Genomic DNA, 70,515 nt, shown 5'->3' on the forward strand with positions numbered 1-70,515 from the left:
GGAGGCAGAGGTTGCATTGAGCTGAGATCCTGCCACTGCGCTCTAGCCTGGATGACAGAACGAGACTCTGTGTCAAAAATAAATAAATACATTTGAAAGGATAACCAATTAACTCAGGTTGCCTGTGGAATGAAACTGAGGGCACAGTATGAAGGGAATTTTTCCTTTTTTCTGTTTTTTATTATTTTTAATTTTTAGAGACAAGGTCTTGCTTTGTTGCCTAGGCTGAAATGTAGTGGGATTCTAATAGCTCACTACAGCCTCAAATTCCTGGGTTCATGCAATCATCCCACCTCAGCTTCCCAAGTAGGTAGGACTACAGGCTCACACGACCATGCCCAGCTAATTTTTTACTCTTTATTTTTTGAGACAGGGTCTCACTCTGTTGCCCAGGCTGACTGCAGTGACACGATCATTGCTCACTGCAGCCTCCAATCACTCAGGCTTAAGCCATCCTCCCACCTCAGCCTCTTGAGTAGCTGGGATTACAGGTGTGCACTACTATGCCTGGGTAATTATTTATTTATTTATTTTTGAAACAGAGTCTTGCTCTGTTGCCCAGGCTGGAGTGCAGTGGCATGATCTCAGCTCACTGCAACCTCCGCCTCCCGGGTTCGAGTGATTCTCCTGCCTCAGCCTCCCAAGTAGCTGGGACTAGAGGTGTGCGTCACCATGCCCAGCTAATTTTTGTATTTTTAGTAGAGATGGGGTTTCACTGTGTTGGCCAGGATGGTCTTGATCTCCTGACCTCATGATCTGCCCACCTTGGCCTCCCAAAGTGCTGGGATTACAGGTGTGAGCCACAGTGCCCAGCCTCTTTTCAATTTTTTTTTTTTTTTTTTTGAGATGGAGTTTTGCTCTGTCATCCAGGCGGTAGTGCAGTGGTGCGGTCTCGGCTCACTGTCAGCTCCGTCTCCCGGGTTCTCACCATTCTCCTGCCTCAGCCTCCCGAGTAGCTGGGATTACAGGCGCCCGCCACCACGCCCAGGTAACTTTTTCTATTTTTAGTAGAGATGAGGTTTCACCATGTTAGCCAGGATGGTCTCAATCTCCTGACCTCGTGATCCACCCACCTCCGCCTCCCAAAGTGCTGGGATTACAGGAGGGAGCCACCACACCTGGCCTCTTTTCAATTTTTGACACATTATAATTGTATGCACTTATGGGATACAATGTGATGTTTCCATACATGGATACATTGTATAGTGATCAAATTAGGGTATTTAGGACAGCCATCTCATTATGCATTTATCGTTTTTTTGTGGTGAGAACATTCAAAACCCTTTCTTCTATTTTGTAATAATATACCATACCTTGTTAACCATCGTCACCCTACTGTGCAATAGAACACCAGAACTTATTCCTCCTATCTAGTTTTGTACCCTCGAACAACCTCTCCTCAATCTCCTCTCCCGCACTGGCTCCACAGCCTCTGGTAACCACTGATCTGCTCTATACTTCCGTAAGATTGACTTTTTCTTTTTCTTTCTTTTTTTTTTTTTTTTTAAAGATTCCATGTCTCAGTGAGATCATGTGGTATTTGTCTTTGTGTCTGACTTATTTCACTTAACATAATGTTCAGGTTCATATAATTTGTTTCAAATGACAGGATGTCATTCTTTTTCATTGCTGAATAGTATTCTACTGTGTAGATATACCACATTTTATCCATTCATCCATTGCTGGCATTTAGGTTGACTTCAAGTCTTGGCTATTGTGAACAGTGCCTCCATTTACCCACTGGTGGGATTGCTGGATCATATAGTAGCTCTACTTTTAATTTTTTTGAGGAACCTCCACAGTTTTCCTTAATAGAGGTACTAATTTACATTCCCACCAACAGTATATAAGGGTTCTATTTTCTGTACATCCTCACCAATACTTGTTTTCTTTTGTCTTTTTGATAAGAGCTATTCTAACTAGAGTGAGATGGTATTTCATTGTGGTTTTGATTTGCATTTCCCTGATAATTAGTTATAACATTCAACTTCAATTCCTTTTTTAAAAACCATGAACATATACTTTTTTTTTTTTTTTTGAGACGGAGTCTCGTTGTGTCGCCCAGGCTGGAGTGCAGTGGCCAGATCTCAGCTCACTGCAAGCTCCGCCTCCCGGGTTCACGCCATTCTCCTGCCTCAGCCTCCCGAGTAGCTGGGACTACAGGCGCCCGCCACCTTGCCTGGCTAGTTTTTTGTATTTTTTAGTAGAGACGGGGTTTCACCGTGTTAGCCAGGATGGTCTCGATCTCCTGACCTCGTGATCCACCCGTCTCGGCCTCCCAAAGTAAGGGATTACAGGCTTACTCTTTTTTTTAAGATGGAGTTTTGCATTTGTTGCACAGGCTGGAGTGCAATGGTGCGATCTCAGCTCACTGCAACCTCTACCTCCCAAGTTCAAGCTATTCTCCTGTCTCAGTCTCCCAAGTAGCTGGGATTACAGGCATGCGCATCACGCCCAGCTAATTTTGTATTTTTTAGTGGAGACGGGGTTTCTCCATGTTGATTAGGCTGGTCTCAAGCTCCCGACCTCAGGTGATCCACCCACCTTGGCCTCCTAAAGTGCTGGGATTACAGACATGAGCCAACGTACCTGGGGAACATATACTTCTATAATTTCTATGCCTTTAATAATTAAAAACCTTTTAAGGGGCCAGGCACAGTGGCTCACGCCTGTAATCCCAGCACTTTGGGAGGCTGAGAAGGGTGGATCACGAGGTCAGGAGATCGAGACCATTCTGGCTAAGACGGTGAAACCCTGTCTCTGCTAAAAACACAAAAAATTAGCCGGGTGTGGTGGTGGGAGCCTGTGGTCCCAGCTACTCGGGAGGCTGAGGCAGAATGGCGTGAACCTGGGAGGCAGAGCTTGCAGTGTGCCGAGATCACGCTGCTGCACTCCAGCCTGGGTGACAGAATGAGATGCTGTCTCAAAAAAAAAAAAAAAAAAAAGTTAAAAAAAATTTTTTCCCAAGACCATAGAAATGCTCACCTTTATTTACTTCAAATTCATATAAATAAGTTATTTATATGCTTGAACTAACTCACATAGGATTATAGAATGAGGGTATATATCTAGAGTTTGCTGCAGAGAATGATTATTTCTCTTTTAAAGCTTTTTTTGATAAAGAAAACAAAACAGGTTGGATGCAGTGGCTCACACTGTAATCCCAGAACTTGGAGAGGCCAGGGTGGGAGGATCTCTTGAGGCCAGGAGTTTGAGACCAGCTTGGGCAACATAGTGAGACACCATCTCTAAAAAAAAAAATTTTTTTTCTTAAAGAAAACAAAGCACACTATTTGTAGAAAATCTAGAAAAGGGTAAAGAAGAAAAAAGAAAAAAACCACTGGCTACCCAGAGAAAACCTGAGTTAACATTTTTGGGACATTTCCTGCAAAAGGCAAAGTGCCCAGTGAAATTGAACCTGAAGCCTTGTCATCATCTTTTGCTGATGCCTTGATGCCATTTTGGGGGATGGAGGAGGTGGCCTGGCAGTTTTGTCTTCCTTTGTTTGGAAAACCCAGCAGAATGGGTCTCGCACATTGGAAAGGCAAACATTCACCTGTTCTTGGAGGAAACGGTGAATTTACCCGAGTTCTGCAGGAAGATGTTGCAAACTGAGATATGCAGTGTTCTGCCCTAGTAAGGATCAAATGGTCTTTTAGCCAAACCTTTCTTTGAAGTGCAAGAAATTGATTCCCCAAGAGTGTCTTTAAACTCAACTGCACATCCTCCTCCACAGAATTATTTGAGATAAAATATTGGGTCTGTGTGGAGGGCACACAATTATGTGGGCCGTGGGGTGGCTCATCTGGGCCCAGGGTCCCTTAGCGGAATGCTGAGAGATTTAGGAAGTTTCCCACCATGGAACAGTTGGTAGGCAAGAGCTGCCTCCAGGCGCCAGGTGTAAATGATGCCACCTACCCTGCCCTGGTCAGTCAGCCCACATTGCCCTGGAAACCAAGGTGATGCCCTGCATTTGCAAACACCAGAGAATAGAGCCTGGCGGCAGATGGATCAGACCCTGGTGGCAAGAATGTGGATGGACCCTCTGATCTCAGCTTGAAAGAGGTGGAGTCCTGTGTCAAACCCGCTATGCCAAACTCCTTACCCAAAAGGAAATAGGAGAAATATCCTGCAGGCAAACAATTCTGTTCTAACTAGGAAATGAGGTAATCTACCAAGTTCAAGCAGAGAAGAGGGCTTGAAAAACCAAGAAATAAAAAGTGGGAAGGAGGTAGACCTCTCGAATTCCACCTGGCAAGAAGCAGAGATTTACAGCTTGGTAATACTATGCTTAAGCCCATAAAAGCAGAAGGGATAGGACAGTGGGATAGGAACCCGGAAGCAGAAGACAGAGGTAAGAAAATGGGATACCGACTTAAAAAAAAAACCTAGACAGCTGACTTGATCCTCTCCGTCTTGTTCATTTCTTCAATGATGATATTAACTAAGAGAAGGAGTAGGAAGAGAATGCTGAGAGGAAAGTCTGGCTGATGGGACCAGTTCGTCTGGATTAACCTTCTAATCTTCTGTAGAGGAGGAAAACCAAGGTCTGGAGAAGAGATGCAACTCTGCTCAGAGTCTGCATGTCCCATCCCGCCTGGGACACGTGGGGCCTGAATGCATGTCCACAGCCATCTTCCCCAGCTCCTTCTCCAAGGGACTGCCCAGCCTTACGCCCTGCCCAAGTCCTGGGCCAGGACAATCTCTCTGAGCCCAGGTACCCTTCCAGGCCTAAGCAGGCCCTACCCTCCCAACCCTCTGTTACCTCCTGTGATGACTCCAGCCAGTTGCCCTGGTTGGGGGGCTGTGTCACAAGGGTGCCTGGGGTCCCTCAACCTGGCACCCATGCAGTATCCTCCGACCTGGCCTGCCTGAGTCCTCCCATACAACAAGCCGAGTCAGGGGCAGGGAGGGGGCCTCCACATTTTATTAGGGATACGGCAGAAGCAGAGGCAGGGAGCAGAGCAGCCGCATTTTAAACAACAGATAAATTAACCGCAGTGCGGGGCTGGGGGCTGGGCCAGACGCTTCAATATATAAAAACAACAACGAAAAAGACGGACGAATAGACCCCAAAGGCATGGGGCAGGGGAGGGCAGCACCATCCAGACAGCAGGGAGGACCAAGACAGAGAGAGAAGGCAACTTGTCCCCCGGCCCCCAAACTCCACAAGCACAGGGGCCTCCAGGAGGACCTTGCGAGGGCTTCGGGGCAGAGGAGCAGCCAGGTTGGGCAGAGATGGCACGGCTGGTGGGCAGGAAGCCCAGCACCACAAGATGGCTCAGCCTGAAGTAGGAGCTGGGGGGCTGTGACACAGTGGCCTTAAACCCCCAGTCCCTTCAAGGAAGAGCCTTACTCTGGGTGAGAGAAGGGACCAAGGGCGGGGTCTCTCCCTGAGCTGAGCATGGTCATCTCATCCGCAGTAGCAGTGGGTGGTGGGGTGTGCCAGGAACTCCCTTTTCACCTTCTTATCCACCTGCCTCCTTGGTCCCTTCAGGGAGGGCCCTGGCTCCAGGGGCATGAAGAGAGCTGATCCAGTCTGTGGTCCCCAAATCCAGCGGGGCCGTGGTGTGGCGCAGACCCTCAGCCCTGACTCCCACAGGAGGACAGCGAGTCGTAGAGCGAGTCACTGAGAGACTCCGAGGTCTCCAGCCCTGGGGGGCCCCCGCTGGCCACTCTGCCTTCCTCAGCCATGTCCGAAGTGCTGGGGGTGCGGCTGCCCCCAAAAGCTGGGCCCTGGGGCATAGGGGATGGGCGGCTGGACTCCTGGCTTCGCTTCCGGTCCACGGGCAGGGCCTGGGAAAGGAGGGGCAGCTCGGGAGGAAGCTCCTCTCCACCTTTCGGCCCAGCCTCAGAGGCACTGAGCTCTGAGGGGCATCTGTGCACCCGATGGGGAGCTGCTCCAGAGGGGGCCCCCCAAGGTGGAGTGTACTTCAGAGGAAGCAGGCTGGAGGTACAACTGAGAACAGTCCTACAAGGTTCTGGGGAGGGACAGAAACCCTTTCCCCACGAGAGGAGTGCAACGAGGGCGGGGGGAGGGCCGCTCACAGGGCATCCCGGCAGTCCTCCTTCCAGAGGGTGCGGTGCTGAGACTGTGCGATATACAGGCCATACCTCACTGGAGAAACTGGTCTCCCCACATCACTCCCTCCTGCTCCCGAGTCCTTTCCCTTTCCCCTGCTGCAGTTCTCACCATGGGGGTCCTGGGCAGCCCCTCCAGTTGTCGGGGTGGGCACATGAAAGGATCCGAGGAGCTGCCAGCTGCCCTAGTATTGGGGAAGGTCCAGTTCTTGGCCAGCTGGACAGGAGGGGTGGGGCCTGGGTCTTCACAGGGATCTGTCCAGGAACAAAGGGAAGGTGGATGGAGCTGCCTGGCTCTCAGGGGCATCCCACCCTCCCACCTGGACACTCACCATCAGGACAGGTCTCATGGCCCCGGTGGCCCGGAGCAGCAGGTAGCAGTGCAGGGAAGGCTGGCATGCTGGGGTGCCGCCCACTCACCAGCAGCTCCTCTATGCCTGGCACTTCCCGCTCCAGTGTGTGGGCACGGCGGGGGACTTTGGTAAGGGGTGGGGGCCGAGCTGGGGGTACCCCGGGTGGGGGATCCAGCCGCGGTGGCTTGGTCTTAGGAAGATTCTTGCTGGGGGTCCCACTGCTACCATGGTCTGGGGGTGGGAAGGTCCCAATGCCACTGTCCAAGGTTCGAGTCAAGGAGCCACAGGCTGGGGAGGGGAAGGTCCATCAAGAGTGTGAGGCTGGGCTCAGTACCTGGCCTGCCTCCACTTCCCACCTAGCCCAGGCTCCACCCCTACTCAGGGCTCCTCCTGGCCCAACAGGCTCATTCCACAGCACCTGTCCACCATCCCCACCTGCCCTGGGCTTGGGGAAGGGGTGTAGGTGGGGCAAGTACCCTGAGGGCAGGGAAGAATTTGTTCCTGTGTAGCTCCAGTGCCCACCTGGTGCTTGGCACCAAGATGGCACACAGAGCCTGGCACCTGCTGTGGGGACAGGAAGTAGTAAAGTGGGAAGAAGTGGGTAGAGGGTTGGGGGCAGACCCATCCTCAGCCCCTGACCCTGCTGACCTGTGAAGTGTGAGGTGGGCACTGGCTCAGCCAGGCTGTCCTCCGAGGGCATCTCTTCCTGCCTCCCTGGCTCACTGCTCGGCTGTGTGGGGTACAGGAGACCTCAGTCCACTCCTCCCCACTCCACACCCCTCCCCATGCCTCTAGGGGGTGGGAATGTGACCGTAAATGTATGGGAGTGTGAGGATTAGGGCCCTGGAGTATGGATCTGAGAACCTCTGTAGACTGGGAAGCCCCTCTCCCCTCTCCAGTCTCCCCTTAGAGACTGTGAGTACATCCAGCACTCATGGTCTTGGGGAAGGGGAACCCTCTAGAGGGTAAGAGACCTGGCAGGGCCAGAGAGCCAGGCCCTCTATCCAGTCCCTGTCCCAAGAACTTACCTTTCCAGGAGGTTTTCCACAGCCCTGAAGAGGGCCCACCAGGCCATTCCGGGGTCCACAGGCTGGCCAAGGGCTCTTGGGGTCAGAAGACACTGGCTGGAAATCCCCGTACTCAGGCTTGGGCTCCCGCCAGCTCTTGGGTGGCAGCTCCTTGCCATCCACCCTATGGGGAACAGCGCAGATGTAGGTGAGGGCGGCCTGGCCTACCCAGACATTCCAGCCTTGCACCCGCCAGTGGTACTGGGTTTAGGGAGGCACTTCCTGCCACCCACCCCTGGGGAAGGAGACATGTCGCTAGTGATTGCTCCCACCAACCCTACTTGACACTGGCAACAGGAAAGGACCCTGGGGAACCCAAGAGGAACAGAGGGCAGGGGAGAAGATGGGGGAACTCCCCCAAAGTCATCCAGAGTCAAGCCTAGAGACTGCTTGATGGTGATTCCAGGTAGACTAGCAGACCCGGTCACATCCTGGTCCAGGAACAACACACTCCACCTGCTCTAGCTGAACTTCTGAGCACACCTGCAGTCCAAACCACACCCCTACCTGGGGCCCAATTCCTGCAGACTTTCTGCCTCATCTGGCCCAGACAGAGCAACCCCAAGATGGGTGGGTCCCTTCTTTAAATCACAGCTCCTGTTGTGGCAGGTGTCAAAGGGCAAGATGGGAAGAGGACTCCCCTTGTCCCTTTCCTGAAGGAGAAGACCTTTATCAGCCCATAGGTAGGCTCTAGTCTTCCCTTAACTATCACATGCAGGCTGCCTCATCTGGTATGGAGACCATCCAGGAAGATGCGGACTGTTACCTCTTCTCAAATGAGAAGCCAGAAACGAGGCCAAGCCCCTGATCTTTCCTCCAGGCCAAGTCACTGACCCCCCAGCTGCTTTGGTGGCCTTCTATCCCTTTTGAACTCTGGAAAGCCCCAGCTCCCAGGAACGGCAGGCCTAGTTCCAGACCCAGGTGTGCCCACAAAGGGAAAAGTGCCCCATGCCCACCAAGCACCTGTTGACTGATCTCAGGCCCTCACCTGTTTAGCAGCTGCTGCATGAAGGTGTCTGCACCTTGGTACATGCCAGCCAGTTGGCCCTGCACCTGCCCCAACCCCGTGCTGGGCCCTGGGGCTGGGCCACCAGGCCGTGGCCGGGCCCTGCTGCTTAGGTAGGCCTTCTCCTCTTCCAGTGCCCGACGCAGGTCTTCCGCCTTGGCCATCAGCTTGGAGATGTTGAGGCTCTCGGCCTCCAGCTTCCGGGATTCCATCTTGACTTCCCTCCTGAGCGGGGAGCCCCCGCCAGCCCCCTCCTTGCTCTTGGTGGCCTCTGTACGGCGGTTCAGCGCTGGCAGCTTGCTCTTCTTAAGGCCAAACCAGCTGGCGATGCTGCTGGTGTTGCGGTGCTTGACCTCGGCACCAGGGGCTCGCTCCTGGCCCTGGAGCCGCAGCACATTCTCCTCGATGCCCTTCATCACCTTCTCCTCGATGGCTGAGTGTGGGGCCAGCCCCTCAGGGCCCTGGCTTGGGTCAGTGGGGCCAGGTACTAGGGGTGTGGGCTGGGCCGTGGTACTACCACAGTCTGCCCAGGGAGGGCCCTTCCCTTTGTCAGGTTTGGGGGACTCCTTGGTGACTGGGGGAGCCCCAGGTCGAGGCACCACCTTGGTGGGTGACTTGGAAGGGAGCTTGGTGGGGCTGCTGTGAGGGCTTTTATTGGGCTTGCCCAGGCTTGGGGCTGAGGTTGGCACTTTGGCAGGGGTACGGGGTACCTGGGGGCACAGGGCCCCTGCCAGCCGGCTCTTGGCCAGCTCCACTTTGGTGAGGCAGCTCCTTGGTGAGACAGGCTCCAGGTCCACCCTGGCCCCCATGGAGTGAGAGGAGTAGACTCGGGCCCCGGGATCCCCCATGAGTCCGGGTTCCTGCTGCTTCAGGCTGTTCGTGCCCAAGGCCACGGCCCCCCGTATCCCTCCCTTAGCTTCTAGCTGCTCTGGTGGCCTGTGGATGGGGGGCACCATGTCTCCAGCACTCTCCCCTGACTTCCCTGGTCCCCGGGTCTTTTCGGTGCCAGGCCTGGCTGGCACCCCATTCTTCTCTGGGCCCAGGGCCCCCTCAGGGCCTGTCTTCAGCTTCCCCAGGGCCGCCAGTCTGTCCCGCAGAGGTGTGCTGCCAGGATCCCCAGGTCGCCGCCCTGACCCCTGGCTGGGCTTCTTGGATGAGTTGCCTGGGGTCCTGCGGCCAGGATGGGGAGACTCCGAGCCTGCCTTGTCCAAACTCTTCTCCTGGGGGCTCCCATAGGGGTACGATTCTGAGAGGCAAGGGCTGGGGGGAACTCCAGGGCTTCTGAGGACCTCAGGGGCCTGTGGTACCTCCAGAGTTAGCTGTGGGTAGGTGGGCACCTGCAGTGGGGATGGAGGTGGCTCTGGGGAAGGCCCCCTAAAGGTGCTCCTAGAAAGGTCCAGGATGTTCTCATAGCAGGGAGATACCACTGGGCCTGGGGACAGCGTGGTGGACAAGGCTGACTGCGGGGGTCTGAGCTGTGCGGAGTCTGGGGTTGTGTAGCAGGGTGAAGGGCTGGTGGGCAGGCCTTGTGCCCCCTCTGGGGACAGCTCTCCTCCACCCAGACCCCTTCGGGCCAACAGTGGGGAGGGGCTGCCATCTGAGCCACTGTTCCGACAGGGGATTCGCGAGTTCCGGGGGAGCTGGGGACTGAGCTGTGGGCCTCCTGGGCTGGGGCTCTTCTCCGAGGCTGGAGGCAGCTTTAGAAACTTGAGACCCCTAGCTGGAGAGGGCAGAAGTGGTCCCTGGGCTTCCCCAGGAGAAGGGGGACCAATTTGGAGCTTGCTTTTCACCTGAGATGAGGAATGAGGGTGGCCAGGCCGAGAGCCCAGTGGGGCATCCCCAGCACCCATGAACATGCTAAGGAAGGGGAGGGGCCCCTGGCCCTCTGAGGTAGCACCGAAGCCTGGCCTGTGGGCCTCTGGGGTACCCCCACCCCAAGCTGACTTGGGGAGGCCTTTGGACTTGGACAGCTGTGGGGGCCCCTGGTCTGGGGAAGATGGCTGCCCAGGACCTGGGTGGTCCCCATTGAGTGGGCCTGCAGCCCCGGCCAGGAAGGCCTGTAGGTAAGACTCTGTGTCCTCAAGGAGCTGGCCCAGGTTCAACTGTCTGCGGGCCAGGGCACCGAGCAGGGTGTCGGGGCTGGGTGCCTCATTGGGGTCACCTGCCTCATCAGAAGAGGAGGAGGAGCTGCTGCCTGGGGCACGGTTTGGGCCAGAGCTGGTGCCCTGGGTCTGAGGAGGTCCCCTGCTAGGACCCCAGGGCTGCCCAGTACCCTCTGCCCCTCCCGGGCCCCCCAAGAGGCGCTCCCAGTGCAGGAGGCCTCCCAGGTTGCCAGGGCCTAGCAGCAGGCAGGGCGCCCAGGGCGAGGGTTCAGGCTGAGGCGGGCCACACAGCTCGCCGTTGATGGGCTCTGGGGAGCCAGGCCCCTGGCCTGGAGGCCGCCAGGGGGTGGCAGGTGAGCAGAGAAGCAAGGGGTCAGTCTCTTCCAGGGCTCTCAGCACCTCCAGAATCTGGGCCTTCTTCCGAAGGAACGGGGATAGGGCATCCAGCGCTAGGGGTGGGGCGGCTGGGGGGCCTGGGCCTCCTGGCCTCAGCTGCTGCTCCCAACATACCTTAGGGGAGAGATGATGGCATGAGGAGGAGACCACACGCAGCTGGGATCCAGTTCCAGGCCCAGGCCCTGGGCTGGCATAACAGGGAATGCCAGGAACAGAGCTGGCCTGGTTGTGTCTGTGTCCCCAAAAGGAATTCACAGCAACTGGGATATGATGGTTCTGCTTTCTCAAGGGTTGCTGAGCCCTGGTTATCCCAATTCTTCTTCCTGGTACACCTGGGGTTGGGCAGGCATCCTACATTCTTTTCTTGGTTGTCCCAGCTCCTACTCCCCACAGCCATTTGAATCAGCAAGGCTGACCACCTACAACTCTGACCTCTGTGTGTCCCAGGGGAGGCAGGCCTGTCCATTTCTCAGCCCCAGAAAGAACACAGACTCCAGAAGGGAGTGTGATGTGGCCAAGTCCTAAGTCAGTCACTACAGGCAAACCGAGCCCTCCTCAGGGAACACAGCTGACCCCGCTGACCTCATCCCCAGCAGAAAGGGGCTGGGGGTGACGCCATGCAAAGCCTTCCCTGCTGTCTCCTAGCCCTTTCTTGGGTGTAGCATAGTGTGGTATAGTGGGCAACCCATAGGCTCTGCAGTCAGCTGGTGTAGGCTCAAGTTCCAGTTCTACCTATCGACAGGGGCTTCAAGTTATTTGAGCGCTAAGCTGCTTCATTGTGTCATCTGTAAAATGGGATAATTATTATGTTAACCTCACTAAAGAAGACAAATGAGATCCAGGGTGTTCTACACAGTGCCTGGCATGCAGTAAGAGCTCAGTAAGTGTTAATCATGCCTCTTAATGCATTACTAATGCATTTGTTCACAGGGCCAGTGGCTAGGGTTAGGGATCTGCTTTTCTTGGCATTGGGCTGATAGCAGAGGGCTCACACTTTCAGCCTGGACAAACGTTTGAGCACTGGGAAACAGCCCTTCCCTGGGGATTTGCTAGGAAACATCAGTGGAGTACTGACTGATGAGCCTCTAGCCAGTGGGGCCACGGACCACAGACCACAGTACCTAGCCCTCCTACCTCTCTCTGCCCAGCACAGTGCCCCAGAGGCAGCGGGGTGGCCGGTCCCTCAGTGGAGCTGAGGGAGGGGGAGGCTGGTGGCTCTGATGGCGGCTGGAGTGGAGTGAGTGGGATCTGCAGAGGGAGAGGCAGAGTTAGCACAGTAGCTGTCTGGCCCCAGCTCCCTACTCCCTCGCAAAGCCAGGCCTTCCCCTTTGAGTCCGCTCCTTCATGGAAGACTCCCAGACTCTCAGCCCCAAATGCAGCTCTTCCTGCTGCCCCACCCACTGGTAAGAGAAGCCTCAGGAGACCACAGCACAGGCAGATCTGGGGTCTCAAGAGTGAGACTGGTCAGAGGGCTTTGGAGAAACATGAATGTCCTGGGCCCAGAGGGCCACGGCAGGTCTAACTCAGGGTGCCTTTCTCAGCTCCAGGCCTGCTTTACTTTTCTGTGGGGCTTCCTCTCCTCTCACAAAGAGAGTTACCGCAAAGGTCTCTTCCTGTTCTGACCACCTGGGATGTGAGGATCATAGGGACAGCTGAGATAAATGGTCTTTGATGATCTTAAAAAAGAGATGGCAGGGAGTTATAATATTTCTGTCTCCCCTACCTGGTCTCATGTGGAACATCTACTCTGAGGACTGAAAAGGCAGGATTTAATCATGGGTACTTCTCTCTGAGTCCCTGAGAATGCAATTTCCTTCTTCTGGGCATCTTGTGGCTAGATATAAGTCAGCTTTAACTCCTCCCTCTCCCTCATTCTTCACAGCCTTTAAACCCTGTCTCTGCAGCACCCCTCAGGCCCCCCTGCCCCACAACCTATGGCCAGCTGCAGCAGTGCCTCCAGCCCCGTTTTTCCTGACTCTGGCCTGCACTGTTCAGCATCTCAATCAGTCTCCTTGACCTGGTTTGGTGGTCTTTTAATCTCCTGTGCACAAGACAACCTAAAGCATCTTTTTTTTTTCTTTAAACTATAAACTCTAACACTGAGGTGAGTTTTTTTTTTTTTTGAGACAGGGTTTTGCCTCTGTCACTCAGGCTGGAATGCAGTGGCACGACTGTAGCTCACTGCAGCCTAGATCCCCTGGCTCAAGCAATCCTCCTGCCGCAGCCTCCCGAGTAGCTAGGACTACTGGCATGTGTCACCATGCCTGGCTAATTAAAAAAAATTTTTTTTTTTTTTTTTTTTTTTTGTACAGATGGTGTCTTGCTATGTTGCCTAGGCTGGCCTTGAACTCCTAGGCCCAAGTCATTCTCCCGCTTCAGCCTCCCAAAATGTTGGGATTATAGGCATGAGTTACCTACCTCGCTTGGCCTCATTTTCTTTTCTAAAGCATTTTTGTACTCAAAAGCCTCCTATGCCTGCCCATTGCCCATGGAAACAAGTGTGAACTCCTCTGCAGGCATTCTGGGCCTGGCTGGCCAGCTCTTCCCATGCCACCGTCTCCACCTTGCTCTCTCCCTCACCGTCCCTTCACACGTCCTTTGCTCCAGCCAAGCTGCACAGTTTGCTGCTCTCTGGGCTTCTCTGCCCTGGGATCTTTGCTCATACTATTCTTTCCACAGGGAATCCCTCTTCCCCAGTCCCCATTCCACTCTTAAAATCTCCCATCCGGCCGGACATTAACGGCTCACGCCTGTAATCCCAATACTTTGGAAGGCTGAGGCAGGTGGGTCACCTGAGGTCAGGAGTTCGAGACCAGCCTGACCAACATGGAGAAACCCCGTATCTACTAGAAATACAAAATTAGCTGGATGTGGTGGCGCATGCTTATAATCCCAGCTGCTCAGGAGGCTGAGGCAGGAGAATTGCTTGAACCTGGGAGGCGGAGGTTGAGATGAGCCGAGATTGTGCCATTGCACTCCAGCCTGGGCAACAAGAATGAAACTCTGTCTCAAAAAAAATCTCCCATCCATCCATTAAGGCCCAGTTCCAATGTCATTTCCATCCTTCTCTGATGGCCTCCCCTCACTGTCCCCTGGGTTCTTTGACAGCACTGTCATACTCTGCCTTGTGGCATGGTGTCTATACCTCCCTGAGCTCCCAACAGTCCCAGGCTCCTGGGGTCCTGTTGGCCTGCAGAGGCCTCGGCCCTTAGACAGGGCCTTGTGATGCAGTCCGATTCCATATGTGTCGTCAAAGGCACTGCTCATGGTAAGAGCCTAATTGGCATTTGTGCGAAGGAGCTTCCACCCTAGCAAAGCACAAGCTGGGAATCACATCATAAACAGCTGCCACTGACTGACTATCTACTGTGGGCCAAGCGCAACATATCATCTCATTGAATCTTCACGTCAACTGCAATATGGGTATTTTTATCCCCATCCGTAAAGAAAAAACTCTAGTCTGTAAAGCTTAGTAATTTGCCCCAGGTCACACAGCTAAGAAGGAGCTAAGTTAGGGATCCAACCCATGTTTATCCGAGGCCAAGCTTCGTGCTCTTTCCACTATGTCATGTTACCTCTGGGGAAGATAAATCTATTGGCCCAAACCCCATGAAGTTCCAGAATTCATTTAGGTAAAAAGTAAATGATTTAAGGACACTCAACCCCTCTGTTATCAGCAGTCACTGAGAAGAGTGTGCTGGGATGGGCTGATTTGGTGTGGTTGGGCCGCTGGGGATTCCAGGGTGAACCTGCCACAGGGACAGATCTAGGGCGAGGAGAACTGCAGAGTCACTGCTGTGGACTCTGACCCAGCTCTGTGCCAACCTGGCGAGACGGGGGCTCCAGAGTGGCCATGGTGACAAGGGGCCTCCTCTGCAAGGGCCAGGCTTCCAGTGAGTGGAGAGGCTGCCTGCTCAGGGGCTGGGGGCCAAGAGCTGCCTACTTTGCATCAGACAGACACAAACACGTCCAGCCCACACACACACACACACACACACACACACACACACACACACACAGAAAAGTGCTTCTCTTCTTGTCAAAGTGAGGGGAAAGGGCTGGCTAACTTCAGAAACAATCTGCTGCTCACCTCAGGCATCTGGAGCTGCTCCTGATCCTCCCACCCCCATGTCTCACCCCATCCTTGGGGGTTCCTCACACAGTAACCTCAAGCAATACCTTAACTCAGCCCAGGAGTCACTCTCAATAGCCTCCTGCTTCTCCTGGGGAAGGCAGGTGTCAGGGCTCCCAGCAGAGGTTGTGAACAGTTATCAGAACCAAAATGTCCTTCCTGACCTCTCCGTGACACCACACCCTAGGCTGCCTTACACCCAGCCCTACCCCTGCATCCGGCCAAGAAGAGGCTGTGTCAGTGGCCAAAGAGGCCTCTTGGACGCTTCAAATAATTGCATCTGCAGACTCCACCCATCTCCCCACATGAGGCAGGAGCAAGTGCAAAGCTCTGTCAACAAGAAGGGACACCCTCCCGCTGGTGGGGAGCACTGGGAGGAGGGAACAGCCAAATCCAGGGAACTTGAGTAGTTTCCATACCCCCAGAATGGAAGGGGGACAGCTGATGGCCTGCTTCCCTAGGTGCATGTGAGAAGAGAGTGATGGGGCCAATGGAGCTGAGGAAGCAGGAGGCAGCGCGATGGGAGTGAAAGGAGCACAGGTGCCTACCTGGGGGAGTGAGCCTGTTGTGAGCTGAAGTTTCTGCTGAAACAGGGCACTCAGCATCTGGTTCTGCCGTTCCAGGTCAAACACCCTCTTCTTCAGCTTGATGCACTCTTCTCGCAGGTCCTGCCACCCACCCCAGGAGGTGCAGGAAGAAGAGGAGAGGACGGTGGGAGAGTGTCACAATGCTCTTCATCAGAGCAGCGGCATGCACAGATGCTATCTGAAAGGTCCCAGGACCCTTCTGGGCACACCCTTCTGCTGCAGCCTCCTTCTATGAGGAATCTGAGTCTGCTGATGTTGGTAGCTATAGCATCTTCTAGAGATGGTAAATTCTCTAAAGTTTATCACCCCTGGTGGGAGGTAAATCCTATTCTCTTTGTTACCTTTCTCATCCCTGGAATCGACTCCCCGACTCTTTTTTTTTTTTTTTGAGATGGAGCCTCGCTCTGTCACCAGGCTGGAGTGCAGTGATGCAATCTCAGCTCATTGCAACCTCCACATCCTGGGTTCAAGTGAGTCTCCTGCCTCCGCCTTCCTACTAGCTGGGACTACAGGCACACGCCACCATGCCCAGCTAATTTTTGTATTTTTAGTAGAGATGAGGTTTCACTATGTTGGCCAGGCTGGTCTTGATCTCTTGACCTCGTGATCTGCCCACCTCAGCCTCCCAAAGTGCTGGGATTACAGGCGTGAGCCACTACGCCTGGCCCTCTGCCTCTTAGAAACCACACATCAAAAAAGGGCCTATATAAGACAGAGTAAGGCCTTGGAGTCAAAGTGGCCCTGATGTCAAGAAGTTATCTACCATATGTGAGTAAATTTTCAGATGCCATTTAGGCTGACAACATCAACACTGCTTTAAGGGCTATCACAACCTGGGAAAGACAGCTGGGGACAGGGTAAGGGAAGGAGTCACGCTCAAATCAGTGACCACTGCTCAGAGACCTGGCCTTACCTAGTCCCACCCCTGCCTCTAGGCAGAACGGTATGGACCTGCCCAAGGTGGAAATATGGGGAATCACCGGAGGGCAACAGCCCATCTCCTCCAAGCCCTGAGTCTCCAGGAAGGGCCTCGTCTGCTGTGCCCAGGGCTTCTCCCCAGGGTGTCTGGGCTTGCGGGTGAGTGTCTCCTGTGGCTACTCACCTTCTGGTTCAGCAACGCCTGCACCACGTGGTTGGCAACCTGGGGACAGAAAGCCCCGAGGCAGAGCCATCAGCTGACCCCAGCTTCTGCCAGGAGCAGATGAGCCACGTCCCCCCAGTCCCACTGCAGACCCACAGACCTCATCCAGACAGCGCTCATAAGTCTCCCGCTGGTTTTCGTTGGCCTGGGCAAGTGCCGAGTTCTCTGCCTGCAGGAGTGAGGGAGGAAGAGGGCAAAAAGGTGGCTTTGGGGATTATTCTTCCCCATGGCACATTCCTTTTGGGGAGGCAACTACAGGGGTGCTAACTACACCCCACTCCAGCTCTTGGCTGTGAGCAGATTCTCATATGAGGAATCCTGCAGAGGCCGAGGGCAGCAGGAGGGCAGGGCTGACATGGGATGGTTTTCTGTAAACCCTGACCTCAGTCAGTGGCACTGGGGGCCCTGGGGAGACACAGTGGCCAGGTAGACCTGAGGTGGGAGGTGCCCATAGTAACCCTCATTTCCCTGGGAGACGGGCAGAGGAGGCTGCAGGGAGGATGACAGGGTGTTAAGAATGTGGTGAGGGGTGTGGCCTGAGATCCGCACCCTTGTCCCTCACCTCCTGAGCCCTGGGCCACCCAGCCTCTTCCTCCTGTGGCCTCTGACCACCCCCTTTCCTAGATCCTGCAGAGGCATGAGAGGTAAGGAAGGGAAGCAGGGGTTAGGACGGTCATCCCTGTGCATGCTTCTTGTCCACGAGCCGTCACTGGGCTGGGGAGCAAAGAGCAAGGAAAGGGCTTCACAGAGGAGCTTTGCAAAAGAATCTTCTGCTAGCCTCCTGCCTGGCAAAGCAGGCAGAGAGGAAGGTCCATGGCACCCACAAACCCGCAGGAAGCTCAGAGGGAGGGGCAGCCCCGCCTCCCCAGGGTTCTGGCTGGCACTGCTTCCCCCACCCTGCCCCATGCCGCACCTCCAGCTCCCGCAGTCGGTGCAGAAGCTCCTGGCAGGTGCCCGGCTCCATGCTGCCATCATCACTCTCTCCTGGTCTTGGGTTTCCAGGACCCCCAGCTGGCTGGTCCATGGCCTCAGACATCTGGCCCTGGGAACAAGGGAGAGAAGCCCTGGCAGGCTACTCCAGGGCACGAGAAGGAAGTGAGGAGGAAGAGGACAAAGATGAAACCCTTCAGTCTCCTTGGAGCTTAGGTCAGTGTGACCTATATGCATGACACTGTAACAACTCAGGGCCAGGCTGGGAATCTCCCGGTCACGGTCACGGGGCAGACACACAGATACTCTCCTCGTCTTAAGAACAGAGACCATTGTTTTAGAAAGCCCCACACCAGCACAAGAAACCTGACTTCTCCACTGGGACTGGCCTCAAGCTGGTGAGTCATTCAGCCTCCCTGGGTCTCAGTCCCTCTATTTGTAAAATAACACCAATATCCCCTAATCTCATTCAGTGTTTGCAAACAAAGATTAGGTCTGTGAAAGTGATTTGAAGATGATAAAAAAAAAAAAAACAAACTACTTAAGACACAAACTGTTATTACTCATAACACTAACAATAATTTAAACTAATAAGTAAGACAACTAGGATTTTGTCCTGGGCATTGGTGGTCTCCTGCCTGAAGCAGGAACATGCTTTAGGTAGTGGAGACAATGGATAAAACCCTGGCTTTGTGGCCAAAAGCCTCTGCCTGGCTCTGCCTAGTATGAACTGGGTGAACATATGAAAATTGAGCTCATTCATTCACTTGGTCAACCAGATGATCCTCAGTTTCCCAGTTCTGAGAAATGGGCAGAAGAATTCTTCCTTCCTTACAGGGTCATTGTGAGAGTCAAATGTGACCACCTAGGGAACAGCACCCTGAGAACATGACTCGGCACGTGTGGAAAATACACGCACCGGCCTAGCGCCTGGTGCCCTTAGCTCTAGTTCAGGCTCCAGTGCTCACTTGTTGGGTCATCCCAGGGCAAGGTCCCGCTCCCTGAGCCTCAGGCTCCTGTTAGACAGAGTGGGAAGTGCCCTCCACCCCTCCAGGGCTCTTCTTTCTAGCTCCAGCCTCACTAGGTACCCACTGCCCTGGCAGGAGCTAGGCCCCAGCAGATCAGGCTCTTTGTGCACACTGGTCTTTCTGCTGGGGTCTCTTGACACCACCTGCTCCTTTCCACTTGGCCATCTCCTCCCTATTCATCCTTCAGGGCTCCCAGGCGACGCTCCTGCAAGACTGTACACCAGCCTCTCCCACCAGACAGTCAACTCCATGAGGGCAGGAACACTGCATTTGCCTCCCCATCCAAACTCACATGCCTCCTGGTGGGATCCCTGGCATGTGGAGACAGACTGATGACTAGGCAAAGTTCATGACCATACCCAGCATGACCAGGGCTCAGACCTGTGTTGCACCACGGGATCCTCCCACCCCACCAAACCTTTGCCATTGTTGCTAGCTTGAACTGACTAATCTTCATCTTCCAATTGAGTTCCAATGTCTCTGCTAGAGAAAAATGCTGTTTTTTCTTTCATACAAATATTGTGAAGGTTTCCAGTAGATGGGCAACCCTTCTTATTATAAAAGGGTGGAACCTTGGTCCACCACTGACTACTCCTTGTGCCACTGAATCTCCCACAAAAGAAAAATGGGGTTGGGCGTGGTGGCTTATGCCTGTGACCTCAGCACTTTGGAAGGCCAAGGTGGGAGGATGGCTTAAGGCTAGGAGTTCAAGCCCAGCAGGGTAACATACTGAGACCGCATCTACCAAAAGAAAAAAAAAAGAAGTGGGAGGATCCCTTGAGCCCTAGAGTTTGAGGCTGCAGTGAGCTACGATGGCCACTGTGCTCAAGCCTGGGCAACAAAGCGAGACCCTGTTTCAAAACAAAAATAAAAAGGGTTGGAGCTTTTGGACTATAGGAGAGAGGGGTCCTCAGCAGCTCACCACCCAGCCATCTGAGCACTTGCTCCCCTATCCTCCACAGTGGAGCCCAGGGGTGCCTCTCCCACCCCCAGCATGCACAGGCCCCAAAGCCCCTCACCTGTCTCTGCCCCCTTACACGGGTGAGCACACTCACTCTAGCATCCAGAACGGTCACCTTGCCTGTGGAAAAAAAAAAGATGATGTCAGCCACACACTTACTGGGCTCCTGCTATGCGCCAGGCACTGGGACATGGGATGAACAGCCAGAGAGAGCCCAGCCGCTATGAAGCTTCCATTCTACTGGGTGGGGCAGACAATGTACAGCGTTGGGTTGTGATAAGGCAGAGAGATGACAATTAAGCAGAGACTTGAATGAAGTCCAGATGAAATCCTGGAATGGGAAAGCATTTGGGACAGCAGAAAGAGCCAGTGCAAAGGTCCCCAGCTCTCAGCCAGGAATCATCAGATAACAGAGGAGACTGAACAGTCACACCTGGTACTTTACCACCCGGTTCTACAACATACATTGTCTTGTCTCGTGCTCAACAGTTAACCACAACAATGTTAAATGCTATTATCAGTGCCTGTGTTTCAGATGAGGAAGCCAAGGAACAGGAAGTTACACTTGCACACACTGTGTGCACCCAGTGTGATGAACAGCACAGGCACTTTCTTCTACACCATCCCATCCGGTTCTCCTAACAACCCTGGAAGGGGAGCACCCGCCTGTGGGAGGAGGCAGGCTCTGGGGCAGAGGATGTTGCCCAAGTCACATGGCTACTTCACAAAGCACACCAGACAGGCCTAGCTTTTCCCACTCCTCTGCACACACCCAAGCTGCACTGTAAGCTCCACAGTACAACAGACATTGAAGCTCCGTACAGCCCCAGTGCTCCCCAGAGGCTAGAAACCTGGGCTAGAATTTTCTCACTTGTAAAACAGGGATAAGAACACTTAGCCCAAAGGATTGTTGGAGGACAAAATGAGATAATATTTGTAGAGTGTCTGGCACGAATTCCATAAATGGAGACTTTTCATATCATCACCTGCTGACACAGGCACAGTGCAAAGCTATGCGGTTGTTGTAGAGCCTGCTGCTACCTTGTCCGTTCACACAGAGGCCGACTCCGAGTCCCAGCACCCTTACCCAGGGGTCTCAGCTACAGGGGTAACTGAAAATCTCAGAGTGCTCCCCGCCCACCCTGACCTCAGAAGCCTCCTCTCCAACTCCTCCCAGCCGGCTCTCCAACTCCTCCCAGCTGGCTCTCCAGCCCCAGGGCCGGCCTCGCCTTCCCTCTTCTCTTCTGATACCCCAGAAAGAGAAGCAGCTGGATGTTTGGGGACTGGGATAACAGTGAAAGGGGAGAATGCTGCTTTGTGTGTGTGTGTATGTGTGTGTGTGTGTGTGGACACAACAGTGGGAAGGGGACTTCTGAAAACACTTGGAGGAAAAGGAAGATCTGTTTAATACTGATTTTAAAATTTTTTTTAAGAGACGTCTCACCTCACTGCCCAGGCTGGAGTTCAGTGGCACATTCATAGCTCATTGCATCCTTGGCCTCCTGGGCTCAAGTGACCTCCTGCCTTAGCCCCCCAAGTGGCTAGGATGAGAGGCATGAGTCACTGTGCCTGGCCTCTAATGCTTATTGTTAATACTCTATAACAATCTGAAGTTGTTTGTTATTTTAATGTCATAAAAATGTATCATATTTAACTTGGTTTGCTCATAACATTATCATGTTTATCATGTTTGATAGACTTAGAAATATACAGGCCTGGAAAAAAATGAAAAAAATTTAAGAATTATCCTCCTTCCCACAAATGTGGTGAAACCCAATGTCTCAGGTCACCTCCAGCATCTGACCAGTGCCAACCTCACCCACAACTCTAGTCCCTGGGCCATTGTCCTCCCACAGCCTGGAGCAACCTGCCTGTAGGTTCCCAGCGTGTCCCTCAATCCCCTCACCATCTACTTCTCTAGTGAAAACTTCCATGGAAGAGAGGCTGGGGTGTGGCTGAGGTATGCTGTGGAGGAGGAGAAAAAAGTTGGGAGGGTGAGGGAAAGGAATGGGATGAAGAAGGCAGCATCCAGGGTCTGGAAAAGGATAATGCTAAGGACCGGGAAACCCTAAGGTTTGTGTTCTTCGCAAGAAAGCAACAATGAAACAATGGGTGACAGTGGTTTAGTAGAGTATTTTTTCCTAAAATAATAAAAAAGCATCCAGGTTAGAAGCAAGGCCCAGCTGTGAGGACTGGCTGTGGATTCTCTATGTGTGCACACAGTGGTTTTCTGTGCCGAGGAGCACGGAGACCCCACACACTCCACAAAGCCAGCCACGGCCCCGATCCATAGCTGAGCTCCTGTGAATCCCAGGCCGGGAGGCCTGAGTCCCACTGTGAATGGGGGAGACCCTCTGATTCATGAGCCGGCCAGTGGCCACAGTTCTTCTTCTCAGTGTGCCCCAGCTGGAGCAGGGCTGGGACTCAGCCCCACTTCGGGAGAAACACTTTCTGGCCTCACAGCAAGGGGGTCTGGGGTCAGCCCAGGATGAGGGGCCTCCTCTGCATCTGCAGGGCCATGACAGTGGAGGGCAGGAACCTCTTACGGAGAAGAGACCTGCAGGAAAGCCTGGTGGTGGGGAGGAGCACGGGCCGTGAGAGTCGGCTCAGAGTCTGAGTTCAAGATTTCTAAAGAAAACTTCCTGTGTCCTTATCCTTCTCTAGGGAAGGTCAAGATCCAGAGAGAGACCACCACCACCAGCTCCAAATCAAAGCCAAGTCAGGAATGTGGCCCTGTGGAGTCTGGGTTTTCTGCCTGCATCTCATGAGGGACGCCTACCCAGGCAGGCTTCGCAGTGGTGGTCCCTGCTGCCTCCCCAGAGGCTGAGCGCCGGCTTCTCCCTCAGGACCCACAGCTCCTGCTCACAGCCCTGAGCTCAGCCCGACCTGGGGCAGGGAAAACCCCAGTCTTGGGGTTTTCGGAATGGCTCTGGTTTCAAACATTCCTCTGGTGGCCCCAACACATCTGGGACGTTGGGTCTGGACACACGGTGCCGGCCAGGCAGGGGCTGGGGACTCTAACTTGAACTGGAGGCTTCTCCCGCCGGAATTGCCAGCGGAGGCCCCTCCCTCCACAAAGGCCTGATTCAGAGGGAGGTGACCTCAGTGCAGGGGGAGAGAGAGAAGGAGTGGGGAGAAGAGCAGAGTCCTCTCTGGCTCGTCCTTCAGAGGGGGTGGGGAGGGGCAGTTTTCAGGCAGCCAGGGCTGAGGAAGAGGGAGACTTGCCAGGGGTCTCTGGGTAACCTGGGCGACTACCATCTCTTCAGCCAAGTCAGTCACAGAGGGCCCCAGCTCTCTCTTCCCCCTTAAAGCCAGGAGGGGACAGAGGTTTTCAGGGCCTCCAAAGAGATCTGACTGTCCTGGCCTTTCAGTTAGCCAGACCAGAGGGGGTCTGTAGCTTCCACCCCCTCTCCAGCAGGGCCCAGGCAAGACCCCTCCCTGAACAGAGACCAGGCATGGGAGGAAGGGGCTGGAGAGGCAGGCGGCAGCAAGCCTGTCCTCATTCCCTCACCCCGGCCCTTAGCCAAGGCCTCCTGGCCCCTGGTGAGCCCCTCACTCACCAGCTGTTCCCCCCAGAGTCCTCTAGGGAGAGAAGCCAGGGAGCAGGAGTGGGGGAGGGTAGGCAGCTGTAGGAAGGCAGAGATGGAGAGCTCACTTAATCACAGAATCACCCGTAACGCCAACCGCTTCCCTCTGCGCCCTCCCCAGCTGCTTTCTGGAATCCCTCTTATTCTCTCAGCCCTTTTACCAGTCACACCCAAGAATCCACTTGTAAACAGCAATTTCTGTCCCCACAGCAAACACCCTTTCCAGCCAAGATCAGCCCTGGGCTGCTGAGGAGTGTGGGGAGGGACAGGAGGACTGAGGCCTGGCTCCCAGGGCACTTCTAGCCTGAAAGGGGCCACTAAATCCCTGGCCCAAAGCATCTTTCAGCCCTGAGAATTCCAACTGGTCTCTTCCCGCTTCAGGGTAAGAGGGCAGACAAGAATTTCCTTCCCTCCTCCTGACAACTGGTACTGGAGACACAATAGCCCTTCTGAGAGGCATCTGTCTTGGAAGGGGCCCCCTGCATCCCCCAACTTCCTTTTCACAGGCATTCTAAGCACCTCAACCACCATGGCGTGGGTTCTTCCAAACCGGCTGCAGGATAGGTCCTCGGCCCTTCCAGGAAGGGAAGAAGGAAGGGCAGTCATGTTAGGAGCCCCCAAAGGCTTCCAGATTTCAACATCCCTCATCTCCCCTCCCTCAGAGCCCTCCTGCTCCCTGTCCACAGCATAATCCAGTAACAAAAATAGCAGCTGCTGGGGGTGGGGAGAAGGAGGGGTGCCGACACAATGGGTTTATTTATAGGACCACACACCAGGGGCTCTGCAGCCAAGCAGCCCAGGCCCCACTCCCAAAAGTCCAGACTATGCTGTCCTAGCCCAGCCGAGGGTACTGGAAACAGCCTCAGACCAGACGGCAGAAGAGTCTAGCATTCAGTCCCAGTTCTAACTCTGCAAACAACTTACACGCCGTGTGACTAGGCAAATCATTCCGTCTCCCTGGGATGAGTTTCTTCACACCAAGTGGTTGTTGTTCTGCCACAGTGGTTCCCACAGTGGGGCCCAGGCACCCTGTGGCCCTCTCCAGGGGTCTGTAAGGTCAAAGCTGTTTTCCTAATACTACTAAGACACTATCTGCCTGTATTACTCTCATTCTCTCCTAAGTGTACAGTGGCATTTTCCAGATACTATGCTGTGTGATACCACAAAAGATTGAATACCGAAGCAGACAGGAGAAGCCAGCTTCCTTCTATTAAGTCAGACATGAGAGATTTGCAAAAATAGAGAACAATGACATTCTTATTATTTGTGTTTTTGGAACATATATAATTATATTTTTAAATAAAATGTTAACATGTGATGGGTTTATTGCTATTTTTAAACAAATTAATTAAATAACTGTAAGTATAACACATATAAACAAAAGTTCTTCGGGGTCTTCAAGTTTTAAGCATATAGAAGTGTCCTCAGACCAAAAAGTTGGAGTTGTTTTTCTAGAACAGTGCTGTCCAGTAGAACTTTCTGTGATAATGAACATGCTTAGTCTCTACTATCCAACATGGAAGGTATCTATTAGCTACACATGGCTGCCGAACACTTGAAATGTGGCTAGTCCAACTGAGGAACTGAATTTTACGTTTAATTTTAGATAGCCACATGCAAGCTCAAGAAGCTCCCTGGGATTCCTTGACTTGTGCATTCTAGGACAATGCTTCTTTCCACAAGGTGTGGATGTTGGAAAGGGACTTCTGTCCCCAGGCTTGTGCTTATGCTCTCTCTCACTCTCTTCCCCACCACAGAAGGCCAGTTCAGCTCCACTGTCAGTCCAGCCTGGCAATCCTGCCCGGCTCGAGTAAGAGAGCTACTCTCTCATTCTCTGCCATGAGTAGTACACACCCTGTCCACTCTCCTAAAACTTCTGGCCTACACCCTCCTGTTTCCCCAGAGGATTAAAGCCAGAAGGAAATCCCCTCACACATCCTGCCGCCACCATCCTAGCCCCCTCGGAACCCTCCCCACCTCCTCGTCCACTATTATAGCAGATGAGTTGCCCGCTCCCAGCCAAAGCTGGTACCGCTTGTCCCAGACTTACCCCATTTACGTCTTCAGTATCTACCTCCTGAATAGAGCTTTCCCATCTACCCTTTAAAACTTAAAATCTTTAAATCTTAAGAACAATCTTCTCGCTGGGCACAGTGGCTCACACCTGTAGTCCCAGATACTTGGGAGGCTGAGGTGGGAGATCACTTGAGGGACTACCAGGCTGCGGCGAGTTATGACCCGGCTACTGCTGCACTCTAGCCTGGGCGACAGAGAGGGACCCTTTTTTTTCTCTTAAACAAACAAAACCAACAATCTTTGCTTGACATTTTCCCAGATACTGCCAAATTTCAAAAAATACTCTAGATACTTCAAAGCCAAACTTCTCAAAAAACACAAAAGAAAATCCCAAAACCATTTTCTCATTCCTCCCTCAACCTGGTCCAACTTCAGTGGTAACCACCACGATGCTAAATCCAAACAATATTTTTCAGTCCTCATTGCCGTCGCAGGTGTAAGACCTCTGTGACCACTTCCTCCTGGACTTTTTTTCTTTTATGGAGTCTTGCTCTGTCGCCCAGGCTGGAGTGCAGTGGTGCAATTTCAGCTCACTGCAAGCACCGCCTCCCGGGTTCACGCCATTCTCCTGCCTTAGCCTCACGAGTAGCTGGGACTACAGGCACTCGTTATTTTTTTTGTATTTTTCTTAGTAGAGACGGGGTTTTACCGTGTTAGCCAGGATGGTCTCGATCTCCTGACCTTGTGATCCACCCGCCTCAGCCTCCCCAAAGTGCTGGGATTACAGGGGTGAACCACTGCGCCCGGCCACTGGACTTTTTTTTAAGCTTTGAGACACAGTCCCTGTCTCACACAATTCACCCAAAGTGTACAATTCAGTGGTTCTTGGTATACTCAGACATATGTGCAGTCATCACCATGGTTAATTTTAGAACACTTTTATTAGCTGTTTTTGTTCCTTTCCTTAATACTGCCCCCTCCCCACCCAGTCACAGGCAACCACTCATCTATTTTCTGTCTCTATGGATTTCCCTATTCTGGACATTTCATGTGAATTCAATCATATCATTGGTGCCTTTTACGACTGGCTTCTTTCACTTTGTGTGATGTTTTCAAGGTTCATCCATGTTGTTGCATGTTTCAGTACTCCATTCCTTTTGTTTTGTTTTTCTTTTTTTTTTTTTTAGACAGAGTTTCACTCTTGTTACTCAGGCTGGAGTGCAATGCTGTGATCTCAGCTCACTGTAACCTCTGCCTCTCAGGTTCAAGCGATTCTCTTGCCTCAGCCTCCTGAGTAGCTGGGACTACAGGCACACGCCACTATGCCTGGCTAATTTTTGTATTTTTTAGTAGAGACAGGGTTTCACCATGTTGGCCAGGCTGATCTCGAACTCCTGACCTCAGGTGATCCTCCCGCCTTGGCTTCCCAAAGTGCTGGGATTACAGGCGTGAGCCACCACACCCAGCCTCCATTCCTTTTTATGGGTGAACAGTGCTCCACCGTATAGGCCAGCCACAGTTTATCCATCCATTCTACTGATGAACATTTGGCTTGTTTTCACTTTTTAGCTATTATGAATATTGCTATGAGCATTTATGTAGTTAGCCTTTGGCATCCCCAGGGGATTGGATCTAGGTCTCCTGCAAAAACCAAAATCTGAGGATGCTCAAGTCCCTTATATAAAAAAATGGTGCAGTATTTGCATATAACCTAAACACTTCCTCTGGTATACTTTACAAATCATCTCTAGGTTTCTTATCATACCTAAACAGTGTAAATGCTACGTAAATAGTTTTTAGACTATATATATAAACAATATGTATATTGTTTTAAGCTTTGTATTATTTTTATTTTTTTTTTATTGTTTTTTTTTCTTCCAAATATTTTTGGCCCGCAGTTGGTTGGATCCTCCCTGCAAATGTGGAGCACCAACTACACAAGTTTTTGTATAGATGTATGTTTTCCTTTCTCTTGGGTATATATACTTAGGAATAAAATTGCTGGGTTATATAATAACTGCAGGTTTAATCATCTGAGGAACTGTCAGATTGTTGTCCAGAGCAGGTGTACCATTTTATAATCCCACCAGCAGTGTATGAGGGTTCTCATTTCTCCATACGGTCACCATTTATTATTTGATCTGCTGATTCTAGCCACCCAGTAAGTATGAAGTGAGATTTTATTGTGGTTTGAGTTTGTATCTCCCTGACGACTAATGATGTTAAACATCTTTGCATGTGCTTATTGGCCATTTGTATCTCTTCCTTGGAGAAATGTTTTTCAAATTTTTGCTGATTTTTAAACTGGGGATTGTGTCTTTTTATTATCTAGTTGTGAGAATTCTTTAAAAAAAATTTTTTTTTTGAGATAGAGTCTTACTCTGTAGCCCAGGCTGGAATGCAGTGGCACGATCTCAGCTCACTGCCACCTCTGCATCCTGGGTTCAAGCGATTCTCCTGTCTCAGCCTCCCAAGTACCTGAGATTACAGGCATGCGCTACCACTCCTGACTAATTTTTGTATTTTTGGTAGAGATGGGGTTTCACCATGTTGGCCAGGCTGGTCTCGAACTCCTAGCCTCAAGTGATCTGCCCGCCTCGGCCCCCCAAAGTGCTGGGATTACATGCGTGAGACACTGTTCCTGGCCTACATTTTTTTTTTTTTAAGAGACAAGATTTGGCTTGGCTCTGTCACTCAGGCTGGAGTGCAGTGCCACAGTCATAGCTTACTGTAACTTCAGACTCCTAGGCTCAAGTGGTCCTCCCGCTTCAGCCTCCCAAGTAATCAGGACTACCACAACTGGCTAATTTTAAAATTTTTTGTAGAGACAGGGTCTTGCCATACTGCCCAGGCTGATCTTGAACTCCTCCTAGTGATCCTCCTGCCTTGGCCTCCCAAAGCACTGGGATTACAGGGATGAGCAACTTTGCCCAGCCTAGTTTTCAGAACTCTTTACATATTCTAGATACAAGTCCTTTTATATATATATGTGTGTGTCTGTGTGTGTGTGTATGTATATATATGTGTATATATATATGCATATATATGTATATACATGATTTGAAAATATTTTCTTCCATTCTGTGGGCTGTCTTCTCACTTGCTTGAGGGTATCCACTTCTTCCTGGATGACTTTTCCCTTTCCTATTACATTCCCCTGCTCCTCCCACCCCTCTTCCACCTCTTCTTCTATGTGCCTATGTGTTACTTTATGTATAAATACATACTTAAAAAAATACATAGTAGCACATTCTCATGGTTCCACATCTTTCTTTAGCAGAACAATTTTTAGAAAATGAAACTATAGCCTTTATATGGATCTTATCAGTTTTTGTACCAATATTCTGTTTCAAGATCCAATCCAGGATTCCACAGGGTACTTGGTCACCCAGTCTCCTTAGCATTTACAATTCATGACAATCCCTCGACCTTTCTTTATCTTTCATCATCTTAACACTTCTGAAGGGACTAGTCAACATTTTGAAGAACATCCTCCAATTTGGGTTGTTTGATATTCTCACTGATTAGACTGAGGTTATATGTTTTGACAAGAATACCACGGAGGTGATATGCCTTCCTCAGGGCATTATATCTGAGGACACACATGATACCAAGTTTTCTTGTTCCTGGTGATGTTTTAACCTCATCACTTGGTTAGGTAGTATCTATTAATTGGTTTCTCCACCTTGTAAAGTCACTGTTTTTCCTTTTGTAATTAATATTTTGGGTGGCAATACTTTGCGACTACGCAAATATCCTATTTCTCCTTAAATTTTCACCCGGCAATTTTTAACCAAAATCAGTGGATCTTGCTTGTAGCAATTACTATGGTGTTCTAAAACATAATTTTCAATTTCCTATCTTCCTTCTATATTTATTAATTGCAAGTTTTCTATAAGGAAAAACTGTCCCTTCATCCCATTTAATCATGTATTTATATTGGTATGGACGAACTGGATATATATTTTTTTAATTTAATTTAAAAAAAAATTTTTTTTTTTGAGACGGAGTCTCGCTCTGTCGCCCAGGCTGGAGTGCAGTGGCGCAATCTTGGCTCACTGCAAGCTCCGCCTCCCGGGTTCACAACATTCTCCAGCCTCAGCCTCCCGAGTAGCTGGGACAACAGGCACCCGCCACAACGCTCGGCTAATTGTTTTGTATTTTTAGTAGAGACGGGGTTTCACCGTGTTAGCCAGGATGGTCTCCATCTCCTAACCTCGTGATCTGCCCGCCTCGGCCTCCCAAAGTGCTGGGAGTAATTACAGGCATGAGCCACCGCGCCCGACCTGGATATTTATTTAATCTTTGGTTTATAATCCAATACTATCATCACATTTCATTGCTCAAATTCCAGCTATGGCCATTGGCCATTGAGAATCTTTCAGGCTGGGTCCTCCTTCCAACATGCTTCCTTTTTTTTTTTTTCGACAAGTCTTGCCCTATCACCCAGGCTGGAGGGCAGTGGCGTGATCTCGGCTCAAGCGATTCTCATGCCTCAGCCTCCTGAGTAGCTGGGACCACAGGTGTGTGCCACTACACCTAGCTAATTTTTATGTTTTTAGTAGAGATGGGGTTTCACCATGTTGGCCAGGCTGGTCTCGAATTCCTGACCTCAAGTGCTCCACCCACCTGGGCCTCCCAAAGTGCTGGGATTACAGGCATAAGTCACCACACCCAGCCAGTGCTTCCTTTATGTTTTTGTTTTTGTTTTTGTTTTGAGATGGAGTCTCGCTCTGTCGCCCAGTCTGAAGTGCAGTGGCCGGATCTCAACTCACTGCAAACTCCGCCTCCCAGGTTCACGCCATTCTCCTGCCTCAGCCTCCCGAGTAGCTGGGACTACAGGCACCCGCCACCTCACCCGGCTAGTTTTTTGTATTTTTTTTAGTAGAGACGGGGTTTCACCGTGTTATCCAGGATGGGTTCTTTTTTTTTCAAGCACTCTCTTGCCATAAGATGTTCCTGGCTTATCTTGTATTTTCCTTGCCACAACCACTTTTCCAAGGAGCTCCACCATAGCAACCTTCTAAAACTATAAATCTGATTGTGTTCTTCCCACTTCAAATCTTCCCACGACCTCCTACTGCTTTTGGAACCGACCAAAGCCCTCAACACAACCCTTGAAGCCCTGCCTTTGTCTGGCCCCTGAGCAACTCTTTGGACAAGCTTTCCTGGACTCATGCAGCCTCATTGTTCTATCTTCTTCAAGTGCCTCCTGCAGGATCAGTATTTCCAAATGCAATGCATCCTGTTCTTGAACATTCCCTGTGAAGAGGAGGGGACTCCCCATACTGTTAAAAGGGGAGCTCCCCCAGGAGAGGCTCTTGCTTGTATTTTTGCACTCCCTGCCACACCCTCTGCCAGTGTACCACTACTACCAACCAGACCAGGCCCTGAGCCACCCTGCCCCCTGCAGAACTGGTGATCTCCTTTCATTCTCGCCAGAAAAAGGGTTAGAAAGAAGGGACAGTAGACCATCCTGGCTAACACGGTGAAACCCCATCTCTACTTAAAAAATACAAAAAACTAGCTGGGCGAGGTGGCGGGCGCCTGTAGTCCCAGCTACTCAGGAGGCTGAGGCAGGAGAATGGTGTAAACCCGGAAGGTGGAGCTTGCAGTGAGCTGAGATCCGGCCACTGCACTCCAGCCTGGGCGACACAGCGAGACTCCGTCTCCAAAAAAAAAAAAAGAAAAAAAGAAAGAAGGGACAGCTAAGAACATACCTGGACTCATCAGGTTCCCCAAAAGACCCCTAACTATCCTCCACCAAATGGCTCTTAAGGCCCACAAGACAAACCATACTGAGGGGTGAGGAAGAGACATTTTCAGATTTGTCCCTGACCCTTTGAAAGTTCTCAACCCTCTCAAAAAAAGAAAAAAAAAAAAAAAAAAAAAAAAAAAGCCAGAAGCGGTGGCTCACACCTGTAATCCCAACACTTTGGGAGGCCAAGGTGGGCAGATTAAGAGGTCAGGAGTTTGAGTCCAGCCTGACCAACATGGTGAAACCCTGTCTTTACTAAAAATACAAACATTAGCCGGGCGTGGTGGTGAGCGCCTGTGATCCCAGCTACTCGGGAGGCTGAGGCAGCAGAATTGCTTGAACCCGGGAGGCAGAGGTTGTGATGAGCCAAAATCACGCCACTGCACTCCAGCCTGGGTGAGAGTGAGAGTCCATCTCAAAAAAAAAAAAAAAAGTTCTCAACCCACTCTTAGGACTCAGTGACTCTCTCTGGCAAATAGTACTAACCTATTCATTCTACAGATATTTCTGGACTGACAAACTCACTAGGAAACGCATTGCCTGGGTATATAGCTGGGGGCAATTCAGAGAAGGGTCAGTCTTGGGCTTCTGGGAGTTTTCAGTCTATAGGGGACATAAGACATGCAAGAAAAAAAATCAGCAGCCTTTCTATATGTTAACAATGAACTACCTAAAAAAGTACAAAATAATAAAATACTCCAGAATAAGTTTAACCAAGGAGGTGAAGGATCTCTACGCTAAAAACTATAAAACACTGATAAAAGAAATTGACATGAATAACTGGAAAGATGTCCCACGTCAGGGATTGGAATAATTAATATTTTTAAAATGTCCATAAATACCCAAAGCAATCTACAGATTTAATGCAATCCCTATCAAGTTATCAATTATATTTTTCATAAAAATAGGAAAAAAAAATCTTAAAACTCATATGGAACCGTAAAAGACCCCAAATAGCCAAAGCGATATATCTGACAAAAGAATTACTTTTATAGAGTAAATAATAGAGGTTAAAATCCTCTTATTTCTAGAATATAGGAATTGAACCTACCCCTGAGAATCCAAAATTCTTCGTGCTACCTATCACACCACATCCTAGAGTAAAGCCAGGTAAATAAGCTGAGCAAAAGTTTGTTCTTGAACAAAAGAACAAACTTGGAGACATCACACTACCTGATTTGAAGAACCTACTACAAAGCTATAGTAATCAAAATAGCATGGTACTGGCATAAAAACAGACACTAGATGAATGGTTCAGAATAGAGAGACCAGAAATAAATCCACATGTTTACAGTTAATTGACTGCTGACAAAGATGCCAAGAACACACAACAGGGAAAGGACAGTCTCCTTAGTAATTAGTGTTGAGAAAACTGGATATTCACATGCAGAAGAGTAAAATTAGATTAGACCCTCATCTCACACCATACACAAAAATCAACTAAAAATCTATTAAAAACTTAAACCTGGCCGGTCGCAGTGCTCATGCCTATCATCCTAGCACTATGGGAGGCCAAGGCAGGCAGATCACTTGAGGTCAGGAGTTTGAGACCAGCCTGGCAACGTGGTGAAACCTCCTCTCTACTAAAAATACAAAAATTAGCTGGGTGTGGTGGCTCATGCCTGTAATTCCAGCTACTTGGGAGGCAGAGGCACAGGAATCTCTTGAACCCAGGAGGTAATGGAGGTTGTAGTAAGCTGAAATCTCACTGCTGCACTCTGGCCTGGGTTACAGAGCGAGACTCTGTCTTGAAAAAAAAAAAGAACAAAACCTTAAACCTGACCAGAAACTGTAAAACTACTAGAAGAAAATAAAATACAGGGGAAAGACTCCATGACATTGGTCTGGGCAATGACTTTTTGGATATGACCCCAAAAGCACAGGCAACAAAGGGGATTACATCAAACTAAAAAGCTTCTGCAGAGCAAAGGAAACAGCAGATTAAAGAGACAATCAACAAAATAGTAGAAAATATTTGTAAACCACACATCTCATTCACTCGGGCTGGAGTGCAGGCTGGTTGCAGTGGTACAATTATGGCTTACTGTAACCTCAAACTCCTGGGCTCAGCTGATCCTCTCACCTCAGCCTCCCGAGTAGCTGCGACTATAGGCATACATCACCATGTCCAACTAATTTTTTGGATTTTTTTTTTGTAGAGACAGGGTTTGACCATGTTGCCCAGGCTGGTCTTGAACTCCTGGGCTCAAGCAATCTGCCTGCCTCAGCCTCCCAAAGTGCTGGGATTATAGGCATGAGCCACCATGCAGAGCCCGACATTTCTTAAAAGACATACAAATGGCCAGTGGGTATATGAAAAAATGCTCAATATCACAAATCATCAGGGAAATGTAAATTTAAACCACAATGAGATATTACTTCACACATTTAGAATATTGTAAAAAAGACAAAATAATAAGTGTTGGCAAGGATGTAGAGAAAAGGGAACCCTTGTACACCATTGGAGGGAATATAAATTAGTATAGCCACTATGGTAAACAGTATGGAAGTTTCTCAAAAAACTTAAAATAGGCCAGACCAAGTGGCTCACACCTATAATCTTAACACTTTGGGAGGCCAAGGCAGGAGGATCACTTGAGGCCAGGAGTTCAAGACCAGCCTAGATAACACAACAAGACCCTGTATTTTAAAAAAAAAAAAAAAAAAAAAAAAAGGCTGAGCGCGGTGGCTCACGCCTGTAATCCCAGCACTTTGGGACGCCGAGGTGGGCGGATCACAAAGTCAGGAGATTGAGACCATTCTGGCTACATGGTGAAACCCCATCTCTACTAAAACTACAAAAAATTAGCCGGGCATGGTGGCGGGCGCCTGTAGTCCCAGCTACTTGGGAGGCTGAGGCAGGAGAATTGCTTGAACCCCAGAGGCAGAGCTTGCAGTGAGCTGAGACTGCGCCACTGCACTCCAGCCTGGGCGACAGGACAAGGCTCCATCTCAAAAAAAAAAAAAAAAAAAATTAAAAACCCTTAAATGGAACTCCCATTAAATCAGGATGTTGAAGAGATATCTGCACTCCCATGTTTATTCATTGTAGTCAAGATACGAAACCAACCTAAGTATCCATCAGTAGATGAATGGATAAGGAAAAGATGCTATATACACATAATAGGACACTATTCAGCCCTAAAAAAGGAGGAAATCCTGTCATTTGTAACAACATGGATGAATTTGGAGAACACTATGTTACGTGAAATAAGCCAGGCACAGAAAAATACCACATGATCTCACTTATATATGGATTCTAAAAAGTTGAATGCGTAGAAGCAGAGGATTGCTTGAGCCCAGGAGTTCAGGACCGGTCTGGGCAACATAGCAAGACTCTGCCTCAAGGGAAAAAAAGAAAACAGACATGTGGATAGATAGCTGTACTATGAAGGAAGTTCCATAAGAGGAGTCTGTTGAAGAACTTTAAAAATCAGGAAAGAAATATTGGAGTTTTTCAGAATTGGAGACATCAAGTGAACAGAAGGTAAAGACAGGTGGGGTTTACATACAATGAAAAGGGAAGGGTGTCATTCCACACAGAAGGAAGGGCAGAAACAGAAGTGAGGAGGCAGAAACCTCTGGGTGTATATGGAACCAGAATGACTCAGTGCTGCTGGATCTAAGGACATTTGAAGGTGATTGTTTCCTGCTCCCCGGCCCATGCCAACAACTAACTCCTCTCCTATCCCCTGGCAGAATTAGGGAGTTGCATCTTTTCAATATCCTGGGCATAACCAGAGACACATGCTGGGTCCCACAGGAGGAACCAAGGCAGAGAGGCTCCTGGAGGTGATGGCGAAGGTGATGGCAGAGCTGACCACTGAAACATCAGCCATTAGTATTTTCTCCCAGGTCTGAGACAATAGGGCCTGGGAGGCTGCACCTGCAGGGGGAGGAGAGCTGGGCAGATACCCTTCCAGCTCCTAGTGCCCATCCCCTAAACTTTATCTCCTGGCTTTTTTTTTTTTTCTTTTTTGAGATGGAGTTTTGCTCTGTCACCCAGGCTGGAAGGCAGTGGTGTGATCTTGGCTTACGGCAACCTCCACCTCCCGGGTTCAAGCGATTCTCCTGCCTCAGCCTCCCAAGTAGCTGGGACTACAGGCGTGTGCCACCACGCCTGGCTAATTTTTGTATTTTTAGTAGAGACCGTGTTTCACTGTGTTAGCCAGGATGTTCTCGATCTCCTAACCTTGTGATCCACCCACCTCAGCCTCCCAAAGTGCTGGGATTACAGGCATGAGCCACTGCGCCCAGCCCCCCAATCTCCTGGCTTCTTTCTACAAGAATAGGCTCTGGCCAGCCAATATGCCTTCTGCATTCAAGCAACTCCAGTGCTCAGCTAGTGGGCACCATCCAGCCAGAGCCCAGAGGTGACACCCCAAGCTGCCAGGTCTGTGCTGGGAGGAGAAAACAGCTCTGGTTTGCGCACAAGCCCCCACTGGGCTCTGCTCTTGTTTGTGATCACAAACAGGAGGCAGGCTTTTGGGATTCTGCTCCTGAGATTCATGCAGCCAAACCACATGACCCTAGGTGAAGCTGGCACCCCACTGGGCCTCAGTTTCCTTCCTGTAAAATGGGGGTCAGCTCTCTGACTCCTCTCCCCTGCAGGGCACAGGAGAGAAGAATATCCCATCTAGAGAAGGACTGCAGCTGAGGAGCCAGGTCCCTTGTGCGGGATAGGGGTGGGGTAAGGAGCTCCGCAGGGCCTTCAGGGATAAACTGCTGGCTTTGATGCTGCCTTGCTCCTTCAAGGCCTGCAGGCTTCCCAGGAAAGCAGTGGGGGAGGAGAGAGGAAGGGGTGGCAAAGCCAAGAGTTTTAGCCTTCTTCTAGCCTGGAGGACAGGAAGTGAGGTGCTGTCTACAGAGGAAGTGAGAAGCAAACCCCCATCCCACCCCCCAACTTCCCCTCAGCCTGGAGTGGAAAGAAAGGCTCCAGCTTCAGGAGCCTGCAGGCTCACAGCTGGGGAAGTAGAAGGTGATGCAATGTGGGTAGGGGAAGAGGAATGATCAGCACCATCTGGAAGAGAAGAGGGTCTCCTGTCTTGGACACAATAAAACTCAAGGGACCCAGGACATCCCACAGACTGGGGGAGTGGGGAGAAGAGAAGCCACTCAAGCCAAGTTGAGAAAGCCAGTATTCCAGGCCACGTGTTACCCACATCTGCAGTCCTGGCCTGACTCCTGCTCCCAGCATGTGTGCCATGTCATGCGCCTCAGCACGGGCCACCCCCAGCACTAGGTGGGGCAAGTCCTCGGAGCACTTGCTCTTATAGCACGTGTCCTTTCTTTGCAACCCTTATCACGGCTATAATTATAAAACCGTTTAATTACTTGATTAACATGGACTTTTTTGATCACCACTTATCCCTAGAGATTAGCACAGCACCTGGCACACAGTAAATTCTAAATAATCTGCTGGCTGAATAAATAGGCCGCTCATATAGCTTGAGAATTCCTCAGAGGCCAGTTTGGCCTGAATCCTGACATCTGAATGAAGTTCGGTATACAAAGGTGAATGAACACTGCTCATGACTTGGGGCCAACTGGGGAACCCTGGGATGAGTGGTCAAGGCCAGTGCTATGGTCTGAATGTTTGTATCCCCACAAATCCACGTTGAAATCCTAATACCCAAGGTAATGCTATTGCGGGATGGCAGGGCAGTGGTGCTTTGGGATGTAAATAGGTCATGGAGGTGGAGCCCTCATGAAGGGGATTAGTGCTCTTATGAAAAGGGGCCTGGTGAGATTCCTCACCCCTTCCACCATGTGAGGATACAATAAGAAGCCTCTGTCCAGGAATCAGAAAGCTGGCCCTCAGCAGACACCAAATCTGCCCTTGCCTTCACCTTGGACTTCCCAGCCTCTAGAGCTGTGAGAAATAAATTTCTGTTGTTTCTAAGCTGCCTAGCTTATGGTATGTTGTTATAGCAGCTCAAACAGACTAAGACAGCCAGAAACGGGAGAGCTGACATAGGTGGTAGGAGAAATCCAGGCACACCCAGGTACTGCTAATAGGTAAGGCAACAAATACAGTAGACACACTATGCTGTATTTTGGGTAAGAATGAAAAAAAAGAATATATATTTGTGTGTGTTTGGTACTGTGTAAGGAAACTCAAGGGATATATGAGAAACTAATAAATGATTATGGGGGGAAAGGGGATGGAGGTGGGAGTGAGATTTTTTTTTTTTTTTTTGAGACAGGGTCTTACTGTTGCCTAGGCTGGAATGTGGTAGCTCAATCTCTGCTCACTGCAACCTCTGCCTCCTGGGTTCAAGTGATCCTCCCACCTCAGCCTCCCCAGTAGCTGGGACTACAGGTGCACACCACCACGCCTGGCTAATTTTTATATTTTTTGGTAGAGACGAGGTTTCACCATCTTAGTTAGGCTGGTCTCGAACTCCTAACCTCAAGTGACCCACCCACCTTGGCCTCCCACAGTGCTGGGCATGAGCCACAGTGCCCAGCAGAGATTTCAATTTTCAAACTATATTTATAAAACCTGGTGAAAAAAGAAAACAAAACTGCAAAAAATATTAGAAGGAATCAAACTATTCAACAAGTTAATTTCTAAAGCTCCTCCCAGCTGTGGCATTTCCAGGCCCCTAGGACAAGGGAGCAGGTGAGGCGGCCAGTCAGATGAATGTGGGGGCTCCAATCCAGGGTTGCTGATGCCTTCACATCCTTTCTTCTCCAGCCATCTTGCCCTGGGTTAGCAGAGAGGCCCTCCTAACCCCAGGCTGTGGTGTGGGCATGGTAACACCACTATTCAGAAGTTGGTCATGGGCACTTCTACCTGGGTAAGAGTTGGGTTTATTCTAGGTCACTCAGAAGGGGGACAGTCTGGTCAGGGGCAGAGGCAGAGGGCAGGGGAAAGTTTGGGGCCAGTGGGGTAAATGACTCCTGGAAGTGCCTGGTGCTGCTGTGGGCAGGTTCTGGGGGTGTCTGAACAGATCCTTGTACAGAAGGGCCGATTATAGCCCCCACATCAAGCCAGCTGGGAGTGAGGTAAATCAGCCCCTGGGAACTGCAACTGCTGAGAACCCCAGAGACACACCCCGGGAGTTCCAGGGCCCCTCACAGCCCTGCCTAGAAAAACCTTGACCATTGGCCTACCAGAGAGTCTACGGGCAGGGACAATTTCAGGCTGAACTACATGAGAGTGAGGAGACATGCAGACCACAGGTTCTAAGCAGCACCTGCCACTCAAGCCCTGCAGGCAACAACAAGAGCAGCAGAATGGGATCTTCTCTCCTTTAAGACATCTATACTTGAAAAAAAAAAAAAAGCATAGTGAATATTGGAGAATTCTGAGTTCAAGGACCAGCATAAGGTACAGGGTGCTGTGTCTGACTGGGCTCTTCTCAGCAGCTGCTGGGTTTTAGAAATCGGTAATAACAGCAACAATAATTCACCTTAATAACAGCCTGGCCTCCTCTTTCATCTGCGTAACTCCCAGAGCTGGGAAAATGGTAATTATCGAGCAGGTGCCACACCCCAATGGTGATGCATAATTAATCCAGGAACACTGGCTGGGAAACTGAGGCCCAAGGAGAAGGATTTCCCCTCGCAGAGAGCTACAGACACAGGTGCCAAGGGCTGCTGGGCGGAGGGGGGTGAGGGTGCCAGTTCCACACCTGTAGTGTTTTGGGAAGGTGCTGAAGACAGGGGCACTCATTCCAGAGTCCTCCAGACTTGGGTTTGGGGAGAAGGTGAAGACAGACCCAGATATGTGTCCCAAGCCCCCTCCTAGGCTGCGGCAGGGCCTGGTGAGTAGCCCTGGCTGGAAGTCAAGGCCTCTGTTCTTGAGCCCATGCCCTACCCTCCCAGAGTATCACAAAGCAGGCTGACAGCTGCCTCAGGCACCTCCACATCTCTACAGTATGCCCAGGTGCCACAGGGTAAGTGAGCGCTCAGCCCTCCGAACAGCCCCATGCCACAGGCATAGTCCATGAAGTGGGAGTGGGGAGCACCTTACAGCCAGGTAGGCAGATCAGATCAAGAAGAGTGAAGAAATGGGGGAGACTGCTTCTTGGGAACCCCAGCCCATCTCTGAAGCCCCCTTGCATCCTTGGTACTGATCCTAAAATAAAGAGATCCTTCCTACAGCAAGGCCTGTCTGGCCAGTGCTGTAGAAACCTGCCAGGGAGGTCCAGTTGGCGTATGCCCTCTAAGAGGGCAGAGGACAGTAGGCAAAGCATCCTAAGAGACCAAAGACCTTTTCCCACTGTGTCCACAGAGGGAACCAGTAGAGACTCAAACTAGAAGGGAAGGGTAAACAAAGATGGAGGCATTGCATATGCAGGTCCATCCACAGCCTGCTGCGTGCCTGGTACTGTGACAGATGCCAGGACAGAAAAAATCTAAGTTCCCGAGAAACCACAAGAGCCAAGATAGGCAGCAACCAATGACCTTGTCCTCCAACCCTCCAGGTCAGTGTCTGGGGGAAAATATTATGGGTCTTGTTCTCAGGGATTTGAAGTTGTTTTTCCTCAGCATGTTACAAAGCTCACCAGAGCCCCTGGGCGGTCCTGCGATAACACTCTGACTCTCCGAGGGCCCAGCTTTCTGCTATCTCAGGTTCAAGAACTGGCCCTCTGCTTTAAATCCAGCCAGGCTACCTCATGCATAAAACATTAAGGCAGAATGGGACCATGTGAAACTACAGAGCAGAATCAGGAGGCCTGCCTCTGACACTCACCACCGCATGAATCACTTCCCGCTCTGGACTTCAGTTTCCCCATTTTTAACACGAGGGCGTTGGACTAGACTGTCTCTAGGATTCCTTCCAACCTATGCTCTGTGTTGTTTTGATGTAGTGGCAGATCCCAGATTGATTTACATAAATTTGCATGTTCAATCAGAAATCCCAAACTCCAAGTATAGAAAATCCAATCAGTCCATTAACGCAGCCAGACTGGGGCTCGGGGAACCTGCCAGGTTTGGGTGAGGGTTGTCGAAGGAGACGGTGGGAGCGGTGTTGAATTGGGGGAGGGGCTGAGAAGCAGGGGCTAGAAAAGGCACTTGTTTTGAGAGATGCAGCTCCGGTGACTCAGGCATGATGGGGTCAGGGACCCCACTTCGGCTGTCAGGCAAGGGCCCTTTCTCCTCCTGCTTCTAACGGGGCCTCTGGCTGGCCAGCCTCAGAGCCACACCCCAAGAGGGAACAGCAGCCTCTGCCTAGTAACAGCTGCATCCTTCAGTCTGACAGGGACTCCAGCATTAGCCACTTTCTGGGAAACTGACCTCCCTGGGAGCCTCCATTATCCATTCCAAGGGCTCACAGCAGTAAGGAAGGCTTCCTTGGGGTTTAACCTAAACACCTCCTGCTGCAGCTTTACCCTCATAGGCAGCAGGGCCCAGGGCAGAGGGCTTCCCAGGCCCAGAAGAGCCAGCAGAGGAAAAAGCAATGCAGGGAGAATGTGCCCCTACATGAGCAAACCCAGGGCTTCCTTAACCACCACCTCTCCTTCAACATTCCCCTTCAACTGGGAGACCGAGGATGAAAACAAACAAGAAGAACTTCAAGACCTCTGGCTCTTGGGCTGGAAAGCAAGTCCCAACCTGGAGAGCCCAACTCCTGACGAAGTCCTACCCCTGGGAGGGAAGGGGCTGGGAAAGGTGGGGTGGGTGCAGTTTCTCCTCACTGCTGCCACTGGCTGGTTTGGCAGGGCCTAGGAGGCTGGCTGGGCTGGATGAGGGCAGTGGGGAAGATTCCTTAGCCCCTTGCCTGGGACCTGGGGATGTGAGTACAGCAGTGAGGTGGGCAGGGCTGGGGATGGGATGGGCAAAAGCAGTGGGGCCCTCCTTGCCCTCCTCCTATAAGAGGGCGGGTGGGTGAGTGTGTTGTGCTCCCTGGCCCAGATCCTAAAACAAGTCCCAACAGCTGAGACGTAAACTGTCTCCTGGGAATCTGCTTACCCTGCTGGCCCTTGGCTGCCTCCTCCTCTCTCAGCTCCTCTTCAAAGGGCCAGGATGTCTCATCACAGGCGTGATGGGTGGGCCAAACCCAAGCCAGCAGGAGTTCATATCCCAAGGCACCAGGGGTGTGTGGGACAAGGTCTACTCTCAGGCATAGAATAAGGGAATCTGTTCTCTCTACGCAGGGTTCTAATCCTAAGTAATTGCAATTTAAAGCACACCCAACACTTTAGCTCCCTCTAAATGGGACCATTCTGCCAGAGGACCTTTCTCCCCTATAGATTCACCCATCAGTGAAACCATTCAATGTCAAAAAGTGGAAGGGAATATTAGAACTATCTAGTCCAACTACTGAATTTTAAAGATGGGGAAACTGAGCCCCAGAGAGCAAACTGTCTCGGCCAAGGTCATACAGCAAGCTAGGAAAAGTAGGGACCAGAGCTTCTGACTCTGTCTTTATTGATACCAGCTTGGTCCCCAAACACTTAGGTCTTCACCGGCCTATCATGAAGATCCTTCTTCCCTGCCAACCACGGCACCTGCCCCTCCAGGTCCTCACTCTTTTCGTGAGGGCCAGAGCTGGAGAAAGATGCCACCTCATGCACAGACCATAGCCTTTGAAAACAAGCTTGAACTTGGGAATATCTCCCCAGACAGGAATACACACGGTTTCTTTGGGATAGGAAACCCACTAACTCCAGGTTGCTTTTAGGAAGATGGGGGGACCAATTTGAGAAGTGAATTCCTGTCACACAAGGAGTCTCAGAGAGCCAGATGGCTTAATGTCTGCAAGGGAGGGTCTGCAACAAGGCAAATGGGCTATGTTCATTTTCCCCAAAGGTACTGACCATAAACCGGTTAGGCATTGACACCCTTTTTACCGCTCCCCAGGACCACCCCTTCCCGGGCTACTTCCTCTGGCTGACCACTGTGCTTAAGAAGGAGGACCCATGAAGGAGCGGGAGAAGTGGGAGGGAGGGATTGCCTCTACAGCCAGAGAACTCCTCAGCCCAAGATCCCTAGCTCCTCAGCAAGGCAGGCCTTTAAGTAGCAGCAGCTGGAGAGACTAGGTAGACTGGGCTGATCCAGCCCTGGGATGCCTGGAAAACTAGGCCTGTGGGAGGCGAGGGCCCTCTGTGCCCTTGGGGCCATGCCAGGACTGGAGACAACGCGGGGCCTTGGGCCCAGGACAAGGAGAGGGGAGCTAGGATCCGGGCAGCCGCTTTCTTAGTTGGGCTAAGCCAGGGGAGCGTCGGGCACAGATGAATTCTCTGCATTCTTCTGGCACCGCAGCCAGCACCCGGAGGGCCTTTTCTGCAGGCGCTGCCCTGTCCCTGCTCCCTGCCCAACCAACCCTCCTCCCTCCCTTAGCTTCTCTTTAGCGTGCAGCCCGCCAGGTCCTTCCTCCTTCCTGCAGCCCCTCAAAGCCTCTGAAGGGCTGTTCTCTAGGAGACCCGCTCTTTCCACCTCTCCCCGCCTTCCTCAGGCCCTACCGCCCCAGGCCACGGGGACTGGAAGGAGTGCGAAAGGGAGCCCCAGGCTCGTCTCCGCGCCTGCGCTTTGGGGAGAGAGCCCCTCCCCCCGCAATAACCCGGCACCGCTAAGCGGCACCCGGACGGTGGGATGCGGGTTGGGTGGGGTGGGCAGCTGGGGCAAGGTCAGTGCTTTCAAAGAGGGAGGGGAGCCCGGCCCCCGGAACATCCCCCACTCCTGAAAGTTTCCCTTCCGGGGCCACTGAGTGTGCGCGAGGATGGCGCGGGGGGCGGGAGGGGGTGGGGTGGGGGTGCACAGAGTCTCAGCCGGACCCCCGAGGAGGGTGCAGCTGGAGGGAGGGACGGAGGGGCGGGCAGTATGGTTTGGGCAGGAAGCCGCGACGCCCTCTCCGGCCCCGTACTGCCACGAGAGCCTTACCCTCTACACCCCACTTCCCCTGGCATGGAGCTACAGATACCCCCCGCACTCGCCGCTCTTTCAATCCCAAGTAGACCCAGAACTCACCGAAATCAGGTGTTGAGCTGGGCCAGGGCAGGCCGGATCCGCCAGGTCCATGGCCGCGGTTGGGGGCGGGGGGCAGAGAAAGGGGGTTGCCGGAGCCGCCTCCTGATGTCAAGGCTTTAAAGGGGCCGGAGAGCCCCGCCCCTGGCTCTGACCCCGCCTCCCTCCTCCCTAGCAGCCAATCCACATTCACCCTGGATGCGCGCCCCTCCCAGCCCCCTCCAGATGTTCCCAGGACGCCAGCTAAGTCTGCCAGGCCGGCGCGCGCCGCTTCCGCTCTGGTGGGAAGGACCTCCCTTCCCCCTCTGTAGAAACACTTTCTCCAGGCCCGGCCGGGCTTGGTAAACCTCAGCCGTGCCTGGGTAGAGGACGCCGGGCTGGGCCGAGCGGGGGTGGAATGAGGGCGTCTAGAACAGAGAAAACTAAGTAGGTGCGCGCGGACCCACAGGCATGCGCGTTTGCTTCTGTGGGGCTGGGCGTGCACGTGTATATGTGGTTGTGAGCGTCGGTGTTTGTCATTTGCCTTCCTGCATACGTGTTGGGTGTAAATCCATAGGGAAAGTCTTGAGTGCCTCTTTGGCCTTAAATGCTCCCGCCTCTCTCTTCCTTATCCAGGATAGGGTCGTCCCCCCAGTAATCTGGAAAACAGTGATAGGAACAGGCTCCGCTCATCAGACAAGCAGTGCTGGCCGTTTCCTCACAGGTTTGGGAGGGAAGGCTGGGCAGAAAAAGGATGCAACCTTGTTCTCAACCACTTGCTATCTCGGTGGGGATGAGGAAGAGCAAACAGCCCATCCAGGCCCCTGCAGAGCCTCAGAGCTTTCAATATCATTCCCATTAGTCCTTAATTAAACACTCTTGCCCTTGCCTAAATACCGTATAAACCTCATAACCTGCATTGTAGTGACTGCCCCAGAAATGTAGGTTCTCAACTGGGTTCTGCAGGGAAATACGAAGGAATCCCTAGGCACCGTCTCTGGCTACTTCATTAAAATTTCTTTTGTTGTGAGTATACAAAGGAGGCAGCTTAGAGTATCATATTAGTCCAATAAAGGAACATAAAAGGGGAATTTAGAGTGCTCAGATTGGCTAGGATTAGGAGTTCTTTTCTGAAGGAGGCTTATTTAAACACGGGATTTGAAGGGCAGAGAGAACTTGAGTAGGGTTCAGGCAGGGTAAAGGCCACAAGGAGACTCAGATAGGAAAGAACAAATTATCCGCATAGGACCATGAACAGATCACTGTGGTACGCTGGAAAGTGGGAGAAGTTAATGGAAGAGGTTTCCTACGGAGGAGAGCAGAATAAGGATACGGATGTGACAAGGCATAAGTCATTTTGGGTTCTTGAGCATAGAGGTAGCTTGATGAAAACAGTGCCCAAGGACAGCTATTACTGGAACCTAAAAGATGTCTTGATGGTTACTCCCACCAACTTTTTCATTTTTTTTGCTTAAAAAATATTTTATTCTGGTTGGGCACGGTGGCTCACGCCTGTAATCCCAGCACTTTGGGAGGCCAAGGCAGGCGGATCACAAGGTCAGGAGATAGAAACCATCCTGGCTAACACGGTGAAACCCTGTCTCTACTAAAAATACAAAAACTTAGCCGGGCATGGTGGTGGGCGCCTGTAGTCCCAGCTAATTGGGAGGCTGAGGCAGGAGAATGGCGTGAACCCGGTAGGCGGAGCTTGCAGTAAGCCAAGATGGTGCCACTGCACTCCAGCCTGGGTGACAGAGTGAGACTTTTTTCTTTTCTCTGAGATGGAGTCTCACTCTGTCCCAGGTTGGATGGAGTGCAGTGGCACAATCTCTGCTCACTGCAACCTCTGCCTTCTGATTTCAGGTGATTCTCCTGCCTCAGCCTCCCAAGTAGCTGGTATTACAAGTGTGCGCCACCACACCTGGCTAATTTTTGTATTTTTAGTAGAGATGGGGGTTTCACCATGTTGGCCAGGCTGGTCTCGGACTCCTGACCTCAGGTGATTTGCCCACCTTGGCCTCCCAAAGTGCTAGGATTACAGATATGAGCCACCGTGCCCAGCCCTTAAACTATTCTTAACATGCAATAAAATGCACACATCTTAGGTGCTTTGTTTGGTGAATTTCAAAATATACACCTATGTAATTAACACCCAAAACAAGATACTGAACCACCACCCTAGAAAGTTCCCTCATGCCCCTTTATAGTTGATCACCCCACACCCACCACCACCCTCCCCTGGCAACTTCCTGAATTATAGCACCATAGATTTGTCTGCATTTGTATTTCACATATATGGAACTTTACGGTATGTACTTGTGTCTGTATGCTTTAGCTTAGTAATGTTTTTGAGATCCATCCATGTGTATCAGTAATCTGTTCTTTTTTATTGCTGAGTAATATTCCATCGCATGAATATATCACAATGTGTTTACCCATTCTTCAATTGATGGATATTTGGGTATTTCCAGTTGGGGTTATGATGAATATGGCTGCTATTAACATTCTGGTGCAAATATTTTCATAGACATGTTTTCATTTCTCCTTTTCACCTTATTTCTTGATGATAATGGCATCTTCAGAAGCCTACAGCATTGTGAATTCTTATTCAATCATCTAACATTTATTGAATAGGGATCAGTGGGCTAGTTCTGGGATTACAACACAAAGTAGACATGGTCCTTTCCTCAAAGGGCTTGAAAGTCCAATAAAACTCCATGTACCTGTTGTATTCCTAATATTGCCTTATATTCCTAATTCTGCCTTGTATTCCTAATTCTGCCTTGAGGTAGAAAACCTTAAAAGTCTGCCAGGCATTTCTAACTACTTTTGGATGTTTCCAAATAACTGAATTCTTGGAAGTAAACAGAACATCAAGATATTATTTTACTTTTTTTTTTTTTCTGTTTTGAGACAGAGTCTCACTCTGTCACCCAGGCTGGAATGCAGTGGCACAATCTCGGCTCACTGAAGTTCTGCCTCCCAAGAGGCAATTCTCTTGCCTCTTGCAATTCTCAAGCAATTCTTCTGCCTCAGCCTCCCAAGTAGCTGAGATTACAGGTGGGCGCCACCACACCCAGCTAATTTTTGCATTTTTAGTAGAAATGAGGTTTCACCAAGTTGTCCAGGCTGGTTTTGAACTGCTGACTCAAGTGATCTGCCCCCTTCAGCCTCCCAAAGTGCTGGGATTACAGGCGTGAGCCTCCGTGCCCAGCCAATATTTTACTTTTCATTTAGATGTTTACCCTTGTTTAGTAAATACAGCCAGAACATCTGTATTTGTCAGACCAAGCACCTGTGCTCCTTCCTTAAAGGCTATTGTGCATTTGATAATTTTGGCATTCAGATTTTGGCAGATTCTCTATGCTTCACAAACCTTTATCCTCACTGACAGGGGTTGAAAGAAGTGTAACTACTATTGCTCCAAGATCCCTTTCAGTCTTTTGATGAGACTTAAGACTCTTTCATTCCTTAGTGCTATTATTTGCATAAATTAAAAATTCCACAGAAGTCCCAAAGTTTGTTCTTCACTCTTATATCACTAATCATATATTGTTATTTACTTGAGTCGTCTGTGTAACAAAACAGGCTAGGCCTCTTAGGTCTCTGGTAGCTGCAAGCTGTTACTACTGGTTTAGTAACAAACCAGTTTGGTGGTATTGTCTAACTATGCATGTAGTGCTGATGCCTGATAGATGGATTGTCAGAGAGAACCACCCTGTCACTGCTAACATCAGTACTTTGAATGGGGTTCCCTGCTTTAATACTATGTGGTCATTCATTTAATGTTGGAGCATCTTCAATTCTCAGAGGTTGAAACTGTAGCCATTTAGCCATTGGCTGACAAACTGACTCTAGTTTAGAACTCCTGGCAACAGGAGATAGTCAGGTTGGTATCTAGCCTCTCAAAACATTTTTTCTTTCTTTTTTTTTTTTTTCTCTAGATTGGGTCTTGCTGTGTCACCCAGATTGGAGTGCAGTGGTGTGATCACAGCTCACTGCAGCCTTGACTTCTAGGCTCAAGTGAACCCCCACCAACTAGCTGGGACTACAAGTGCACTCCACCATACTCAGCTAATTTTTTCATTTTTTGTAGAGACAGAGTCTCACTGTATGCTCAGGCTGGTCTTGAACTCCTGAGATCAAGCGATCCTCCCACTGTGGCCTCCCAAAGTGCTGGGATTATAGATGTGAGCTACCATGCCTGACCTCAAAACATTTTTGTAATATGGCTGTTTTCCAGACAGATGAACTCTGAGTGCAATCTCAATGTCTTTCCTGATCAGTAAGAGGAAGAAAGGAGCTGTTGCATAATGTTTGGTCCACTTGCTGTATAGGAATAGATCTTTACTGCTACATGTACATAATTCTCTACGGGACAGTCATGTTCCTTGGATTCTGACAGCATTGCCAGTATGTGCTTTGAAACCTCCTACCTGGCACAGATATGATGAATCTGCTCATATCCTTGAACCTCTTTTTCATCACTTTTCATCATTCAAACATTTTTATTGAATCTATATGCTAAGCACTGTACATAAAGTATTAGATAACTTGTACAGAGTTCATGTGGGGTATGATAAACAATGAGACTGGAAAGGTAAGCAGTGGGTGGATCATCCTTTATCCTAAGAGCAGTGTAGACTTTGAATGGTTTTAAGCAGGAGGGTAGCATAGTCAGATTTGCATTTTAGATCAGTGTGGTTGCAGTGTGGAGGATAGAGAGAGCAAGACTGAAGTCAGGGGGGCCAGGCAAGGTTTTTGTAGTACCTGAGGAGAAAAACGAGAAATGATGTGGTCTGGACTAGGAAAGTGATAGTGGTGATGGGGAGGATGTTGAAATCCCCAGGGAGCATCCAAGTAGAAACATCTCTCCAACTCATCAGAACTTCCCAACTGTGTGCCTCAGGAAGAGGTTAAGGTGGTGCTGCATATTGGGCTTCACAATTCTCAGGGCAGCACAAGCTTCCTGAGTCAGAGAGCAATCTTGGTTATGCCAGATTGCATCATCCAGCATATAAAACACCATCGTTTTCTACGTGTGTACTGACATGGAAAAGGTTGGGAAGCACTGATGTAGGCTGTGAGATAAATAATTCTGAAGCTCAGGAGAGGAATTGGGATGATAGATAAGAGATTTGTGAGTCCTCAGAACATTGGTGGTTACTGAAGTCATGGAGTTGAGGAGATCATGCAAGTAGAGAAAAGAAAAGCTGGAGCAGAACCCCAAGGAACATCAACATTAGAGGGGGGTCTCCAGAGAAGGAGAAAGAAAACTGAATGAACATTGTCACCAGAACCCAAGAAAGGGATTTCCAAAAAAAAAAAAAGACCAAATACAGTCAGTCCTTCTTATTGGTGACTTCCACATCCATGCACTCAATCAACCTCAGATCAGAAAAATAAACAAACAAAAAAACTACATCTCTCTGAAGACTAGATCAGAAAAAAAAATAATAATAACTACAGCAATAAAAACGCAAAATTTTAAAAATTTAGGCTGGGCACGGTGGCTCACGCCTGTAATCCCAGCTCTTTAGGAGGCCAAGGCAGGTGGATCATGAAGTCAGGAGATCAAGACCATCCTAATACGGTGAAACACCGCCTCTACTAAAAATATAAAAAATTAGCGGAGCGAGGTGGTGGGCGCCTGTAGTCCCACTACTCAGGAGGCTGAGGCAGGAGAATGGCATGCACCCGGGAGGTGGAGCTTGCAGTGAGCTGAGGTCGCGCCACTGCACTCCAGCCTGGGCGACAGAGCAAGACTCCGTCTTAAAAAAAAAAAAATTAGTGTTAACTATTTGCATAGTATTTACATGATATTACATATTATAAGTAATCTAGAGATGATTAAAGTATATAGGAGAATACCCCTAGGTCATTTGCAAATACTACACCATTTTATGTAAGGGACTTAAGCATCCTTTGATTTTTGTATCCTTGTGGGTCCTGGAACCAATTCCCCATGAATAGGAAGAGATTATTTTTTTGGCCCCGATGTTGCTGAGTCAAGTTGGATCAGGACAGAGACATCCCTACTGACTCTGGCCACATGTCATTGGAGACTTTGATAAAACCAGATTTTATTTGTTTATTTAAAACAAAGATGGGGTCTCACTCCATTGCCCAGGCTGTTCTCAAACTCCTGGGTCAAGCAGTCCTCCCATCTTGGCCTTCCAAAATGCTGGGATTACAGGCGTAAGCCACCCTGCCCAACCTGGCAAAACCAGATTCTGAAGGATTGAGAAAAATGTACAAAGGAAGGAATGGAGACAGGAGGTGTTTAAAACTTCTTGGCTGGGCGCAGTGGCTCACACCTGTAATTCCAGCACTTTGGGGAGGACGAGGTGGGTGGATCACCTGAGGTCAGGAATTCAAGACCAGCCTGGCCAACATGGTGAAACCCCGTCTCTACTAAAAATACAAAAATGAGCTGTGTGCAGTGGCACGTGCCTGTAATCCCAGCTACTCAGGAGGCTGAGGCAGGAGAATCACTTGAGCCTGGGAGGCGGAGGTTGCAGTGAGCCAATTGTGCCATTGCACTCCAGCCTGTGCAATAGAGTGAGACTCTGTCTCAAAAACAAAACAAAAACACAAACAACAACAACAAAAAACTTTTCTAAGATTTTGGCTATGCTGTGAAGGAAAAATTAGGCAGATAGATGGGTGGTACAGTGAGTTATTTTAGAAAACACTCGCTAATTTAAAAAATTATTCATTTAAGATTAGTTTGTATAAAAAGTAATATATCCATATGCTTTAATAATCAAATAATACAGAAGCAATTATTTGCTGCATTTCTTACCCCCAGCAATGAGCCATTTTAACTTTTTGGCTGATTCTTCTATATGACTAAATATGCTTATACTGCCATTCCTTTTTTTTTTTTTTTTTTTTTTTGAGATAGAGTCTCACTCTGCTGTTCAGGCTGGAGTGCAGTGGCATGATCTTGGCTCACTGCAACCTTGCTTTTCAGGCTCAAGCAATCCTCCCACCTTGGCCTCCCCAGTAGCTAGGACTATAGGCGCATGCCACCATGTTCAGCTAATTTTTAAATTTTTTTGTAGAGATGAAGTCTTACTGTATTACCCAGGCTGGTCTTTAACTCCTGGGCTCAAGTGATTCTCCTGCCTTGGCCTCCCAAAGTGTTGGGATTACAGATGTGAGCCACCGCACCCGACCTGAGGACCTCATTTTTATGGGCACTAATTACACATCCTTTTTGAAACCAACTGCCACAGACGTGAAATACAGTGGTTCCTCCCAACAGGTCAGGTAACTGCTCAGCCAATCTCTTACTAGGGAACAGGTCAGGTTCGGATGCTGAAGCATCTCCCAAAGCTTTTAGTTATTGAGGATTTCTTTTTTTAAGACAGTATCACTCTTATTATCCAGGCTGGAGTGCAGTGGCATGATCTTGGCTCACTGCAACCTCAGCCTCCTGAGCTCAAGTGATCCTGCACCTCAGCCTCCCAAGTTACCAGACTACAGGTGCGTGCCACCACTCCCAGCTAATTTGTGTGTGTGTGTGTTTTGCAGATTCGGGGTTTTGCCATGTTGCCCAGGCTGGTCTCAAACTGCTGAGCTCAAGTGATCCACCTGCCTCAGCCTCCCAGTGTTGGGATTACAGGCGTGAGCCACTGCACCTGGGTATTTCTTAATTAGCCATGTTGGACAAAGCTCCTGTGTATCCTTCTGGTCACTGAGGTTATTTTCTGTTATCAAGGAGTTATCTGGGAAAGGTGCCACTTGGCTTTGTAAGCTGGTCTCACTTTAGTCAGAGCCCATGTATTAGTTTTGTAGTGTTGCTCTAAGAAATCACCACAAAACTTAGTGGTTTAAAATACTGATTTATTCTCTTACAGCTCTGGAGATCAGAAATCTAAAATCAAGGTGATGGCAGGGCTGTTCCTTCTGGAGGCTTCAGGGGAGAATACATTTCCTTGCTTTTGCTAACTTCTAGAAGCCACCTGCATTCCTTGACTTGTGGCCCTTCACATCATTCCAACCTCTTGCTTTTGTCATTACATCTCCTACTGTGGTCAGCTCTCCCTCTGCCTCCCTATTATAAGAACACTGATGATTGCACTTAGGGTCTATTCTGATCATCCAGGTTAATCTACCGATCTCAAGATCCTCAATCTCATTTGCAAAGCCCCTTTTGCTATCTAAGGTAACATTCACTGGCTTCAGGGATTAGGTGGACATGTTGGGGGACCATTATTCATCCTACCATAGCGCCACGTATGTTTCTGTGCACTGCCTTGGTGGAGTGAGAGGAGAGAGCACCTAGCAGGGTTACAAGGTTTCAAAGTGTTCCTAAATTAAGATCTTGTGGGTAAACTCAGCTCTGTAACTACTGTGATAACTGAGACCATCATAAACTGGCCTCATTTCTATTAGCTCCATATCCCTCCCTGCCAACACTGCTTCCTTTAAAATGTTCTGTAGCACTGAGGCTGGACTCCTTATTACTTCATTATCCTGAAAAACAAGTTATTCGAGATAGTAAGATGCATGTTTTCTACAAGGTGAGATGTTTTTCTCATAAGTCTCTGGTCTAACAAGTGCAGTTGTGGTCTGCAGCATGCTCACACAGTGTAATAGCACCTTATTTTTCTTTATCACTCTATATTCTGCAAAATACTTTCACATCCTTAGGAAATTTGGGCATAGGAAAAGGAAAGTGGTGTTATTTCAGTTGTACAGATGAGTAAACTGTGGCTGTAAGGCAGAGAATGGATTGGAAGGTAGATGACTTTAATATAGGAACCCCCCACCAGGCACTGGACACATGGATGGAATGAAACATACATGTAATTGATAGAATTTGCTGCTGGACTTTGTGAGCATTTAAATGTGGGGAATGTAAGTGAGAAAATCAACTGAGGTTTCTAGCTTAAGCAGTGAATACTATCAAATGAGATAGGACTAGGTTTTGAATGAGGGTAATGAGCTTGCTTTTGAGATATGTTGAATCTGATGTACCTAAGAACTAAGGGATATAATGACAAAACAGGAAAAATGCTAGTCTGGGACTGTGGATGTAGGGCTACCAATATATTTGGGGACCATAAGCATGTAGGTAGTTGTTAAAGTCACAGGGAAGAACTCATACCAGGAAAAATACATAGAGGAGGGCTGAATGGAACCGTAAGCACTCAAAGTATGGTCTACCTCTGCTTGCCTCAGAATCATCTGGGGGAGCTGTTAAAAACAGATGCCTCATTGTTAATGTACTTAATGTCACAAAAATTGTATACTTTAAAAAAAATTATTTATCTTTTAATTTTTAATCCAGTTTTTGATGGGATTTCCACATGTTCTGAAAAACTATACTTAAAAACGGTTAAAATGGTAAATTTTATGTATATATTGCTATAATAGAAGAATGCACAAAGAACAGAAAATAGATTCCTAAGCCACATTCCAAACCTGAATTACTAAGGTTTTGCCCAAAGTCAGGCCTAGCAAGTCCGGAAGCCTGAAGAAACCAGGTAAGATTCAGAGAGCCCAGGAACTGATATATTTTAAGACTAGCCTAGTTTTACCTTTATACATAATCCCCCAAAGCAGCCCCCTCCATAACCCATAACCAGGACCACTTTTCCTAGGCCATCCCAATCCAGATACCCTAGCTCACCACTCCACAGATTCATTCTCCACAAGATTTGTTCCAAACAATGGGGAACAGATACCGATTCTTTGAATTATATGCCTTGGACATTTTACCAAAAGCTCCTGCCAGGTTTTGAGGCTGCCTGATTGTTAAGGAGTTAAGGAGAATGAACATAATTCTCAATATAAAACTCTTTCAATATCTCTTTCTTGGTCTTCTTGCCCTCCCATCTCACTGCTTCTGGAATCATAATCTGTTCTTTTCTTTCCCTCTTTCTATCAGTGATTCAGGGATTGGATGAGTCTCTATGGTTTGTTTTGCCCTGAAGAACAGAAGGCTTCTGTCCCAACTGGTGTTGCCAAAGCAACATATTAATTCCATGCCATGATCCTGGGTCAAGATCTGCACAATCTGATTGGTCATATCACCTCGGATGGCAAGGGAGTGGAAGTGGTCAAAATCATGGAGTCCCAGCTTTCGGAGACGCCTTGCAGCTGCCCGGTAACACTTCCAGGGTTGGGGCTCCACAAGGAGGTAGTGGCAGAGGGAGGAAAGATGGGCCAGGAACTCCCACAGGCCATGGTCTCCGTGGTTCAGATGAATCCACATGGTTATTGACATACAGAAGCCAATGTCAAAAACTGAACGTCCAAATTGGCTTAAGAAAGAGCTCAAGAGAACCTTCCGTTTCCTTTGATTCATGAAGTCCAGGGTAATAAAGGTCAAGGCATCAGGAAAAGGACATTCTTTTTCGGCTCGCTTCACCAGGACTGGATCTATGTCACAGCAGAGGAGCCGGAGTTCTCTTGAGGCATCTGAGCAGGTCTCCCCGTCAGGTAGGGAGAGGAAGTGTTTGTATAGAGCCACACTCAGATCCTAGAGGAATCCAAAAGAGCTTTGTCACTACAGTTCTCAACCAATGAACGGAAGAGAAATCTGTATCATTCTCCCACTGAGAATGCCACTTACCTCTGGCTGTATAGGATGTGAGGTTCCTAAACCATAACCTAAAGAGGTTGTGCAAAAAGTTTTCCACAGAATAGGCTCTCAGTGCCCTCCAGGGGTCACATGCTGTAATGCATCATCCCCATATTTTCCTGACACTGATGATAGATTGGGTTGTAGTTCCAAGTTACAGCCAAATGGATGCAGCAAAGGAGCCTACAGCAGTATTTCCCAGCTTAAGTAATATGCTGATAAACTCACTCTTTTTCTGGGTATCTCAAGACCCCAGGGAGGAGGAAAGGGGTCCAGAGGCATAACCAGTGTCTCTTATGAAGTGAGGAATACAGCAAGCACCATCTTATAAAAACCTGCTTCTCAGACTTGTGGTGGGGGAAGTCTGGATTCCAAAGTCCTCATTTAGCCTTCACTACAGCTTCAATTTTACTGTCTTAGGATTCATCACCTCCTTCTGAGACATTCTGCTTCTATAACCATCATTGCTAAAAGTCACTGCTAACAACCTTCTAGACAAGTCTAATGATTTGTGATTTTTACCACATTAGCACCTTTTTACTCGTAAGTCACCATCTCCTTTCTCTAACTTTGAATTCCTTTTTTTTTTTTTTTTTGGAGACAAAGTCTGGTTCTGTCACCCAGGCTCGAGTGCAATGGTGTGATCTCGGTACACTGCAACCTCTGCCTCCCAGGTTCAAGTGATTCTCCTGCCTCAGCCTCCTAAGTAGCTGGGATTACAGGCACACATCACCACACCTGGCTAATTTTTGTTTTTAGTAGAGACCGGGTTTCGTCATGTTGGCCAGGCTGGTCTTTAACTGACCTCAAGTGATCCACCTGCCTTGGCCTCCCAAAGTGCTGGGACTATAGGAATGAGCCACTGCACCTGGCCTCTTTGATTTCTATAACCATTATAACTAACTGAAATTTGTATTTTTCCACATAGTATTTTCAAGGCATTTTTCTGTTTACTACTTTATTTGCTTGGTGTAACAAGCATGTGAGGAAAATATTTATGCCTTTTGTGCAGGTGAAGAAAATGCACAATGGAAGCCACCCAGATGTCCAATGATAGTGGCATAGTCAAATCAATGTGGTATAATCATGAAGATAGAATACTAAGTAGCAGTTAAAAATGAAGACACAGGCCGGGCACGGTGGCTCACGCCTGTAATCCCAGCACTTTGGGAGGCCGAGGCGGGCGGATCACGAGGTCAGGAGATAGAGACCATCCTGGCTAACACGGTGAAACCCTGTCTCTACTAAAAATACAAAAAATTAGCTGGGCGTGGTGGCGGGCGCCTGTAGTCCTAGCTACTCCGGAGGCAGGAGAATGGCGGGAACACGGGAGGCGGAGCTTGCAGTGAGCCGAGATCGCGCCACTGTACCAGCCTGGGGGACAGAGCGAGACTCCGTCTCAAAAAAAAGAAAAAAAAATGAAGACACACAGCTTGGTGCACAGCATGGACGATTTTCACAAATACATAATGTTGAGAAGAGAAAGCAAGCCATAACAGAAAATATATGACAAGCATCCACTTACATGAAGCTCAAAAATGGGTGAAATTAAACTACATCATTCAGGGAAGAAAAACAGTACACTATAAAGAAAAGCAAGGAAACAATAGAAGGCTAGTTGTTACCTCTGGGTAGAGAATAGAGGTTTATGAACAGGAAAAGGCATATAGGGGAACTTGCGGGGTGCTGAAAATGTTTACTCTTTTTTCTTTTTTTTTTTGAGACAGGGTCTTACTCTGTTTCCCAGGCTGGAGAGTGCAGTGGCGTGATCACCGCAGCCTTGACTTCCCAGGCTCCAGAGATCCTCCTACTTCAGCCTCATGAGTAGCTGGAACCACAGGTACACACCATGATGCCCAGTTAATTTTTGTATTTTTGGTAGGGATGAGAGTTTGCCATGTTGCCCAGGCTGATCTCGAACTCCTGAGCTCAAGCAATCCACCAGCATCAGCCTCTGAAAATGTTGGGATTACAGGCGTCAGCCACTGCGCCCAGCAGTTTTTAGGGTTTTCTGTTGTTGTTCTATTTGAGACAGGGTCTCACTTTGTCACCCAGGCTGGGGTGTGGCACAATCAAGGCCCACTGCAGCCTCGACCTCCTGGGTTCAAGCGATCCTCCTCCCTCAGCCTCCCTAAGTAGCTGGGACTACAGATGCCCACCACTACACCTGGCTAATTTTTTTTAGAGATGGGGTTCTGCCATGTTGCCCAGGCTGGGGAAAGAGTTTTTAAAATTGAAAAAAAAAAAAGGACCCATAAATTATGGTACATCTATCCAATGAAACATTAGGACGCTGCTAAAAAAAGAATGCAGTTATATAATCTCAGAATTAAAAGCTACTAATAGTGTGTTACCATTTATAAAACTAAAAGGGGGGTATTTATACATACATAAATGCTGGTATACACACAGGACTGTGTGGGGGAAAAGGAGGATTTAGTGTTGGGAGTAGAGACTTTTTACTATTTACCCCTTTGTAGTTTGAATTTTTTTGTTTTATCAAGCGCAAGCATTTTTTTCCCTTTTCTGACTACAAAGATCCAGAAGAGAAAGCATTTTTTAAAAAGTGCAAAACAGAAAGCTCCATAAACGTACAGCCAGGTTTGGGAACCACTACCCTGGTTAACTGCCAACTATGTCTTTACCTCTCATGTGTATACTACTCTTAACTTTAAAATCTCTGGGGTTTCCTAATGCCTTTCGAGAAATCCCAAGCCTTAACTTCAGTCTCTCTTTTCCACTGTTTTCACCCTCTGACTTCCTGTATCATCACAGAGAAGACATTTTGCAGGGGACACCGGACATCAACCCATCTCCTCCTTCCAGTCTTTAAGACTGTATCCAAATGTCCTCCTCCTACTTATCAACTGAGTCCCACAAGGTCTGCAATCGTCCCCCAAAGTCTCTTCTGTGAAAGGACAGCAACTGGACTGGAGTGATGGAGGGAGCAGAGAGGGTACTAACTTTTGAAGCGTTTGCCATGGTAAGTTCAGACTGCCTGCTAGTGTAGGATATCCCAGTGGCTACAAATAGGTGTGGGAGAGACATTTCCTTATTTTGCATGTGGTTTGATTATAATCATTATATGCCTAAGAATAGTTTGCAGCAAGAAGAGTGGCAGTGCCACCCTTCTCCATTCCCTCAGGCAAAATGCTCTATTTGTTTCTCGATCCTCTCCACTGTACTTTGTCAACTCACTGTTTTTGTTTTGCTTTGTTTTTGTGATGGAGTGTCGCTCTGTCGCCCAGGCTGGAGTGCAGTGGGACCATCTCGGCTCACTCCAGGCTCCGCCTCTCGGGTTCACACCATTCTCCTGCCTCAGCCTCCCGAGTAGCTGGGACTACAGGCGCCCGCCACCATGCCTGGCTAATTTTTTGTATTTTTAGTAGAGACGGGGTTTCACTGTGTTAGCCAGGATGGTCTCCATCTCCTGACCTTGTGATCCGCCGGCCTCGGCCTCCCAGAGTGCTGGGATTACAGACGTGAGCCACTGCCCCGGCCTACTCACATTTTTTGAAATAAACATGCAGGTCCTAGGGTCTGTCCTGTACTGTATAGCACACATGAGTCTCAATATCAGGCATGATTCTGTCACCCTTGGCTTTTCTCTCCCAGTAAACCAAACCTAACCCCATGTTCCCAAACGTGTGTCTCTGGAAGCCCCCTCTCCCCAGCCAAAGCGCCAGGCACGCTGGACAGAGGCCACCCTAGATACAGGGACCGTCCCCACCTGGGGTCTAGCCCTTAAATAGAAGTGGGAACGTAGTCGACAAAGACTCCTCTCCAAGAGAGATTCCTAAGACAGATGGTGGAACCCTGGCGGGCAGGCAGCAGCAGCACTGGCAAGGTCAACGCCACGCTTTATACTCGATTTGGGAAAGTTTTGATGGGTGTGAGCCCAGGCCAGAACCACAGTGGATGTGTAGGCAACCAACCGCTTGGTTCCGGATGCTCCAATCCCTCCCCTGTCACTCACCCCGGAGTTACACCCCACGTCGAGCCCCAGAATCGGCCCGTTCTCGGGACTCTGAGGAAAGAGCTGTCGAAGCAGCTCCGGGGGCAGGAGGCGGAGCCGTTGCTCCGGAGGGTGGAAGCGAGAATAATGAGGAAAATTTCCGAACGGGGCGGCGCCGGGTTCCAGAACTCGCGGTTCCTCTTCCGCTGCAGTCTCCTTAACACTCCCTCCATCCAGTTCCGAGGGCACCGCCATTAGCCTCATCACCGCCTCTGGGCCCTGGCGGAACCGGAAGTCGGGAAACTGCGGTCGGCGGGGGCGGGGCGGTGCCAGCGCGCGTGCGCTGAACGGCGAGGGCGGGTGGATCGAATTTTGCGGTGAATCAAAAAGGCTGGCCTGACTTCCTCGCGCTGTGTGCCGGTAGCCGGCGAGCGCGTGGGGCTTGTCTTGTATTATTAAACCCTCATCACAACACTGGGAGGGGATTAGCAATATCATCCACGTTTTACAGGGATGAAACAAGCTCTGAGGGCTAAGTGTCTTGGCCAAACTGACATAGTTTGAAACTTGGGCTGCTTGACCCAGAACAAGGATAATAGTTTGTTGGGATCTTGGAAATCAATTTTAGTCCAATTTCCTTTCTTTATAAATGCAAAAAGTGAGACCCAGAGAGAACTTACTTGTCTGGGGTCATACAGTGAATCTGTGACTAAAGAACTTCCACCCGGTTCAGGAAAGGGTAGCCAGGAGCTGCAGGTCACTTGCGAAGCCAGCCGACTCAGTCCTGTCCCCCAGGGGGAACTGTAGACCACGAACTCCTTGAGAGGCAAGGACCGCGCCTTAAGAGCCAGCACTTAAAGAGTGCTTACTGGGCACCAGACACCCTTCTAAGCTTAGTCAATCCTCTCACTAACCCCATGATTAAATGACCATATTATTATTCTTTTTATATAGATGAGGACACTGGAGTACAACAAAGTAACTTGTCCAAGATCCTACAGTTAGAAATGATGGTACTAGGATTCGAACCCAGGTAGTTTGGATCCAGAGGATGTACTTGCAATGCTGTGTTATTCTCAACCTTAAGTCTCCTGTACTTACCATGGGCCTGGCACAAAGATGCTCAACAAATGTTGTTGAATGAAAACTCAATAGAGGATACAAGTAGGTGACTAAGGCCAGATCTGTTTGGGGAAAATTTAAATGGAAGGGAGAAAGGATGCAAACTGAAACAGACAGTGGAATGGAGTTGGGCAAGATGTGAGCTAGAGATTGGAAATAACAGAGCTGATAAGGAGAGGAACTGAAGGATCAACCTAGGTAGCAGGTTCCAGTCAAAAGCCAGCATGGCCCAGAATATCCGTCAGGGTCAACCAAGCATCAACAGAGTTGTGCAGGAACTCCCACCCCCACCCCTACACCTGGCCCACCCATCTTAAAGAGGTCTCCTGCTCCATGAGGCTGGCAGTTTGGTAAACTTCTTACAAGGCACTGAAGCATGACTCCTGCAAACAGTGCCGTCAGGAGTTAAAATAAGCACTGTTTCCCTCTCAGTTTTTACTTTCTATTTTCTTTTTCTTTTTTCCTTTTTTTGAGACAGAGTCTCACACCGTTGCCCGGGCTGGAGTGCAATGGCACGATCTCGGCTCACTGCAACCTTTGCCTCCCAGGTTCAAGTCAGGTGATAGTTATATGGGTGTTTGCCATAAAATTATTTCAACTTGTCTATGTGTTTGGAAACTTTCATAACAAAATATTGGAAAAAAGGAACATTTAATGCACAAAAAACCCTCTTGAAAATTAACAATATAATAGCAGAAATGAAACACTCCATAGAACAGTTGGAAAATAAGCTAGAGGCAATCTTCCACAAAGTAGAGCAAAAAAAGATGGAAAATGGAAAATAGTAGACAAAAGACAAGGTCCAGCCTAGGAGGTCTCACATAATAGGAGTTCCAGAAAGGGAAAGCAGAGAGAACTATCTAATTATCCATCAAAGAACTACTATCAAGGAAGCAATTTAGTAAAATTTCCTAGAACTGAAGGGCCCATCAAGTGTCAAGTATAATGGATGAAAATAGTTTCACAAATGACAAAACATGGTGAGTTTTCACAACACTGAGGACATAGAGGAAATCCTCCTACATGTTTTCAGAAAGATGAAAAACAAACAAAAAGACAGATTTCATACAAAGGATCAGGAATCACGACAGCAGTGGCTCTCTCACCAGTCACAGTGACAGCTGGAAGGCAATGGAACAATGCCTTGAATGTTCTGAAGGAAAATGATTTCTAATTTTCCCTTCTATACCCAGCCAAATGATTAATTTAGTGTGAAGACAGAATGAAGGCATTTCCAGACATGCAAGAAACCAAACCCATTGTCTTCTATGAGCTCTTTCTCAGGAAGCTACTGGAGAAAATCTTCCACCAAAATGAGGTAGAAAAACCAGAAGTGAAAGTGTATGAGCGTATGGAACCTAGAAAGCAGGTTTTTAACAGAGGAGAGTTGAAGGAAATCCCCAGGATGGAGATGGAAGGTTATTGAACAGCAGCTGGGCAGCAGATCTTCAGAGTGACCAATGCAGGCTACAGCAGTCAGAAGATTCCAAGAGAGAAGATGGCATCAACAAGATGAAATTGATAAAACATTTAATGGGCTGGGTGCAGTGGCTCACACCTGTAATCCTAGCACTTTGGTAGGCTGAGACAGGAGTATCACTTGAGGCCAGGAATTTGAGACCAGCCTGGCCAACATGGCGAAACCCCATCTCCACTAAAAGCACAAAAATTACCTGGGCCATCATGGCACGCACCTGTAATCCCAGCTACTCGGGAGGTTGAGGCACGAGAATTGCTTGAACCTTGGAGGCGGAGGTTGCAGTGAGCTGGGATTGTGCCACTGCACTCCAGCCTGGGGGACAGAGTAAGACCCTGTCTCAAAGAAAAAAACAAACAACAACAACAAACCATTTAATGTATCTGAATATATTCAGAGAATATTTACCCACTTAGGGAAGAGTTAAGAAGTTACTAATAGGCTGGGGGCAGTGGCTCAAGCCTGTAATCCCAGCACTTTGGGAGGCTGAGGCAGGCGGATCACCTGAGGTCAGGACCAGCCTGACCAACATGGAGAAACCCTGTCTCTACTAAAAATACAAAATCAGCCAGGCATGGTGGCACATGCCTGTAATCCCAGCTACTCGGGAGGTTGAGGTAGGAGAATCGCTTGAACCCGGGAGGCAGAGGTTGTGGTGAGCCAAGATCGTGCCATTTGCACTCCAGCGTGGGCAACAAGAGCGAAACTTCGTCTCAAAAAAAAAAAAGAAAGAAAGAAAGAAAGAAATTACTAATAAGGACATGAAAAAACTAATCAACTGAACATATAACTAGCAACAATGATCAGCTCCAGAAAAGCAAAATGTTGTGCAAGGAAGGAGAAGTAATCATTATATACTACATAGTTCAGTGGTCAACAGGTTTACAGTCTTGATAATGTAAACACTGAATATTGATCAATCTGCAATCTTAGTTATAACCAAATCAGAAGGACAGGGTAGGAGTGGCAGGAGGTGGGCAGAATGTGTGTGTGTGTGTGTATGTGTGTGTGTGTGTGTGTGTGTGCGTGCATGCACGCATGCATGCCCTTGATTTCCTTCTCTTTGTTTTTAATCCCTTCTGATTTTTCCTCTGACTGACCTTTTGTTTTCTTGTTCAAACTAATGTATTTCCAGCTTTCTAATGCACATATATTAGTTTTATAGTCAGAAAAAAACCAATACAGGTTATTACCAAGAAAAGGTTAGGGACCACATCTCTGCATCCTGTTTCCCTTCTTAACTCACCATGGACTTACATCTGTGAATCTTTCTCTATGTTTTTTGAGACTACTTATGTTTCCAGCATGTGCCACTGCTTGGGCATAATGAATTCCACAAGGTCACCCTGCTGTGCAAAGTATTTCATAGAATCATGGAATCTTACATTTTCATTTATCATTGTTCAAACCCAAGGGATTCCTTGCACTCAAGAATTACACCAGGTGTGTTCAGGGCAGTGAGGCTGAGTAAAAGTCTGTGAAGACAGGTAGTGGATGGAGGACTGGAGTGTTTGGGGTTAGTGGTGGCAGAGGGGCTGATGAAGAAACAGGGAAAGAGAGGACTGGGAAGAGGATATGAAGAACCAAACCCTGCTGCAGACACCAAGGAAGGTGGACCGAACAACTGTGTCCTGCCCCTGCTGAAAGCCCTCAAAGGCTCCCTATTGCCCACACAATAAAGTTTGAAGGTGTTAAATCAGAGCAGAGCTTCTTGAACTTGAATGCACAAAGGAATCACCTGAACCTCTTATTAAAATGTAGATTCTGGTTTGTTGTTTTTGTTGTTTGAGACAGAGTTTCGCTCTTGTTGCCTAGGCTGGAGTGCAATGGCATGATCTTGGCTCACCACAACCTCTGCCTCCCGAGTTCAAGCAATTCTCCTGCCTCAGCCTCCCGAGTAGCTGGGATTACAGGCATGCACCACCACACCTGACTAATTTTAGTAGAGACAGGGTTTCTCCTTGTTGGTCAGGCTGATCTCAAACTCCTGACCGCAGGTGATTCACTTGCCTTGGCATTCCAAAGTGCTGGGATTACAGGCATGAGCCACTGCACCCGGCCTAAAATGTAGATTCTGGCTGGGCACGGAGGCTCATGCCTGTAATCCCAGCACTTTAGGAAGCTGAGGCAGGAGGACCCCTTGAATCCAAGAATTCAAGACCAGCCTGGGCAACATAGTGAGACCCTGTCTCCACAAAAAATTTTAAAAATTAGCCAAGCATGGAGGTGCATGCCTGTATTCCTAGCTACTCAGGAGGCTGAGGTGGGAGGATCACCTGGGCCATGATTACACCACTGCACTTCAGCCTGGGCAATAGAGTGAGACCCTGTCTCTAAATAACTAAATATGTGTAGATTCTGATTCAGAAGGCCTGTGGTGGGCCTGAGGGTCTGCATTTCTGACAAGCACACAGGTAATGCACTCTCTTTGAGCAGTGAGGCCTCAGAGGACTCAAAAACTCCTCTGAGACTGACTTCCTGTCTATTCCTTCATCTTCCCCTGCACTCCCCACCCCATCCCAACATTTCTGTTCCAGTTGTACTGAACCACTCACAGTGCCCTGAGTGTGCTGGGTGGAAACTCCGTGTCCTCACATGTACTGTTCCCTGTGCCTGGAATCTACCCTCCACGCACAACTCCCACTTTCCTCAAGACCCAGCTCATGTGTGTCCTCTTTTGTGAAGACTTCACCAGCTACTCTCCTTCAAAGAGAGTGAATATTTTCCTTCCTCTATCTACATGAATGTCTGTTACTGCATTTGTCACACAATACTGCAATGTTTGATTTACTGTGAACTCATGGAAAAGAGTGACCACATCTAGCCTTTGTATCCCCAGCATCTGGCACAATGCCGGGCAGCTAAAGGAATGCTACCTTAATGGGTGGAGGCTCTTTACACATAAAGAAGGAACAGGTTCTCAGTAATGCACAGTTTTACTAAGGGAAGAAAAATAATTCTCAGGAAAGGACATCTGATGTCTCAAGTAGTTAATATATGGTGAGTATCACTAATTACCTGTATTCCTTCCATCATCCTTCCCTCCTTCTTTCTTCCTTCCCTCCTTTCCTTTATATCTGTTTATTTTTTGAGTTTCTCTTTACAGTATATTTTAATACCCAAGTTATAGAATTCTTTCAGTATAGAAAAATTAGTAAACCTAGATAAGCTACAAGAAAAGACCTATTCTTACCCAACCTCTGGAGATAATAATTAACCTTAAAATTTCAAAAAAATTGTAGGTACATAGTAGATGAATGTATTTATGGGGTACATGAGATATTTTGATACAGGCAATAATGATCACATCAGAGTAAATGGAGTATCCATCAATTTAAGCATTCATCCTTTGTATTTCAAACGATCCAATTTTAGTTATTTTTAAATGTATAATAAATTATTGTTTTAATTATTTGTAAGTGTACAATAAATTGTTGTCGACTACAGTCACCCTGTTGTGCTATCAGATACTAGACCTTGGTCATTCTAACTATATTTTTGTACTAATGAGTACCATCCCCACTTCCACATCCCCCACTACCCTTCCCAGCCTCTCATAATCATCCTTCTACTCTATATCTCTATGAGTTCAATTGTTTTAATTTTCAGCTCCCAGAAATAAGTGAGAACATGCAAAGTTTGTCTTTCTGTGCTTGGCTTATTTCCCTTAATATAATAACCTCCAGTTCCATCCATGTTGCTGCAAATGACAGGATCTCATTCTTTTTTACGGCTGAATGGTACTCCATTGTGTATATGTACTACATTTTCTTTATCCATTCATCTGTTGATGGACACTTACTTGGCTTCCAAATCTTTTTTTTTTTTAGACAGAGTGTTGCTTTGCTTTGTCGCCAGGTTGGAGTGCAGTGGTCCGATCTTGGCTCTTTGCCTCCACCTCCTGAGTTCAAGCGATTCTCCTGGTTCAACCTCTCGAGTAGCTGTGACTACAGGCACGCGTCACCATGCCTGGCTAATTTTTTGTATTTTAGTAGAGATGGGGTTTCACCATGTTGGTCAGCCTGGTCTGGAACTCCCGACCTCAGGTGATTAGCTTGCTTTGGCCTCCCAAAGTGCTGGGATTACAGGCATGAGCCACTGCACCCGGCCCCAAATCTTGGCTATTGTGAAAAGTGCTGCAATAAACATGGGAGTGCAGATACCTCTTTGATATAATGATGCCCTTTCTTTTGGGTATATACCTAGTAGTGGGATTGGTGAATCATATGGTACCTCTATTTTTAGTTTTTTGAGGACCCTCCAGACTGTTCTCCATAGTGATTGTAGTAATTTACATTCCCATCCACAGAGTATGAGGGTTCCCTTTTCTCCACATCCTCGCCAGCATGTGTTATTGCCTATCTTTCGGATGAAAGCCATTTTAACTAGGATGAGATGATATCTCATTGTAGTTTTTGATTTGTGTGTCTCTGATGATCAATGATGTTGAGCGCCTTTTCATATACCTGTTTGCCATTGTATGTTTTCTTTTGAGAAATGTCTATTCAGATCTTTTGTCCATTTTTAATTGGATTACTAGATTTTTTTCCTATTGAGTTATTTGAGCTCCTTATATATTCTGGTTATTAATCCCTTGTCAGATGGATAGTCTGCAACTATTTTTTCTCCCATTCTGTGGGTTGTCTCTTCACTTTGTTCATTGTTTCATTTGCTGTGCAGAAGCTTTTTAACTTGATGTGATCCCATTTTTCCCATTTTTGCTTTGGTTGCCTGTGCTTGTGGGGTATTACTCAAGAAATCTTTGCCCAGCCCAATGTGCCGGGGGGTTTCCCCAATGTTTTCTTTTAGTAGTTTCATAGTTTGAGTCTTAGATTTAAGACTTCAATCAATTTTGATTTGATTTTTGTATATGGTGGGAGATGGAGGCCATTTCATTGTTCTGCATATAGATATCCAGTTTCCCAGCACCATTTATTGAAGAGAATGTCCATTACCTAATGTATGTTCTAGGCAACTTTGTTGAAAATGTAGATGTATGGATTTATTTCTGGGTTTTCTTTTCTGTTCCATTGGTCTATGTATCTGTTTTTATGCCAGTACCATGCTGTTTTGGTTACTATAGTGGCTCTGTAGTATAATTTGAAGTCAGATAATGTGATTCCTCCAGTTTTGTTTTTTGCTCAGGATAGCTTTGCCTAACTAACACTTTAATATATACCCATCTAGAGGTTTTCTCTATTCATAAACAAACATAAAATATGTGTGCATATATATATTTAGTCAACATTAAACTAATTAAGTAGTTTTAATATTACTCACTCAAATATTACAACTGTGAGGATAGCCTCCTTTGGAGGTGCCATCAGAAATCTACATTTCAGAACATTTTTGAGGAATACAGGCCATTTAGTTTGCCGAATATCCTTCAGTTTGGTTTTTTTTCTTGTTCTTGGTTTTTTTTTTTGAGACAGAGTCTTGTTCTGTTGCCCAGTGGTGCGATCTCAGCTCACTGCAACCTCCGCCTCCTGGGTTCAAGCAATTCTCATGTTTCAACCTCCCAAGGAGCTGGGACTGCAGGCGCGCGCCACCATGCCCAGCTAATTTTTGTATTTTTAGTAGAGATGGGGTTTCACCATGTTGACCAGGCTGGTCTCGAGCTCCTGACCTCAAGCTCCTGACCTCAAGTGATCCACCCGCCTCAGCCTCCCAAAATGCTGGTATTACAGGTGTGAGCCACTGCACCCACCCTCAATTTGGTTTTGTCTAATATTTCTTCATGATAAGACTCAGGCTTTGCTGCTGCTTTTCTTTTCTTTCTTTCTTTTTTTTTTTTTTTTTTTTTTTCCTTTTTAGTCTCACTCTGTCGCCCAGGCTGGAGTGCAGTGGCATAGACTTGGCTCACTGCAGCCTTCACTGCCTGGGCTCAAGCAATCCTCCTGCTTTGGCCTCCCAAAGTGCTAGGATTACAGATGTGAGACATCCTGCCAGCTGGCTTTGCATTTTTTGGGCAGAAGTGTTATAAAGTATATTTTTGTCCTTCTCAGCACATCATATGAGAAAACACATAGTGTCAATTTGTGTCATTATTTGTGATTTATGATTAAGTTGGAACCTAACAGTTTTCTCTACTGTAGTGTTACCATTTTTTCCTTTGTAACTTTTTTTTTAGACAGGGTCTCGTTCTGCCCAGGCTGGAGTGAAGTGGCACAATCTCAGCTCACTGCAACTTCTGCCTCCCAGGCTCCAATAATCCTCCCACCTCAGCCTCCCAAGTAGCTGGGACTACAGGCACGTGCTACTCAGCTAATTTTTGTATTTTTAATAGAGACAGGGTTTCGCCATGTTGCCTAGGCTGGTCTTGAATTCCTGGACTTCAGTCTTCCAAAGTGCTGGGATTACAGGTGTGAGCCACTGTGCCAGACCTCTCCTTTGTAATTTAAAAGTAATCTGTGAACAAAAAGCAATCTGTGCACATGAAAAGATACTAAGCATCACTACTCATTAGGGAATGCAAACCCAAACCATAATGAGGTACCAATTCACATCCACAAATAGGGCTACAATTTAAAAGACAGACATCAACAAATTGGCAAGGATGTGGGGAAATTGTAACTCCCATCCATTGCTGATGGGATATAAAATGGTGCAGCACCTTCGAAAAACAACTTGGCAGTTCCTCAAAAAGTTAAACATAGGTACCTATGACACAGCAATGCTTCTCCTAGTATACACCCGAAAGAACTGAAAACACATCCCCACAAAAATCAGGCATGTTTATAGCAGTATTACGCATATAGACAAGTGAAAACAAATGTCCATCGATTGATGAATGGATACATAAAATGTCGTATATCCATACAATAGAATATTATTTGGCAATAAAAAGGAATAAAGTGGCCAGGCACAGTGGCTCACACCTGTAATCCCAGCACTTTCAGAGACGGAGGTGGGTGGATTGCTTGAGTCCAGGAGTTCGAGAACAGCCTGGGTAACATGGTGAAACCCCGACTCTACAAAAAAATAAAAATACAAAATACAAAAATTAGGCTGGGTGCAGTGGCAGATGCCTATAATCCCAGCACTCTGAGAGGCTGAGGCGGGCAGATCACTTGAGTCCAGGAGTTCAAGACCAGCCTGAACAACATGGCAAAACCCTGTCTCTACAAAAAACACAAAAATTAGCTTGGCATGGTGGTGCATGCCTGTAGTCCCAGCTACTCAAGAGGCTGAAGCGGAAGAACGGCTTGAGCTCAGGAGGTGAAGGTTGCAGTGAGTGAAGATTGTGCCACTGCACTCCAGCCTGAGTGACAGAGCCAGACCCTGTCTCAAAACAAAAACAAAAACAAAAATTAGCTGGGCACGGTGGTGTGCACTTGTAGTCCCAGGTGCTCAGGAGGCTGAGGCAGGAGGATTGCTTGAGCCCAGGAGGTGGAGGTTGCAGTGAGCTGAGACTGCGCCACTGCACTCCAACCTGGGCGACAGAGTGAAACCTTATCTCCAAAAAGAAAACGGAATGAACTACTAATAAATGCTACAACTTAGAGAACACTGGGGAACATTATGCTAAGTGAAAGAAGCCAGTTACGGAAGACTGTATTATATGATTCCATTTATGTAAAGTGTTCAAAATAGGTACATTTCTAGAAACAGAAAGTAGATTTGTGGTTGCCAGGGCATAGGGGAAGGAAGGGAATAGGGACTAATACTAATGGGAGAGAGAGACAAAAACATTCTAAAATTAGATTGTGGTGATAGCTGCACAGCCCTTTGAATATACTAAGAAAACATTGAATTGCACATTTTAAATGGTAAGTTATACAGTATTTGGATTATATCTCAATAAAGCTGTTTAAACACAAAGAAAGGCCAGGCATGGTGGCTCACACCTGTCATCCCAGCACTTTGGGAGGCCGAGGCAAGTGGATCACCTGAGGTCAGGAGTTTGATACCAGCCTAACCATCATCGTGAAATCTCATCTCTACTAAAAACACAAAAATTAACTGGGCTTGGTGGCGGATGCCTGTAGTCCCAGCTATTCAGGAGGTTGAGATGGGAGAATTGCTTGAACCCAGGAGGTGGAGGTTGCAGTGAGCCGAGGTCGTGCCAGGGCACTCCAGCCTGGGCAACAGAGCGAGACTGAGTCTCAAAAAAACAAAAATAAAAACAAAAAACATGCACACAAAGAAAAAATTCTGTGTGGAGGTAAGTTTAAACTATATCAATATTCCGTTTCCTATCAAACTTGCACCTAGAAGTTTTAACATTCACTGATGATTCTTGACTGAATCATTACTGTATTGCAAAATGGTGATTTTTCTATCATTGCTTCTTCATTTACTAGTTGGCATTTTACTATAAGGAAGAGCCATCAAATATATTTTTAAAAATAAAAAATAGGATTATACTCAACATTAATGCTTCATAATTTGCTAATTTAATATTACTCAGTTCTGTGATTCTGCATGTAAATATTTACCAATGTCATCATTTTTAGTGGCTGCTAAGGTTTTTGTTTTTTGAGATAGGGTCTTGCTCTGTCACCCAGGCTGGAGTGCAATGGCGTGATCTCAGCTCACTGCAACCTCTGCCTCCTGGGTTCAAGCGATTCTCCCGCCTCAGCCTCCTGAGTAGCTGGGATTATGGGCATGTGCCACCAAGCCTGCATAATTTTTGTATTTTTTAGTAGAGACAGGATCTCGCCATGTTGGCCAGGCTGGTCTCAAACTCCTGACCTCAGGTGATCCTCCTGTCTCAGCTTCTGAAAGTGCTGGGATTACAGGCGTGAGCCACTGCGCCCGGTCTCTATGAATCTTACTGGAGGATTATTCCTTTAGGCAAAAATCACACTGATAAGTCTCTTTAAGATAAGGCCTTCTCTATCTTGGGTACCCCGTGAGGCTGTGGAGGAGTAATATCCTTAAGATCCTTAGAAGGTCTTTCTCTTCCTGCCATCTTGGATCCTGTGGAGGCCTGCTGGGAATAGGACTTCTAAAAAGAAATATGTCTGGAAGGCTGTGGTCCAAGGCCATTTTTGCTGACTATAAGCAGAGTCTCTGGAACCAAAGGGAGCACACAGCAGTTCTTCTTAAAATTAAAGGTGGTTTATGCCTGAGATGAAACAGAATTCTATTTGGGCAAGAGATGTGCTTCTGTATACAAAGCAAAGGACACCACAGTGACTCCTGGTGGCAAACCAAACAAAACCAGAGTAATCTGGGGAAAGGTAACTCCGGCCTACAGAAACAGTGGCAAGGTTCATGCCCAATTCCAAAGCAATCTTCCTCCTGAGCCCACTGGACACAGAATCTGAGTGATGCTGTACCCCTCAAGGGTTTAAACTGATGAAAAGTCAATAAATAAAAGTGGATTTGTGGGGGGAAAATATCCTTAGAAGTCCTACTGTTTAACAGAGTAGGTCTGCAACAAATGCCTGTAGGATCCTTAGGACTACTTCTGCCTGTCTGAAGGATTCTGAGGCACCCGCTTAGGTCTTTCTGATGCTTAATGACTCTGCCTTTACAGTCACAGCTTTGGCTTCATGTTTACCCAGAAACTGTGTGTTCCTGACAGTGCTCTGGAGTTGATCTTTGCCCCGAGGCTTTTTTATTACTTTGACAATTCTTGCTTGGCTGGAAAGATTATCCTGGGCTTTTTATATCTCCTCCAAATTCTGCCTAAAAAACAGAATAATCTTTTCTCTCACTATCTGTATCTTAGGATGCAAGGCTCAAAAAAGTCAAACATAACTTTCAACACTCTGCCTGAAAATCCTAGCCAGAGTCATCAGTTAATTAGACCTTTTTTATTTTTCACATTAGTACAGATGAAAGTTTCAGTCAACTGCCCAACACTACATCAGAGTCTCTGTTCCTCCAAATTCCAATAGTGGTTCCCTCAACTTTCCCTCGAGCCTTCGCCCGCAGTCTCCTCAAGGCCCTGCCAGCTTTCCCGCGCAGTCTCACTGAGGCTGTCAGGCGCCTCCCACATATGTTAGGTTCTGCTATGGCAGTGCCTCGCTTCCAGGTACCAAATCCTGTCCCAGGTGTCTGTTGCTGCACAGCAAATGACTTCAAGCTTAGTGGCATAAAACCACAACTATTTTATTATTCTCATGGATTCTGTGGATTAGGAATTTGGATAGGGCATGGAGGAAATGGATTTTCAATGCTCCATGAGGTCTTGGACCTCAACCAGGAAGACTCGGTGCACAGGAGCTGGAACAGCTGAAGTTGGAGAATCCACTTCCAAGATGGTTCTTCCTGCCTATAGCGGCCAGCCTGGCGGGCGTGGCTGGGAGGCTGGCTCAGCTGGGTCTCTTGGCTGGAGCACTACACATGGCCTCTCTGGCATGGCGGCCTC

At 48.6% G+C, this 70,515-nt stretch overlaps 2 protein-coding genes and 1 pseudogene across 5 annotated transcripts; 1 reads left to right on the forward strand and 2 right to left on the reverse strand.

Moving 5' to 3' along the window:
• Positions 1-4,911: 4,911 nt before the first annotated feature.
• Positions 4,912-43,179, reverse strand: NCKAP5L (NCK associated protein 5 like). 4 transcript variants are annotated; one of them, XM_008003177.3, is made up of 13 exons: positions 43,068-43,179; positions 19,843-19,904; positions 17,779-17,907; positions 16,966-17,034; positions 16,827-16,865; positions 15,686-15,805; positions 12,140-12,253; positions 8,490-11,119; positions 7,463-7,625; positions 7,083-7,164; positions 6,414-6,722; positions 6,194-6,336; positions 4,912-5,796 (listed from the first exon to the last, which is right to left on the reverse strand). In XM_008003177.3, exons 3-13 carry the CDS (start codon positions 17,899-17,901, stop codon positions 5,584-5,586), a joined length of 4,005 nt encoding a protein of 1,334 aa, XP_008001368.2. In that variant the 5' UTR covers positions 17,902-17,907; positions 19,843-19,904; positions 43,068-43,179; the 3' UTR covers positions 4,912-5,583. The 4 variants fall into 4 exon arrangements, with proteins under 4 accessions (XP_008001368.2, XP_008001367.2, XP_037853082.1 ...); XM_008003176.3 differs by having other exon boundaries at positions 17,779-17,937; XM_037997154.2 differs by having other exon boundaries at positions 19,879-19,904; positions 43,068-43,174.
• A 7,697-nt stretch (positions 43,180-50,876) lies between these two features.
• BCDIN3D (BCDIN3 domain containing RNA methyltransferase) lies at positions 50,877-57,888 on the reverse strand. The gene is made up of 2 exons (XM_008003181.3): positions 57,617-57,888; positions 50,877-53,538 (listed from the first exon to the last, which is right to left on the reverse strand). Exons 1-2 carry the CDS (start codon positions 57,857-57,859, stop codon positions 52,909-52,911), a joined length of 873 nt encoding a protein of 290 aa, XP_008001372.2. The 5' UTR covers positions 57,860-57,888; the 3' UTR covers positions 50,877-52,908.
• A 10,780-nt stretch (positions 57,889-68,668) lies between these two features.
• On the forward strand, positions 68,669-69,493 carry LOC119623899 (large ribosomal subunit protein eL33 pseudogene; annotated as a pseudogene).
• The last annotated feature ends 1,022 nt before the right edge of the window (positions 69,494-70,515 follow it).

This window comes from Chlorocebus sabaeus, chromosome 11 (assembly GCF_047675955.1).
Source record: "Chlorocebus sabaeus isolate Y175 chromosome 11, mChlSab1.0.hap1, whole genome shotgun sequence".
In the NCBI taxonomy this organism is placed as follows: domain Eukaryota; kingdom Metazoa; phylum Chordata; class Mammalia; order Primates; family Cercopithecidae; genus Chlorocebus; species Chlorocebus sabaeus.

What these genes read in the sequence shown, in the direction of transcription:
- BCDIN3D (XM_008003181.3), bottom strand. Translation starts at nt 57,859, where the DNA reads ATGAGGCTAATGGCGGTGCCCTCGGAACTGGATGGAGGGAGTGTTAAG. An exon ending in ACGTGGGGTGTAACTCCGGG is followed by an intron (nt 53,539 to 57,616) that starts GTGAGTGACAGG and finishes GGATTCCTCTAG; the next exon opens with GATCTGAGTGTGGCTCTATA.
- NCKAP5L (XM_008003177.3), bottom strand. Translation starts at nt 17,901, where the DNA reads ATGTCTGAGGCCATGGACCAGCCAGCTGGGGGTCCTGGAAACCCAAGA. An exon ending in AGGCGTTGCTGAACCAGAAG is followed by an intron (nt 15,806 to 16,826) that starts GTGAGTAGCCAC and finishes GGTGGGTGGCAG; the next exon opens with GACCTGCGAGAAGAGTGCAT. An exon ending in ATGCAGCAGCTGCTAAACAG is followed by an intron (nt 7,626 to 8,489) that starts GTGAGGGCCTGA and finishes TGTTCCCCATAG; the next exon opens with GGTGGATGGCAAGGAGCTGC.